This window comes from Diceros bicornis, unplaced genomic scaffold (genome assembly GCF_020826845.1).
Source record: "Diceros bicornis minor isolate mBicDic1 unplaced genomic scaffold, mDicBic1.mat.cur scaffold_241_ctg1, whole genome shotgun sequence".
NCBI classification, from domain to species: domain Eukaryota; kingdom Metazoa; phylum Chordata; class Mammalia; order Perissodactyla; family Rhinocerotidae; genus Diceros; species Diceros bicornis.
The window spans coordinates 275755-347843 of NW_026691121.1; the positions used below are offsets into that span (position 1 = coordinate 275755).

At 46.6% G+C, this 72089-nt stretch overlaps 1 protein-coding gene across 1 annotated transcript; it reads right to left on the bottom strand.

Annotated features, from left to right (window-relative positions):
- Positions 1–17830: 17830 nt before the first annotated feature.
- LOC131402723 (insulin receptor-like) lies at positions 17831–32737 on the bottom strand. Its single transcript, XM_058537302.1, is given in 8 exon segments — positions 17831–18048; positions 19347–19597; positions 20465–20591; positions 21543–21757; positions 24514–24658; positions 25723–25871; positions 31431–31752; positions 32683–32737. Coding segments are annotated over 8 exon segments (1482 nt in total).
- Positions 32738–72089: the final 39352 nt, after the last annotated feature.

Below are 72089 nucleotides of genomic sequence, written 5' to 3' on the forward strand. Positions count from 1 at the left end.
CCCTGATCTTGGACCCTGGCCATCTGGTGTCTATGGCTGCTCCCATTCCAGGGTGCCCTGATGCTAGATCACTCCCAGCTCCAACACTCCCTCCTCTGTGCCCTTAGGCCTGCCCAGGCCCCTAAGCCTCTCTCCTCATCAGGAAAGTGTGACAAGGACTCCCCATGCCTCCCAGGGTCCCCTGAGGACTCAGTGTCATCTGACTGTCACCAGTGCTGTCCCCTCCCCCATCGAGGAGGAGGAGCACAAAGCTGCTGCACATTCCTCTCCCCCTTGTACCTCATCACCCCTGTGAGGCCTGCACCACAGATCATCTCCCTCCATTTCCCAGATGAGGAGACCGAGGCCCATAGAGGGGCAGTGAATTGCTAAGGGGCCCACAGAGGAGACCGCTGCCCCTCGCAGCCAGAGGCCCTGGCCCCCGGCCTTCACTCCTCCTCCAGACACACCTCTGACCAATGTCCTGTCCTCTGGACTCTCGGGGTGTGTTGAGGCCCTCAGTCAACCTGAGCCATGGATGGAGAGGCACAAGGTTTCTCGGTGTCCCATGCAAGTGGCTTCTGTGTTTTCCAGCCCCCAGGGATTTTCTGACACCAGGCTGGACCTGAGGCCATGCCAAAGGCCTCAGCTCCCTAGAATCGCCTCAGGATGGTCCCTGCACAGAACTCCTCCTTCATTCACTCAGGAAGGGGACCCCATTGTGCCACATCTGAGTGACAGTGTAGGGGGTGACCACGGCACTGTGTAATGGTGACATTTGCATCCTTTTTCACTTGGAAACTTCTAATGTCCCTTCTCCTTTCTCAGCTCTCATGTTTGAAGTCTGTGGTCTGAGCCTTTGCACAATCCTTAGGCCCCTCCTGCCAGGGCCTCGATGGAGGCCATTAAGAATCTGTCAGGAAGGTCCATTAAGAATCTGTAGGTTCCCTGATAATTCTCATTGCCATCTGGGGCGTATCCTTGACGACAACGCCCTGGGGGAGACTCACTGGTTTGTCAGCAGTGACCACTATCGGGCTAGAGTGCACAGTCCCAGAGAGCACACAGTTCTGTCCCAGATCCACCATTTGGCCCAAGGCTGGGCAGCTCCTATGTTCACAAGGCCTGTGTGACCTCACAGTGCCCATCCCTGGGACAGGCAGAGTGCCCTCCCCTGTGAGGTGCAGTGAAGACAGAAGGAGCAGCAGGGGCCTGGCTTCCTGAGGACAGACTGGGCTGCTTTAGGAAGAAAGGAACCCCCACTCATTCCATCCACCCGCCAGCCTGGAGGATGATGAGGGCCAGCTGATGGGTTCCCATGGAAGCCAGACACCTGCTCATTCTGCCAGCTCCTCACCTCTTGGAACAGTCCAGGCGACACCACTGTATCCCGTGACCAAGGCCTCCTGCCCCAAACAGTCCCCACCTGACCCTGCAGCTCACACCCCCGCTTCCTGTCCAGCTGGACAAGACAGACCATTATTTCTCGGGGAACCTTAAGTGAAAAACTTACCAAAGCACATCCTGCCTGGTCCCTCCCCACCTCACCTCCCGTCCTTCCAGATTTCCAGCCTCCACTCACCTCCTTGAGAAGCTTCCTGCTCTCCCGGTGGCATGTTTGGAAGATCTTTTCAACTATTTTACAGTTCTTCCTGAGGAGGGAAAAAACGAAAGAAACACTGTGGAGTGGTTTTAGGGTAAATCCCTTTTATTTGAAAACCCAGAAGATCCAGAAAGCCTGGATGAGCATTTTCACTGTGTCCTCTGAGCCCTGAGGTGTCTGGGACTGGGGAGGGGCTCTCCTATTGTCACCTGGGGCCTCCATTCTCTTATTTTCTCAGCAGATGTGTTTTAAACAGTCTTAATTTCACGTGGACAGAGAGTTCTGTTGCTGCAAACACTTGAAAATCTTCAATTTGGTTCAAGCCATGATCTGTCACTTAGGGAAACTGATTCCTGAAGCAGAACCACTGGCCTAAGTTTTCAGAAAGACTTGAAGCCTGCCAACCAGGTCAGACCCTAACCCCAGGGTTTGCTGTCTCCCAGGAGGTCCCAACTGACTGAAGGGCAATGCCAGCCCTGTGGGGGGTGTCTGGTCCACCCAGGTGGTGCTCGCATGGAGAGAGGCCTACCCACCTGGACACCTGTCTCCACGACTCTTTTAAACGTTGAATGGAGGGGCCCTCCAGAGCCCAGAAGATTGCATGGAGAGAGGAAAGGTTCCTCAGTCCGTGGCATTCCTGGGGAAGGGAAGAGAATGAGCTGTGAGGGGGAGCTGGAGCCCTGCTTCTTCTGGCTTCTGTCCCCTCATTGACGTCTCCTGTCCTGGATGAGACAGCGGCTCAGGGAACCCGGAAAAGGCACAGCTGGAACCAGATGAGGAATACTTCCAGGGAGGATGATTTTAGCTCAACCCAAGAAAGGAGCCCAGGAAGGGGTGAGCTTCCCACCACTGGGACCAGGAGTCAGGTCATCGAGGCCTGGCAGGAGGGGCCTAAGGTTTGTGCAAAGGCTCAGACCACAGACTTCAAACATGAGAGCTGAGAAAGGAGAAGGGGCAGTTCCCCCGACTCCAGAGAGGGGCTCCCAGGGCTCCCACATCTTACCTTGGCCACCTGGATCCAGAGCTCCACCACCCTGGCCCTGTCCTGGGCCGTCATGCTCGGGTCCCCAATGCAGGTGGTGATGATACATTCGACCACTCTGTTAAAGTGGGTCATGGTGGCATGGATGGTCGGTGCCAGGTGCTGAATGCCCCTGTTGTCACCCTGGGACCAGATGGGGTCCAGGAATTCGTGGGGCCTCACTGTCTTGAACAGCTCCTGGGGAGGACAGGGAGTGTCACCCAGCCCTGCCACAGCCCAGCTCAGTGTCCACAGCCCCCAGTCCCAGGCTGGGTCAGTGGTGAGAGCTGGAGCTCAGGAAGCTGAGAATGTGGCCTGAGGCTTGTGGGAGTCCCTGGGTGTTGCCTGTGTTCCCTGAGGGCACCCAGCACAGGATGACCCAGGAACCGATACTGTGGCGCGGGATAGTGACATTTGCTCCCAGCCCAGTCTCACTTCCTCCAAACACCAGAACTCGGCTCCTGCATGACCATCTCTAGGGGCATCTTCCACCCATTCTGACCATCCTAGGGTCTGACTCCTCTTTCAGATGCACATTCCCCCAAGGCAGCAACAACCAGGGGCTTTGTTTGTCTGCCTTGTAGTCATGTACACATTAAGTGCCTAATTAGTGTTGAGGCTGTTGAGGCCTCCTGGGCAAATGAGTGAAGTACCCAAGGACAAGACAGCACTTCAGTGTGCTCCCCTCCCCCACCAAGGCGCAGACTCTGCCCAACTTCCTCTCTGCTCCACCTCATCCATCTGCACAGCCACTCTGCATGGCAGCTGCTCTCAGTGTCAATCTCTCCTGTCCACATGAGGACAGCAAAGGCTCGAGAGTTAAGAGGGCTGCTCAGGTCACATGAGGGTATGTGGGGAAGCAAGAGGTTGGACCGAGATCATGGGATTCTGGATCAGGAAATGGCAGGTCTGGGGCAGCTGATGGCACAGGGAAGGCCTGCCCCACCTGCCCTGAGAGCCCCGCTGCTCACCACATCCATCAGTGTCAACTGCTCTGCCACCAGCCAGGGAGGGAACTCCAAGAAGTCAGGCTTCTCCTCCCTCAGCAGGTTCTTGGTGGTCACGTCCCAGGGGCAGGCGGGCTCTGGGACTGGATCTGGCTCTGCTGTTATCTCTCCAGGTGGAGGAAGGATTCTCCCTGGAGCCAATGGTGGAGCTGGCTCCAGCTCAGGAGCTGGCACTGGGGCTGGAGCTGATGGTGTTGGTGGCTCTGGCCCTGGAGGGACTAATGGAGGTGACACTGGCTCCAGCTCTAGCACAGGTGGTGGAACTAGAGCTGGAGCTGGATCTAGCCGTGGAGCTGGCCCTTGCTCTGGCGCTGGAGCTGGAGGGAGCTCTGGAGATGGTACTGCAGGAGGAGAAAGAAACAGTGTCACTCAAGTAGCTGACTTCCCCTGTGCCTGTCAAAGCCAGGAAAGACCCCACTGCCTTGAAGTGAACCAAGCCTCTGAACATTCTACAAATTGTCATCCGAGACTGCAGTCGCCTCACCTTCCAGCTCTGCCTCAATGGGCCGTGGATGCTCCAGCTGGACCTGGAGAAGGTAGGCGTGGCCCTGCAGCCCCGAGTAAGGCAAGCTGAGATGCAGAGAGGCCAGCTTCATGCTGAAGCAGAGATAGTGCAGGAGCTCGCAGAAATCCTGCCCTGGGTTCGGGCAGGTTCCCACCAGAGAAGAGATGGCACTGGGGGAGGCAATTGGGCAACAGAGTCAGAGGCCTGGCCTTTCCCTCCACGCTTCTCACCCAAGGCACCCTGGCTTGTGACTGGACCCTATGCCTGCCCCTCTCCATCCAGGTGAGAGCCACATGGCAGCGCTGACCCCTGTGAGGCTGTCCTGGCAGTGGCAGGCCTGCTTATCCAGCAGGTTGACACAGAGTCTGTTGTGACTCTCTTCCCACTGACACTCTTCTCCTGAAGGTCTGGGACACAGCCCACCCCAGCCCTCCATGCACTTGTGCAACTGGATTGAGCACTGAGACAGATGTGTGACCAGGTTGCTCACACACCTCCTGTTCTGGGCTTGGAGGCGGTGGTCAGAAGAGGTAGATGTGGAGAAGGGGAGGCAGATTCAAATGGGTCTGTGGTGGGAATGGGTTTCTAGGGGAGAACTCAGCCCAGCCACCCCTCTGGTTCCCAGGGGTCCTGGCACCCATCCATAGCTCTTTGACTCCTGTCCTCCTGGAGTGGAAGCCACCGGGCCTCTGCCTTCCCATGAGAATCAAAAGATGCGTGAGATGCGGCTTCTGACAGGCTCCCCTCAGCCACAGCCTCCATCTCTCCCCCCACAGCTTGTTCTTTAGAGACAGGAGGCCGTCCTTCTGCACCCAAAGACCACTCACTTTTTTAGGTGGTCCTGCGCTCTGCCCTCCTGGCTGGAATAAGGGGAGATGCCTTCAGAGGTAAAGGAGGCTATGAGGGCATCCCTTGGGATGGACGGTGGATGACAAGACCTGCGAATGATGTCGAATGTCAATGTCTGACTCTCAGACGGAAATTGAGGCCACACATTGTGTCTCCTTCATTCACTGGGTTTACTGTCTCCAAATGTCCTGCATGCAGTAGGTGCTTAATCTACATGGTTGAATGAATGTAATCCACCCAGAACCATCCCAGACACCTGAGTGGGCCTAGGGCCTCTCTGCTGCCCCAGAGATCCTTGACTGGCTACCCCAAGGAAAAGGACCAGGACCAGCTGGATGGACTCTCCAACTCCTTGACAGGGTGGTTTCCATGTGCTTTTCCAAACTCAGAAAGGCCGCATCTCAGACATGGGTGAGGCAGACTACTTGTCACGGGGAAGAGAGAAATAAACACCATGAACAACCACAGCACGTCCACAGCCCTCTCTGCAGAGCCAGGCACCAGGTAAGCACCCACCATGGCTGATCCCATTAGTTCCTGCAAGATCCCCATGAAATTTATCCTCTCCCACCCCACTTTTCAGAGGAGCAAACTGAGGCTCAGAGAGATTTGGTGACACTCCCAGGACATACAGCTGGCAGGGGGCACAGTCACCACTGTGTTGAGGAGGGAGTGGGCACTCACCTAGTAAACAGCTGGTCCAGGACCTGGTGGGATGTGTCTAAGGCCGAGTAGTTGACCATGAAGGTGGTGAAGCTAGAGATGTTCCTCCTCAGGAAAGCTGGTGCGATGGACTCTGTCAGCTTCTCCATCACTCCTGTCTGGAGGGCCCGCATCCTGCAGGCCTCATTGAAATTCACGGTGGACTCATCCTCACACTGAGGGAGAGGAGGAGGTACATACACTCAATGACATCATGGTGAACCAGCGGGAGGATTGAGGTGACTTTCTACCCTCCTGTGTAGCTGGTGGGAAGGAGTGGAGGTCCAGATTCCTTTGGGAGTGGGGCTGTGGAGCACTCTAATGAGAAAATCCTGGGGGGTTCCAGGGGAGACTCAGATTTGAGTCTGCATTCTAGTAGTGCCTTGGTCATCTCAGAGTCCTGGGTATGAAGACCCCTCTGCACCCACACTCACCTCAAACCAGCCCTCTTCATTGATGGACTGGTGCACCTGTGTCCTCTCCAGGGAGATGGCAAACTGGAAACCATCTACCAGCTCCTCAACCATCACTTGGGTGCAGCTCTGCAGTGACAGTGCCCAGAAGTCAGGCCAGGAGGCATCAGGGACCTGCCTGGACTTTGCCACAGAGGGAAACCCCACCAGAGTTCAGGCACAGAGGGGCATCTGCATAGTCTCCATCAGGGAAGGAATGTGATGACACCTGGACGGCCTGGGATTCACATGTGGGTAGAAGAGCTTGGTCCCCAGCACTCACCATCCTCTCCTGCAGCCAAGATCTTCAGTATGAACATGACACACCACCAGATCTCCACCATTTAGCTACCTGCTCCTGCTCAGGGTGGTTCCTCCTCATACTACCTTCTCTAACTCCACCTCCCACGTACACACACACACACACACTGAGGGTCAAGGGGTGTGGGGCTGTCCATTTGGGATCACAGTTGTGGCCTGACCTAGAGTGGCCTGCCCTGGGCTACGCTGTTACCTGATGGTTCCTCCTGCCAAAAGGCCACAGACATTCGAGGTGAGGGCTGAGCCAATGTCTAAAGCGACTTAACATGCTCTCATTCTTGGCTTTCCGGGAGCCAGAGCCTCGGAAAGTCACAGGACAACACGAGAACATCCTGCTGTGTCGAGTGTCTCCACTCAAATGAACTGGACAGGAGGCTGTGGTTACAATGTGGGTGCCTGGTAACCAGAGTTCTAAGTTCTGTTGGGGGCTGTCACCAAGGAAGTGAGGTCACTTCTTCAAGGTTCTATTACTTGGCCCCTTCCTTCAATCAGACCCACCTAAAGCCCCCTCTAGGCTGTTGGCTGCTCTCCCTCCTTGCCCATGTCATCTCCATCACTGTACACAAATATCCATCACCACCCTCCCCACAGCTCCTTGGGAGTGGAACCAGTGGCCAGCTTTGAGGAGACAGAGCTGAAGTCACACCTCTTTTATCCTACCAGTTCTGTGTCCTGGAAAAGCCACTGTGCCTCTCAAGATCTCCCCAGTCTCCCAACCTGCACAATGGGGATGGTGCTAAAAACAGCTTTCTAGGAACATCGTCAGGTGTATATGAAATAATACCTACGACACCTGTGGATTGGTGTCACATGTGTCTAATGCTGAACCTCCCATCTATGTCAGTTCCATCTGTGCAGCCTCCACAAACCCCCACTCCATACTTCTTGTCACACATCATTGGCCTGAATTTGGTCTGGTCACTCTTATCTGCAAGAAGGGTTAGGAATTTTATCTTTTAGTTTGTTGAATTGCCACCCAAAATAAAACTGATTCTCTGTTCTGAATATTAAGGGAGAAGGTGAACAGTGGAAACTACCCGTGCTCTCGCCCTACACTAACCTTCAAGTTGAAGGGGAGGAGATGAGCTTTTCAGATAAATCAATCATGTATTTACCTACCACAGGCTCTCTTTTCTTGTTGTTTATTCATCCACAGAGAACAAGTAGTCTTGCTTCCAAGCCAGAATGTATGAGACGTCCACTGCCCTCTGTTCCCAGCAGAGTAACCAGAACCAATTTGTTGGCTTTTATTTGCCTGGCAAACACTCATACATATATATAATGCATGTATCTATGTATATCATATACATGTATGTATACATGACAGAATACTCACATACACATGTGTATATCTCTACAATTTCAGCTTCAATAAGCTAAATTTCCGGTTTGTATTGACTCTAAATAACTCTGCATTTTAACTTGTTAGGTCCGTTTTGGTTTGTTTTCCCCAAACTTTCTGGTTAGTCCTCTGGGCACTTCTCAATTGGATAACTGTTATGGTTTTCATTCATTGTTGTGCTTTCATTTTCTCTTTTTAATAAACATATTTGTTGAAATATGACATACAATCAGAATAGAGCACAAATCCAAGTGTAAAGATTGATAAGTTATCAAAAAGGGTACACATATGTTAACACCACCCAGGCCAACAAACAGAACATGACCAGTTCTATTTATAGTAGATTATACATGATATATAGAATAGATAATAACCGCAGTTACCCAGATTATTATTCCTCCTTTTTCAGGAAGTAGCACACTGAATGGCAATGCATAAAGCAAATTTGGTCATGATGTGGCCTCCTTCAAAAATATAGCTGGATTTGCAAGGTTAATTTTTTTTAGGAATACATGAGTTTAGTTCCAGAAAAAAAGAGGCTTGTAAATTTCCTTTCCTCTAATGACTTTGTAAGATTTTTGTAGCAAAGTTAAGCTATTCTTATAAAATGAATCAAAAAGTTTTTCCCATTTTTCCTGTTCTCTGGGAGAGCTAGAGTCAATGTGTATTATTTCTCTCCTGAATGTTTGCTGGAATTTGCCAGCAGAGGTGTTAGCCACAATGAAATGTGGGAATGTTTTAAACTATGGATTCAGTTTCTTCTTCAGACATGGGACTATTCAGATTTCTCATTTCTTCTTGAGACAGTTTTGGTAACTTTCATTTTCCTGGCAATTTGTGAATTTCATCTAAATGTTCAAATGTATTGACATGTTATTTATAATGACACGTGTGTTGTCAGGGAAGGTCTGGGGTGAATATCTTGGGGGCGGAAGTCAAGCTCAGCTCATGTGTCCCCGCAACTTCAGGCACCTGGATGCTGGAGGGAGAGCTTGTGCTCATGGCAGGACGAGAGGCTGAATGCTTTTCTTTTTTTCCTCTGCTCTCCATTCACACCAGCTCAGGAGACCTTGTTCCTGGCCAAGTTGGCGTGCAGGCAACGCCCCATGTAAATTCTTCCAGGCCTGGTGGATATTTGGAATTTTTTTTCTCACATGTTCTCTTGAAACCACATGGCCACATTTGTATAATATTCTCTCTTTATTTTCTATTTGAATCAGTTTTGGTAATCACATTTTCAATTTTTAAACTTTACAAGGCTGTGTCTCTTAGACTCCTAAGTGTTTTCAGTTTTAACTCCTTCAAACTTCTCCCGGATGTTTCTGCCTTATGGTGATTCCTTCTTCATCGGAGCTCTGAAGCTCATCCTAGCTGCCTGGTTGTTGATGGTGGCAGATACATGAGTTTCATGGGGCAGGAGTTTAGGCAGTTTGATTGCCAGCCTTCTGCTGCACCATTCTCAACCCACAGACACCGTGCTTCTCTGCTTGTCCCAGAGGCTTCAGTTGTAATTACTCTTCCTCCCCAGGGCTATCTCCAATCTCATGTTGATATTATTGCTGTTCTCTGAAGCATTTGATGATGTGTTCAAATGAACAAGCATTTTGGATCCTGAACCAAAGAAGCATTTACCAAACGCACTCTGAATGTGATCTGCTTTTCCATTCATTAAACTTTTCTCATAAACTTAATCACTTTTCTCCATGTGTGTGGAATTCAGTAAGGACGTTCCAGAGCCCAGGTGATGTTACTTGATTTAGCTATAAATTCTAAGGCTTCAGGAGAGCTGTTGCCACAGATGGAATGAGTTGGCTGGGCATTCTTCCTTCATTAAGTGGTTGCATTGGATTTGAAGATAATTGTGGTTTGAGTCTTTTCCCTAAGGAGCCCCATCCCTCTCAGCAGGTTTCAGTACAAGAACTATCAGTATGTTCTGGCCTTGGTTTTTGCCGTTGAGGAAATCAACAGAAACTCCCATCTTTTACCCAACATATCTCTGGGAGTTGATCTCTATAATGTCCTGCACAGTGAACAGAAGGCACTGGAGAGTTCCCTCATTTGGGTCTCAGGGCTGGGCAAAGACAACCCAAATTACACCTGTAGGAGAGAGAGCAAGTCTCTAGCAGTCCTTACTGAAACAACATGTGCAATTTCTGCCCAGATCGGAACACTGCAGGAACTGTACAAATTTCCGCAGGTAAGGCTGTGTGGGATGGGGAGACATAAAATCATGTCTACTTTGATGCCATTCTCAGGTGCCTGAAAAGGAAGAAAGGAGGAGACTGTGTTTATGCATCTCTCACAGGATGTAATCTCCAAGGATGAGTGTATAGAGTCTTAGTGAGGTATGCACATTTCCTTTATTTGGCAGCCCTAAGCACTATGATTTCATCCATGTCCATTGATAACAAGGTTCCAGGGACCATCTGCTCTTGGCCAGATTGGGTCCCAAGCCTGAGTCAACAAGTCACTTGCATGAACATCATTTGCAGTGATGCAAATGAGCTGCATCAGAGGAGGCAATGTCAGGTGTAAGGTGCAAGGGTCAGAAAGGGCCCATGTCACTCAGGGCTCAGACAAGAACGTTCCAGCATCACAGCCTTCAAAGTGCAAGATAGGGAGGGACAGCCTCACACACCCAGGGCCCAGGGCAGCCACAGGACATTCTGTGTGTGACCCATGCAGGGCTGCACACCAATCATGAGTGCAGAAACACCTCAAGCCCATGAGGCCCTGCCTGGGGAAGCAAAAGTCATGCTGAATTTATAAGATTCCAAATCAGTAACTCAAGATCAATGCAGAAATAAAGTTGCATTTTTGATTTTCTAAAAATTGATCTCCTTTCCTTTTCCTCAGTTCTTTTAACCATGCTCATTCCGGGATCAATATGTTCTGATGATCCACTTCTGCACCCTCAACATTGGTTTCCTCCATTATTAATGCTGTTGTGAGAAATTCCTCCCTTTCCTCACCCTAAAGCAGAGGATACTAGCTGGAAGGAACCCCTGTATTCGCCATCACCCCAAACATCTATGACTATGACAAAGGTCACACACACCTCTATGGCCCTGGAGCAAAGGGGATTTCAAGGCAGTGAAACCATAGTTCTATATGATTCTGTAATGGCGGATACATATTACTATGCATTTGTCAAAACCCATAGAATGTACAACACAAAGAGTGACCCTAATTCGAACTATGGACTTTCATTAATTATAACGTATCTGGACTGGTTCAGGAATTATAACAAATGTACCACAGTCAAGTTAATAATTTGTAGTTAATAATGTTACAGTAATAATGTTATATAAGTTATATAGATTACTAATGAGATGTTAATAATAGGAAAACTATGCTGGGAGGGATGAGGGGATATATAGGAACTCTCTATAATTTCCACTTAATTTTTCTGTAAACCTATAAATGTAAACCGTTATAAGAAATAAAATCTATTTTTTTAAACCATGTTTTCCTGTCTGGTAGCTTCTAGCTACATGTCACCATTGAGAATTTGAAATGTGGCTAGTCTAAATTGAGATGTGCTGTAAATGTAAAATACACTATGCGTTTCAAGGATTTTATATAAAAATATGAATGTATAATACCTCAATAATAATTATATATTGACTACATGTTGAGATAATTCTTTGGAGATGTTGGGTTAAATAAAATATATTAAGATAAAAAAATGAAAGGCTTACATGGCTACTGACTTGGGAATTGCAAGATGCACCACCACACACACACACGAGACTCTGGTTGAGGCAGGGGGTTCTAGATTTTGCAACCACCTCATAAATTTATGGCCTCCCACACTCAAACCCTCCTCTCCTGACTTGGGGCAAGGCTATTGCTAGGGGTTGAATTGTGTCTCCCAAAAGATATGTTGATGTTCGAAACCCTGGAACCTATGAATGTGACCTTATTTGGAAATAGGGTCTTTGCAGATGTGATCAAGTTAAGATGAGGTCCTTAGTGTGGACTCTAAGCCAATATGACTGGTTGGAGAGGAAACAGCATTTGATGACAGAGGCAGAGATTGGACTGATTCAGCTGCAGCCAATGAACACTGATGATTAGCGGCCACCACCGCAAGCTGGGGGAGTCAAGGAAGGGCCTGCTGATACTTTGATAACAGATTTCTAGGCTTCAGAACTGGAAGAGAATGAATTTCCTTTGTTTTAAGTCACCCACTTTGTGGTATTTTGTTACAGCAGCCCTGGAAAGTCATACAACTATAAATGGCAGAGCTCATGTAACACACGAAACATAAAACAGAGGCAGACAAAAGGGGCTTTATTCTCTTCCTTCCAGGTTGGAGTGATTTCTAGACAAATTGGTTGCTGTAGCAGAGGTCCCTGGTGTCACTGTGGTTTTTCTGGGGCCACAGGAGCTGGTGAAGCTGTTGGGCTGTTTGAGGAGACAGAGATAATAGTATGCAGAGCCCTAACTATTATGCTGGAAATTACGGAGATATTTGTGATTCAAGAGTCCTTAACTGGGGAAAAGGCCATCACAAGGTGATTGGAATCAGGTCCGACTTGTCCTTCCCCACTGATGTCTGAGAACAATGGGACCTTGTCCAATTCATGATGAACCAAAGAAGACCTTCCATGTAACCTTATTTATAATATTGAAAATTTTCCAAACTCTTAAGTGTCTATTGATAGGATGCTGGTTAAAGCTATTATAATAAATTTCAATTAAGTAATCTAGTCATTAAAAATCAAATCGGAGTCTATTTTTGAGCAAAAACTAAGTTTAGCTATTATAGGATACCAACGTTGTGAAATGAAATTTTTATGTTTATATACATAAGAGGAAAATTGGCTGGAAGACAAAGCACCAAAATATTAATAGGGAATATCTTTGAAAGATGAACTTACAGTTGACTCAGTTTTCATTTTTGTCTCTCTTTGCTGACCTGATTTTCTACTAAAATGATCATGCAATTTTGGTAATAAGGAAAATTGTGTATTGTTTTACATGACTAGACCATAATCGCTGAAGTTTCTAATGAAACAGGTGGGAGAAATAAGGGATCAGGTGTGTCTCTGACTTTTGTCAGGAAACAGCTCCCAAATCTCTGGCTACAAGAGGAGTGCTGCTTTTCTGGGGTAAGGGCTTAAACAGCTTATTCCCTCTCCAAGGAGTAAATTATCTAACGTGTAGTTCAAGCCTGCAGATAAACTGCTGAACCTAAAAGACAGTTGTCTTCAGATCACTGCTATAATCTCCATCTTCTTTTAGTCTCCTAAGCTGCAGCATCGCTTTATCCATCCTATGTCATCCATGCACCCTTGTTGTTGATGTTAATGGTGGTGGTTGTGTGTGTGTGTATGTGTTTGTGTCGAGGTAAAGGTGAGGGGAGGGAAAAGGTCAAGGAAATAATAATGGCAAAGATTGCATCATAAAATTGAGACTTCACAAGTACTAGCCACCAGTCTTAATCTTACATGCACCTTAAAATCCTATGTCATTAAAATGTGACATTGGTGACAATCCCAACTAAATAAGAATACACTTCTAATTGTTGACTCTGTTTCTCTCTTGAGTTTCTGTCCAACTTTCGTGTTTTCCTTTTTTTTTATTTTGGCAATACTTTAGTTTCTAAAGAATGAAACTCCTAGGAAACAGTCCCTTAATAAACATCGAATCTGATTCCCAAGGGCCAATTATCCAGTCTTATAATGGTCTCTCCACCATCAAAAATGTGAAAGGCCGTTGGCTAGAGTGTAAATCTTGGACGTATGCCAGTGGCACACTGTATTTCCCTAATTGAACTTCTGCACCTGGTTTGGCGGAAACTAAGAGACAGTACTGAACTCTGCAATGTGCAGGATGGCAAAAAAAGGCCAGCCCCAGGCCAACTCCAAGACCCAGAAGGCATTTGTGGATGCCAGCTATTAACCTAAATTATCTTTGTTCCCTCTCAGGACTCTACTGCTTTCTTGCTTTCATTGAGATTCAAAAGTGTTCAACCCAAGGTTTGTTGATGGTGAAGGAAGTGGTTACTACCTCTTGCATTTCTACAGCACTGGGGTTTCAACACAGTCCCTGTGTGTGATTTTGTGTTATCCTACAACCATTTGGAGGTAAGAAAGACAAACATTGTCCTCAACCTGTTTCCGATGAAGAAAGTGTGGCATAGAGATGGTAAGTGAACTTCTTAAGTAATGAAGAGAATATCACACAGAGAATGGAGGCCAATGCTATTTGATCTACAGTTAGACAAATGTATTTGAACCTCTGCTCCCATAGATCCCAACAGATGACCTTGGCGGAGTATGGAACCTCTCTAGGTTGCTTCTTCCTCAACTTGAAATGGGAATGATAATCTGTACAGGATACGACTATTTTGAGGAAATGCAATAAAATAAATAGAACATCTGCACAACATTTCATGGGATGCCTTATGTGTGATAAATGCTTAGTAATGATAGACGTTATTTTAATCAAAGCTACATTTAACTAGATTCTTAATTGCAAAATGAGATAAGGCAAAATGATTCACTCCCTTGTTAATAAATAACTTTATTAGAAAATAATACAAAATGACATTTTGTCAATTGTTTCCATTATGTAAAAATAATGACCCTTCAAATGTTTCTGATACTCATTCTTTATAACCATAAGAGAGTAATCTCATTGTTTCTTCACTTCCTGTGGCCATAGAGGGGCATCTACACTAGGGAAAATTTTTCCAATATTTTGCAGAATATATATGGCTCTTTTGTCTACTTGAATATACTTCTTTTTTTCCCTAAAAATAACACCTTAATCAAATGAGCATGTATAGGTTTTCATTGGAATGTAAATCTACGATATTTGCATTTGAGTATTACATTACTCGCTAAAATGGAAGCTGGTTTAGATTTAGAAAGGATATGGATTTATTGCTGTTAAGGAAGATAAGAGGGTGCAAAATATTTGTACATAATTTGAAAATTACATGGACTCTAAAGACCAGAATTATCCATCAGTAGTTTCTCCTGGGAATACCTAAAACGAGACCCCATTACAACTGCTGTTGTGTGTCCACAATGATGTGCGTGCACATTGAAACAGTGTGCTGTAATAGCCCCTGTGAATATTTTTCCCTAGTATTCCAGACTCTATCCGTCCTACAATCTACTAGCTGACAGACCATGGGCAAGTGACTTCTCTTCTTTGAATCTCACTTTCCTGGTCAGTAAAATGGCCTTAAGAGTTACTGTATGAGGGCTGGCCCTGTGGCTTAGCCGTTGAGTGTGTGCGCTCCACTACTGGCGGCCCGGGTTCGGATCCCGGCGCGCTCCAACGCACCGCTTGTCCGGCCATGCTGAGGCCGTGCCCCACATACAGCAACTAGAAGGATGTGCTACTATGACATACAACTATCTACTGGGTCTTTGGGGGAAAAAAAGGAGGAAGGATTGGAAATAGATGTTAGCTAAGAGCTGGTCTTCCTCAGCAAAAAGAGGACGATTAGCATGGATATTAGCTCAGGGCTGATCTTCCTCAAAAAAAAAAAAAAAAAGAGTTACTGTACGAAGAGGCCTGCTTCAATGATTAAGTAAGATAACTCCAGTGAACTGCCTATTTCAGTACTCATCAGAATAAGTGCACAATAACTGTTCTTCCTATTTCCTCCAACTCAAACACTGATCATAATGCTGGAAATCAGATGACTTCTCTATTGCACACCAGCAATGAAGAACACTTCTTCAGAGGCCTGCAGAAGCAATGCTGGCTAACTGTTAGAGGGGATACTGATGGCATTATGGATGGAAGAAAAACTATGATTTCCTTAGTAAGGGGGGCTCCTGACAATTTTCTAGAGACGAAGGGACTTTTGCTCAGGTACAGACATAGTTCCTGACCCCTGTTACCTTTCTAGCATCCACTGTGTGACACTTGGTGTCCCACGTATTTCTGTGACTATATAGTAAAGCATAATGAGGTACCTAAGACAGTCACATCCATAGAGACAGAAAGTAGGATGGTGGGGGCCAGGGGCTGGGGGAGGGGGATGGGGAGTCAGTGTTTAATGGGGACAGAGTTTCAGTTTAAGAAGATGAAGTGTTCTGGAGATGGATCATGGGGATGGTTGCACAACATGTGAATGTACTTAATGCCCTGAACTGGACGCTCAAAAATGGTTAAAATGGTCAATATTATGTTATGTATATTTTACCACAATAAAAAAAGCCATATAGGTGATAGACTGTGTTGTATAATTGAAATATATACAATTGAAATGTTGTATAATTGAAATTTTGTATAATTGAAATGTTGTATAATTGAAATATATATAATTGAAATTATATATAATTGAAATATAATTGAAACATTAAGGAGAACTTAAATGTTCTCACCAAAAAAAAAAAAAAAAAGATAAGTGAGGTGATGGATATGTTAATTAACTATATAGGAGGAATACATGTATCAAATACATGTATCAAATCATCACAATATATACTCTAAATATCTTACAATTTTCCTTGTCAATTATACCTCAATAAAGCTGAAAAAAAAGGCACTAGTCATACGAAAGGAAGCTACTACTGGTCACGGTTAGTCAATTTATTGTGTGTGTGTGTGTGTGTGTGTGTGTGTGTGTGTGTGTATTTTAATTGTGGTAAAATACACACAACATAAAATTTGCCATCTTAACCATTTTTATGTGCCCAGTTCAGAGGCATTAAGTGCATTCATATTATCGTGCAACCATCCCTGGAACTTTCTCATCTTCCCAAACTGAAACTGTGTCCCCATAAACACTCCCTATCCCTCTCCCCCAGCCCCTGGCCCCCACCATCTACTTTCTGTCTCTGTGGATGTGACTCCTCTAGGGACCTCCTGTGAGTAGATCACACGACATCTGTCCTTAGTAAGTTTATTTTTAATTCCATAACCTTTGTGATCATTACAAATAAAACCATGTTTAAATAGTCACGTTGTAATGATTGATTTAGACTTCCAGAATAAAAGTTATTGCTCTTTAAGTTAAAAAAAAAAAAAAGAGTCAGGCATTGACTGTCCTGCTGCTGGTGGCGGTTCTAGCTGGTGGTTTCGGTGACTCGAAGGCAGGGCCAACAGCTCCAGGCTGAGCCGATGACTGCGCTTGCTCTGGAGTTATATAAAGCATCCGAGGAGATAAATCACGTTTGCAACCCTCGGCTCAGGCAGGGGATGAGGTCACAGCATACATATAGCACATGATCCTAGAGCTGGGACAGCTCCCAGAGATCATCTGGCCTCCTGCCCCTTCTTCCGAAAAGGAGGCGGCTGAGGACAACCCCGGTGACTTGCCCAAAGCCCTACAGCAGGTCAGAGGTCCAGCCAAGAGGGGATCTCAGGCTTCTGGCCTCATGGACGCCTTGCCAGCGGCCCCAAGACCAGAGGCTGAGGTTATCACTAACTCAAAAAATCTAAAGAAAAACAAATACAGACAAACAAAGAAAACAACTAAAGAAAAAAATGACTTCTGTTTCTCTGGTTTGATAGGGCTTTTTAAAACCCAGTTTTTAAATAATTTTAAACTAATTTATACAAGCTAGTTCGAGGCTGCAAATATTTTTCCATTTTCCTGCAGACGGATGGAAGCCCATAAAACAAACAAGACTAAAGACTGAAGAAAAGCATGGTCATTAGTATAAATTTTTAATGAGAAGCACAGGAGGGAATAGATGATCGCTCCTTGCTGTCTCCGATCCTTAAAATTTAAGGGTCTAAATTTAGGGGCTAAAATTCTTCTCTGACTTTGTCAAACCTCTGAACAGGCTCGTTTGTGTTTCTAGTCGAGCACAGAAGCCTTGAATGGGTTAATACAGCTCATCCCCACCAGGGGGAGGGAAGAGGAGGAGGAGGAGAAAATTCCAGAGGAAAATGGTGCCAAGATATGAGAAGTATCTGGTTTTGACACGTGTCTTCAGACTTGAACTCATGTGATGCTTAGAAACGTGTGTGTTTTCATATGAGATGGAACGGAGTGTGTGTGCGTGCGTGCGTACACACACTGGGAAATGGGAGGGGAGAGATGTTTCCTGGGAGTGGAACAAAGTGGATCAGATGTGCTCGTAAAACCGGCGGCTCCCACACATCTGTCTGCACTCACCTTTGAGGCAATAATCCAACTCATATAGCTCACTGTCTTCCTCCTGCCTCTCCCAGAAAACCAGGTAGTGGGTGATGTTGCCATTGGGATCAGAGGGAGGCTTCCACTTCAGAATAATCTGGGATGAGGAGTTAGAAACAGAGATGGGATCCAGGGGGACAGAAGGGTCTGCAAAGGAGAAAGGAAACAGGTCCACTTTGAGGAGGATGGTGCAAGCTGTTAGGTGGGCATAAGAGGGGACACACCAGTTAGAGAAATCATGAGGATGTTCGCTGCAGTGTTATTTTACCTCGGAGAAAACTGGAGACACATGAAACGCTCACCCAGGAAAGGCATGAGTTACAAAATTACAGTCCATTCCTACCACAGATTATGCAGCCATTCATTCATCCATTTATGCAACAATCATTTATGGAGCTCCAACTATGTGTCAAGCTCTCTCTGTCCTGGGCCCTGGAAAGACACTGGGGAAAGGGAGGATGGTGAAAGAGACAAATAAACTCATGTTTTCCAGTTAACATTTGCCCCAAATTGAGCCCAGTCACTGGGCACATTTCAGCAATTGGATGCCACTCAATCATATCACTGAGATGGCAGCTCATCTAAAAACCCCCAGAACACATCAACTTTGGGCTCCACAAAACCTTCCCCTCAAGAATGGAGGTGGCTGAGGGAGTTGGTGAGGCGTGAGGTTGGGGGCCTCAAGGCAGAGGACACAGTGTGTACAAAAGCCCAGGTGCTGGAAGTTTCTGGAAACTATAAGTCCTTTGGTATTGTTGGAAGATACAAAACGAGAGGGCACTAGCCAAAAAAGCTAGGCTGGCTCATAAAGTTTGGACCCTATCCTCTAGGACAGAGTATCTCACCCCCGGCACTACTGACACTTGGGGCCGGATAATTCTCTGTCGTGGGGGCCGTCCTGGGGCTTGTAGGACCCTGGCCTCCACCCTCCAGATGCCAGGAGCCCCACCTCCTCAGTCAACCAAAACGTCTCCAGACATCTTCAAATGTCGCCTGGGAGCAGCATCACCCCCAGTTGAGAACTATTGTTATAGGAGAAGGACTTAGACTTCAGAAAAATATAATTCAATTGCTATGAAATACTCCAGCTCCCCGTGCCGGAAAAAAAAAAAAAAACGGGGAAGGAGAGAAGGGGCACAGAGGTGAAACAAAAATGGCAAAATATTGATCAGCGTTGAAGCTGGGAAATGGTTCACGGGACTCATTTTTTCTTTTGACTTCTGTGAATATTTGAAAATTTTCCATAATGGGGAGAGGAAATATCTAGTCCCCTCAGGTGTCTTATCGTTACTGCCTCATCTTCTGAGATTATAAACCTCAACACTTGGCTCTTTGAGAAGCCAATGATTATGCAAAAGAGAATTTCACACAACATCACCACGTCAGCCTGTTAAAGGCAGGACATCCCATTCATGCACAAACTCATATCCACAAGAAACGCTTACTCGTGGCATTTGTCTGGACATAGATGATGTCGCTCTTTGCCCCGTATGTCCGGCGTTCATCAGAAAAGGTGACCAAGGTCTTGACAAAGATGGCGTACTGGGTCCAGGGCTTGAGATCCTGCATCAGCCACCCGGGGTGGTTCTGTGACTTGGGGTCGTTGGGCCTCAGAGGCAGGTCAATGTCCACCACCGTCCAGCTGTTGGAGCCACACGAGTCCTGCCCATCAAACTCCGTCACGTTCTGATAAGGGCTTTCAAGAGGAAATAGGAGAAGGTGGTTACCATTTTGTGACTATCGCTCTGAAGATGGCAGAGATGCGGCCGGGGGAAGTCACATCCTATGGGGTTGTATCCTTTTCGCCAACCATCTTACGCCACAAGGAAAAATGACACAGGAACAGCCAAAGAGAAAGAGACTGCTTCCCTTACATCTCAATTGCCCAGTAATAATAATAGTGATGATGATGAGAATGATGATGACAGCAACTACCCAAGAGTTATTGATAAGATTACGTGGTGGAATGAATGCGACTTCTTGGCACACAGTCTGAACATAATAAATCTCGAGAGATGGAACTATTACTGACATTAATACTATCACCCCTTCCATTATCTTCCTTGCAAATTTCAGGAGAGCCGTATACTCAAAATGACTAAGTGTTGTTTAATGGGGATAGAGTTTCAGTTTGGGACGAAGAAAAAGTTCTGGAGATGGATGATGGTTATGGTTGCACAACATCGTGAAGGTACTTAATGCCACTGAACTGGACACCTATGCCTAATTAAAACAGTCAGTTTTATGTTATGTATGTTTTACCACCATTTTTCCAATGTCGGAAAAAATACAAAATAGAAAAAAATAAATTTTACAAAATCTACTAGGTAGAGTGAATGGCTTTTTCTTGAGGATGTCTGGTGAGATACACACAGAAGCAACAAAATGGGATACTGCTATAGGAAATTGACTTCATACCCCATCAACTGGTGAGATCGTAAAAGGAGCCTACATTTATTCCACGAGTAGGAGGGACAGGGAGAATTACCCCAGCGGGGAAGATCTGAGCACTCACACCGCAAGCATGAAGCTTGCAGCACCATTTCTCTACCTTTCTACTTACGCCTCTTTATAGAAGAGCATGAACCCCAAGAGGTCTCGGAAGTCAGGGGGCCAATACGGCTCCCATTTCAGCAAGATCTTATCAGAAGATGTCCGAATGTGAGAAAATGTAAGTAATTCATTTTCACCTAGGAAAGTTAAAAAAAAATCAGTATCAGTATTAAATAATTTGTTTCAGCCCAAAGCAGGTGATCTGACATTTCCAAGAGCGTCCATGAGAAGGGAGATATCAATCTGCTGTTCCCTTGACAGGTCTTGTACCCATGTGCCTCTCCCGCTGTTGGAAGGCAAGAACTGGTCATGCAAACGGGCCCCTACTGCAGGTCAATTACTTGGCCAGACGCTCAAGTGAATAATAGCAGTTGGTGCCCACGTGAGAAGCATGACTGGCCAGCAGTTATTGGGAAAAGAGACTTTCAAGAGTAATCTTTGTCCTGACACAATTTTGCCTTGCATATGGACTTTCAAGCCTGACACGTCAGAAGACGTAACTCCAGTGGAAACGAACACATGCCAAGTGAGTTTGGAGGGCATGCAGATTATTATACCTTGGAGAGACAACACCTTGGAGAGAGCAATTCCCTCTGCCTGGAATGCAAGTTGGCCCCTAAGCTACCCCCCGACCTTGAATTGCCACAGCTTGAACCACATTCCACCATAAGAAACCAACTCCCCATGAGGGTATTATGGAAGCTCTGGCACCTCAATGCTCGGATATCCCTTCAAGAGAGAATCTGTCAGAGGAATGCAGTCAGCTGACAGTCCACAGCTATAGCAAGTGCAGGATGTGCCTTAGCATTTGAGGCAAAGCCATATACAAGGAGGTGTTATTCATTCATTCATTCATTCAATGCTTATGTGGCATCTTCCAGTATCAAGCACTGTATTTGGTGCAGTAAGCACAGAGATGATAAGTACAACACCTATCCTCAGTATTTCAGAAAACTTATCACACACTTAGTTGTTTAGCTCACTGGGGGGCAGTGACGACCCCCTGGGGGCCAGTGTGGTGGGGCTAGGGTGAGGGCAGCCATGTTATCTGGTCCACAGGCTGGAAGGACCAGGGCATTGCCACTTACAGGACGCCTGGTCCCCGTTGGTCTTCAGGGCGATGTCGTTCCTCTCCTGGCGCCCCTTGGTTCCCGAAACCTCCTCCATCTTGTGAATTTCAGACAAGCAGAGTTTGGGATTATAGTGGAAGAAGAGCTCCCCCTGAGTGATGGTGAGGTTGTGTTTGCTCCAGTCCCATAGCTGCCTTAGGTTCTGGTTGTCCAAGGCATAGAAAGAGTAGTTTCTAGGGAAACACACACACACACCTAGTCATTCAACGGTTTGTGTCTCCAACTCCAAGATGGCGGGGCTGGAGTTCCTCCTGTTCAGCACTACATCCCCCATCCTAACCACGTGCTTGGCACATACTCAATAAGTGTTGAATGGAAGGTGGGAGGGACAGGGGAAGTTGAGGAAGTCTTCCTGGCCAGGAAGGTGTCTGAGCTCAGTCTTGTGAGGAAGGGAAGACTGTGATGGATTGAGATACGGGTTTCAGAGAGGGAAAAGACTGAAGACACAGAGGCACTGAGCTGAGCCCAGGGAAGAGCAAAGCAGCCTGCTCTGGCCACCAGGTGACAGGGAACAAGACTGGAGAGCTGCAATGGGCCAAATCCTCTAGTATACTGCATGCCAGACCAACACCAAGAACATGGGACTTTCCTTGAAAGGCAGAGGGGAGCCACTGAAGGTTTTATAACAGCTCAGTAACTTGATTAGATCTGTGCCTTAGAACTATTAGTGGACCACTGGCACATGACAGATGGGAGAAGAAGCATCTAGATCTGTGTTGTCCAATAGAGAAACCACTAGCCACCTCTGGCTATTGAGCACCTGAAATGGGGCCGTTCTGGACTGTATTGGAAGCAAACAGTACAGATTTCGAAGACTTAGCACACAAAAAAAGGATGCAAAAGATCTTCTTTATAGTTTTTTATATTGATATCATGCTGAAATAACATTTTAGATGTAATGGGTTAAGTAAAATGCATTATTAAAATTCATTTCACCTATTTCTCTTAAAGTTTTTTAAAATGTGGCTACTAGAACATTTAAAGTCACATATGTGATTTGTAGTATATTTCTGTTGGACGGTACTGGTCTAGTTCCAGGACAGTTAGCTAGGAGATCACTGCAACAATTTGAACGAAAGGTCTGAGCTTCAGCAAAAGGCAGTTTCACGGCAGAAAAATCAACATGAGCTGGTGAGGGATTCAAGAAGGTAGTCTAAACAATTCTGTGTATTTGCTTCTCAAAAGCCATTCACAGCCTCCCTTTTCCCTTGCCTTCCTCTACTGTATAGACTGGAAAAGGTAAATAATCACACTCCCAGCCTCCCGTGCTGCTAGAGGCAGCCACGTGACCCAGTTCTGACCAAGGAGATATACGCAGAAATCAACATTGATGGTGAGAGTGTGGGAGGTTCCAGGCAAGTTTTTTTAAAGAGACAGTCTCAACTGGCATGTACCTTTGTCCCTTTTTCCTGTCAGTTGTACAGACGTGAGTTTCGGTATGAAGCAGCCGTCTTGTGGCCACGAGGAGCACAAAGATGGAAAGAACTTTGATCTTTGATGGCACTACTGGATGGCCTTCTTCAGACTTCCTTCCTATGACTCCATCTCTATCTGTGTGAAATACACAGTCCAGCCAAGGAAAGTGGTACCTGGATATCTGTTGTTTTACTAACTGAAATAGGGTTGGCAGGATCTCAAGTGGAGGAGATCCAAGAAATGAGGATGGAAAACTGAGGCAGGGAGGTGAGTTCCATTTTGTACATGTTGCATTTGAGTTTCCCAGGGGTCATCCGGCTGGAGACAGGCTCAAGGGTAAGGAGAGAAGCCAGGGCTGGAGGTCTTAGCACAGGTAGGAGGAGATCACTAGAGGGAAGGCAGAGGCTGGTAGCCCAGGATGCCAACTCTCAAAGGCACATGGAGGAAGCAGGAAAGAAATCCAGGGCAGCTGGGAGATATGTTGAAGAGCTAGAATCCTATGGACCAGAGGACATGAGAATCTCAGATACAGTCAATTTCTAGAGGACCAAGATGTGAGAAGGTGCCAGATGCAGCAATTATGGAGTCCTGGTCAGGCCTGCACTCCAACTCACAATGATGAACAGATAGCCAGATGCCCTATTCCATTCCAGCCAGCGCCTTTGGAGGGCACAAAGTTTGGTCTGTATCCCCTGAGATTTCCAAGAGTAACTATAAAACGGGTACCATTTACCTTGGCTGGACTTTGGACACATTCTAACATGAGTTCCTTCCTCCTGTCAAGGATTCTCCAGGCATTTTCTCCAAACGGATTTTTTTGGCTTGAAAAATCCCTACGTTTTCCTTCCCTCCCCCAAGTTTAACTAACATATAATTGGCATATAACATTGTATGAGTTTAAGGGGTATAACATCATGATTTGATATATGTATATATTGCAAAACAATTACCACACTGAGTTTAGTTAACGTCCATCACCTCACATGGTTAAATTTTTTTTTTCTTGTGATGAGAACTTTTAAGATCTACTCTCTTAGCAACTTTCAAATACATAATATTCTTAACTATAGCCACCATGCTGTATTTACATCCTCAGAACTTATTTATCTTATAACTGGAAGTTTGTACCTTTTGACCCCCTTCACCCATTTCCCCCACCCCGTATTCCCCACCTCTGGAAACCACCAATCTGTTCTCTGTGTCTATAAGTTTGGGGTTTTTTAGATTCCACATATAAGTGAGATCATACAGTATTAGTCTTTCACTGTCTGACTTGTTTTACTTAGCATAATGCCCTCAAGGTCCATCCATGTTGTCCCAAATAGTAGGACCTTCTCCTTTTTTATGGCTGTATAATATTCCATTGTGTATATATACCATACTTTCTTTATCCATTAATCATCAATGGACACTCAGGTTGTTTCCATGTCTTGGCAAAAACCCCTGAGTTCTTCTAACGCACAGACTTCCTAGTGAGCATTCAGGCCACAGGCACAGAATCAGGCCCACCTACCCAATTTCCAAGGTCTCTCCCCGAATCAGACGTAACTTCTGGAAGAAGGAAAGTGACACAAGAGCATAGGACCGGCGGATTTTCAGATATCCTGAAATTTCTTCAATGAGTCCAAGGTTGGCCTCTAGCTCAGCTGCCAGGTTGTCTAAGGAAAGGAGAGAATATCCAGTGAGTTCCTACAGAAATATTTTAATCTTCCCATAATGTCCCATGAGGAGGAGTTAACCTACAGGTTGAAAACGACTTTGACATACCCTGCTCAAAATGCATCATAGAGAGGACACAATCCAGTGTCCCTACCACAGGGTCTGCAAGTCCCTAAATAAGTGACCACTGCTTTTTTCTCATCTTTTCCTTGGTCGCCCTACTTCAGACACATGGGCCTCCTCATAGTCCCTTAAACAGACCAGACATACTAACTGCCTCAGGACATTTGCACTGGCTGCCTCCTTTGCCCAGAATATTATTCTTCCATCTATCTGCTTGGTTTGCTCCATGACCAATTCAGAGCATCTTTTCTCAAATCGGAAACTCTTCTAAAATAGCAACTCCCTTTATTCTCTATTTCATAGGTTGGCACACTACAGCCCATTGGCCAAATCCAGCCGGCTTTGTAAATAAAGTTTTATCGGCACAGAGCCACACCCATTAGTTCACACTTTCTCTAGGGCTGCTTTCACTCTATACTGGCAGAGCTGAGTAGTTCTGGCAAAGACCCTCTGTCTGCCCAGCTGAGGAGATTTATTACACGGCCCTTTATAGGAAAAGTTTGCCGACCCTTGCTCCCTGCGTTACTCTGCTTTGCTTCCCTTCACAGCGTGGATCACCACCTAAGTTTACATGATACGTTGATTTGTTTATTTGTAAGATCCATCATGCATGGACTTTGCCTTGTTCCCTGTGAGTATTCAAATAAATGTTTGCTGAATAAATAAACAAAGGCTGCTTTTCGCCTGGAATGGTGTTTCTGGAAACACGGTCCCAGACCTGCAATGCGGCATGTTGCCTGCTTGTTAAAAATGTAAATTCCTGACTCCCAACTTGGAAAGTCAGAATCTCGCTGGAGCAGGGCCAGGACCGAGCTGTGAATTTGGGGTTTGGCAGCAAACTTGAGTGACTCCACTGATGGGCGTTGCGGCTGTTTTCCTTCTGTGCTCACAGGGAAGGTGGATCCCAGCAGACCGCCCCCTCCCCCCCCCGAGCACTCACTGCCCCCTCGAATGTTGATGATCAGGCTCCCGTTGATGACCGTGCAGCCTCGGAGCTCCTGGGCGGATGTCACCGAGTCAATGGTCTTCTCACCTTCCAGGAGGTGGCAGACCTTGGGACAGGGGCTCAGGCATGGAGTACACATCAAGCTGAGGCAAGAGCGGAGAGAGAGGGGTCAGGACACACAGGACACCACACACATGGCAGACAGCACGCTGGACAGGGTCCCTCGTGATGAGACTTCCCCCGAGACCGTCAGGCAGGGTGCTTCAACTGCAGCCCTGTTGACATTTGGGGCTGGAGAATTCTCCGTTGTGGGTGGCTCCACCCACCCCTGGGGGGAAGAGGGCAAATCGCCCCCACAAAAGAACCACTGCCCAAAGTGATAGGCTTGTGCCGTTATTCTGTGATGGGGGGATCCTACAGCATTACCGTGAAATCAGGGGGCTCATGCTCTCACTCCAAAATGACAGGGCTCCTGCCATACCCCAGAGCGATAAGATTCACACTGAACCCCATGGAGACAGGATCACATCTATCCCGTGAAGACAGGACCCACGTCATTATACCAAAGTGATGGGACTCATGGCGTTGCCATGGTGATGGGAATCACACCAAGAGGATGGGCCTGATGTGGGACTCACTTTGCCCTGATGCCAAAGTGGCAGAACTGATGCTGTCACCCCCACGTGGCTACTCCAAGGAGATTTAGGATGTTTGCTGTTCTGTGTGGGGTTTGATGTCACCACAGCTATGACACGACCTCACGTTGGATAAAGGGTGACTAAGCGCAGACTTTGGCTTTGCCTGGCTGCAGCCTGATGTCCTCAAATTTACAGGCCCCAGGAGTCCTTTGGGAATCAGCTCTCCCCAACACAGGGTCTCTGAGGTCAGTTCTTGGCTGGCACAGCCCTCCAGGTCCAGGCAGGACACAGGAGCCAGGCCAGTCTGGGCACCATCTTCCATCCCCCTGGGGGTTCAGAGGTGGCCACATATCCAAGTTCATCCAGTGAGGGTTTTGCCAGAACTTTCTGGGAGGAGAAATTGTCTTCCTTCCAGAGTATCTAAGAGGGTATTGCTGTATTGCTATATTGCTAGCATGGGGCAAGGGAGCAGGTAAAAGAACAAAACCAATGGAAAGAGAAAGAAAGACAAGGATGGAAAGAAACTGATGGTGTACATCACTTGAGCTCCTGGATACAGCTGTACCTAAACCAATTCCCTGAACTTCTTGGTGACAGGCACCAATAAACTCCAACCTTGCTACGCCAGTTTGAATTGGGTTTCTGTTGCACAAAACCTCAAGATTCCCAACTATTACATTCTCCAAGTCTCCGCATCCTCATCTGTGAAATGGAAATAATAACAGTACCTACTCCCACAGTCAGCATGAAGACCAAATGATATAGACCACCTAAAGCACTTAGCATACAGAAAAGAAAAATTGTTAGTCATCACTATGATGATCACGTTTCATTAGTGGTATCCTCGTGGCTACTGTCATTTCCACACCTCTGTGTATGCACTTCTTCAGAATGATCTTGTTGATGGTGGTATAATAAAGAACATATCTGGTCTGTGTCCCCATTCCTGGTGAGCTTCAAAAGCCCTTGGAATTTCCTGAGTGATAGGAGCATCTTTGTTATGCTAATGAGGTGATCGGTGGTGGTCCGACATAGCTTCAGGATGGGGGGCTAGTCACCAGAAAGAACACATGTGTGATGAGAGGGTTGGGTCTTTCAGCCGCCTGACCTTCAGAGAGGGGAGGGAGGCTGGAGATGGAGTTAGATCACGTGGCTAATGATTCAATAGATCTCGCCTGCGTAACGAATCCCCAATAAAAATTCTGGACACTAACTCACTGGAGTTTCCTGGCTGGAAAACACGTGGATGTGCTGGGAGGGTGACATCCCTGAGTCCGGGAGGACATGGAAGCTCTGTGTCTGGGACTCTCTCAGACCTCGCCCTACGTGTATCCTTCATAATAAAGCTGTAAATGTACGCGTACGTAGTGTAAGCGCCTGACATTAAGATTTTGACTGCTGAGGCATCCATTTCAAAAGATATTCATCTTTTTTTTTTTTTTTTGGTGAGGAAGATCAGCCCTGAGCTAACATCTGTGCCCATCTTCCTCTATTTTGTATGTGGGTTGCTGCCACAGCATGGCTGATGAGTGGTGTGTAGGTCCACGCCCGGGATCCAAACCTGTGAACCCCAGGCTGCTGAAGCTGAGCTCGGGAACTTAAGCACTATGCACTGGACCAGCCCAAGACATCCATCCTGAATAAATATCTTGCCTGTGAGACACAGCTATCAGCAAAACAACCAGATGAGGAATGAGGTAGCCCCCACCCATGAAGGCCCCCCTTTCTGAAAGCCCTGGGTGACCTGGATAACTGACCACTTGAGTGACCCCACTGTTCCCTTCCTGCACCCTAATTTCCACTCTTATACTTAAACCCTAGATACTCCACCCCCGGACCCTAATAAAGACACAGCCCCAGGTCCACGCTCCATCCCTCTCTCTCTACCTATCACCTCACTGTGTGGCCCTGGGTGTCCCTTCCAGGATCTCTGAGTAATAAATCTTGTTCCTTTAAGTTCCCTGATGGTTTCTTGCTGAAGTGTGTCCTGTGATTGTAATAAGAAACACGAGAGCTGGCCCAGCCACAAATAGGGGCCCCGGCAGGAGAAATGTCCATGCAGCGCAACATAAGTGATGTGTGCCCGGGCCAGTGGTGTGGACATTCCTAACAGAGGACGCTACCATCAGTAGGCTTGGACAACAAAACAGTACAGCTTTTTTTCAGTTCTGTGAGTCATTCTAGTAAATTATTGAACCCAAAGGGTTTGTGGGAACCCCTGAATGTACAGCGAGTCGGTCAGAAGTGTGGGTGGCCTGGGGCCCCCCAAAGTGTGGCTGGCATCTGAAGTGAGGGCAGTCTTGTAGATGATGGGGTCTGAGGCTAACCCCGGGGGGGACCAGTGTCAAATCGTGCTGTTGGACACCCAGCTGGTTCAGAACAGCTGGGGCGGAGACAGAATGGGGACCAAACGGCTGGGTTCTTTTGTTGGATCTACACGTATCCACCGAGCACTTATGACGCGGCAGGTGAGAATGTAAGCCAGGAGTCGGCAATCTACAGCCTAAGGTCCAAACAAATCCAGCCGACCATCTGTTTTTGTAAATAATGTTTTATCAGCACACAACCACGCCCTTTGGCTCGGGTATCATCTATGGCTGCGCTCACACTATAACGGCAGAGTTGAGTAGCTGAAACAGAGACCATATGGCCCTCGGAGCTGAAAATATTTACTATCTGGCCCCTTGCCAATGCCTGTTCTAAGCTGCAGGCACACACAGGAGTGAACAAAACAGACAATCTACTTTCCCCATGGGAGGTTACAAATGGCCACCAATGCTTTTCACCAAGAAGTGGAAATGGGCTCCACATCCATTGAATCTGGGCTAGGATGTAACTTGCTTTGGCCAGTGGCACATCAGCAGATGTGATGCACAGAGGCTTGCAAAGGACTTGCACATTGGGGCATACCCTTCCTGGCTACTGGGATGGGCAATCACATGGAGAGAGGCCCCAGCTGCCCATCTAAGATGTGAGAGGCTATCCTATACCATCCAGCCATAGCTGACCCAGCCCAGGCCAGACAAGCCACCAGTCAATGCACAAAATCATTTAGAAATCGTAAATGAGTGCTATGTTAAGCCGCTAAGAGCTGGGGTGGTTTCTTACGCAGCAAGAGCTAACTGATACTTGTGAAGTATATGGTCTAGTTGGGGTAAATTAATAAACTGACGATTAAAATATGAGCTAGTGGTAAATGCCATGAAAAGAATTAAAACTGAATAATGTGCCAAGGCAAAGCTGGACGGGTGGTCAGACAGGGAAAGATTCTCAGAGGAAGTGACTTGTAAGCTGTGACCTGGATGACAAGAAGAAGATCAAGGGGCAGAGCATTCTAGGGGGAGGGCATAGGGATGCCCCACACACTTAACATTCACCCCAAATATCTAGTCCTCCTCATCTCAGTAAAGAGCACCCCACTGCTCCCGCCAGGTACCTCAGAGTGACCATACCGGGTGAGGTCTTTGAATGAAGCCATGTGCATTTCCAGACCTCTGCTCTGAAAACATCAAGAATGATTTCCCAGATAAGCCACAAGAATGGAAGAAAGTATATCTGGTCCTATTAGAAAATGTGACGTACTAGAGTCTTCCATAAAATAAAATAAAAGCTTCAGAAGGAAAACTATTAATTTTTCTTTTAAACCTCCACAGAAAAAGACTGCCATGACAAGTTGGAATTAGCATCCCTCACGTTGCCCTCTTCCACTCAGTAAAGGTCCCAGGCATCCAAGGACCTGCTGTCAACTTCCTGGCGTTTCAGTTCTAGGGGCCACTGCACCATCAGTGAGAACATCAAAGGAGCTTTGCTGTATTTCTCAGGTCTCAATTATGGTGAGGAAAAACTACCTTTTATTTAAAGCCAATGTCTTATAAACAAACATCTCACCGGAAGATGATAACATCCGTGTTTCATTTCAAACATGAAAAAAAAATAGAAATGAATCAAAAGGAATATAGGGTCATTTTCCCAACCTTACTGATAAACTGGCCAAAAAAAAAGAAAAAATCTCTGTCTGGCATGCAAAGGTGATTTATAGACGTCTGTTTTTGGTCAACAAAGCCACTTGATAGGTTTTATCAAAAACGAGGAAAACAAAACATATTGTACTTGCAGGTTTCACAAACACTTGAAGAGAGGCTCATAAGAACCAAAATAAAGACTGTTTTCCTTCCCAACCTCCCCAGCTGGGGAAATAAAATTTCCCACCAGAACACTCTCGCTTGGCTAATTCTCAAGCCTGAAGAGGAAGATGTTTTACGTAAGCGGATCAGCCCAAGGCCCCTCGACCTGCGTCTGTTTCTGATTTGTTTTTGTGTTGTTTGTGGGGGGTTTTTTTCCCCAAGCCCTCAATACAAAAAAAAAGGAAACAGATTTTTTAAACTTGGTTACAGCCCCGAGACACCGAAATAGCTCATGTGAGGAGCTAACAACGGGAACAAAAATTCTGTGATGTGCGTAGGAAATCTGACTTACCGCCAAAGAGAGAAAACCCTGCTATTTCTCACCCAAATAGTAGGAAATGATTTGATGGCACTGTCCTTCAGAAAGCAACAAATCCCTGAGAATAATCTGGAATCGAGGCTCTTCCTCCTTGCATTCTGGGCTAATCGCAGCACATGGTCTGGCTCCAAATCGGAGAAAAAGTTAAAAACCTGAGCTCTGTTTGGTTCTAACAGTCAGGCAGCTACAACAGTGGGGACGGTCCAGTCCATGTGAAGGGTTCCAGGATAAACCAAGGACTTCTGTCTTTCTGTCTTCCATTCCCAAAACGAACTACAGAGAGCCTTGAACATGGTGCGCAAGATGCCAAAAATATTTACTCTCTGATCCCATACAGAGAAAGTTTGTTAACTCCTGCTCCAAAGCCCGGACCAAAACAGGAGGCAGAAATGGCATCCGACAGACCCAGGCTTATCACTGTTCATCAGCAGCTCCCTCACTCATAGCCAATTAACTCTGGTTTTTCACACAGTTTTAACAGGTGGCACCACCATCACCAACCCCATGTTTCTTCCCCTCTTTGCTGCCCGCCACCCTCCTAAACCCACACCCAGGACTCACTTGCTGGAATTCATCGTATACCCAGAGGGACACTCGGGGATGCACTTGTTGTTGTGAATGACGTACTGGTGGCAGCCCTGCCTCCGTGAATTCTTGCAAGTGTTGTGCAGGTCCTGGCAGAAGCTGAAGTTCACGCAGCGCCAGTCTTGGAAGTGATAGTACGGGGGCGGGCAGGTCTCCACGCACCTGCCGTCCAAGTAGAAGTTTCAGCAGGCCACACACTTGGTGGGGTCGTCGGGCTCAGAGCAGTTGCCCAAGCACTCGCTGTGGCAGCAGAGGCCGTCAGCAGTGCAGCCATGCGACTTACAGATGGTCGGGCAAACTGCAGAGAGAAAGAAAACAGCTGGTCAACAGGTTTGCCCAATTCCTGTCTGCACAGTCGGCAATTCTGGATCAGAGAGTGAGAGCCAAACAAAATAACAACAATAATCGCCTCATTTCTGCAGCACTTGCTACGTCCCAGGCACAACTATTAACTCATTTCATCCGGCAAACCAGCGGGAGGCTGTAAATATTGAACAGCCGTCACAGGGAGAGGGGCGGCGAGCCTCTGACTTGTAGCATTTGTCATTTGCCATGGTGTAAATACTCCCACCATGGTCCATTTCAAGCTAACACGGAACCTGTAAGAGATACATTGTAACACAGCATTAATAGTACTTCCACCATATAGATACAATAGCAACAAATAACCTCGGAGGCATAAATAATAGAAAAATGTAGTGAGATAATTAGGAAGCCGTGAGTGTTGTATATTTATTACCTTGTTTTTGTTGTTGGTGGTGATTTTTTTATTTTTTATTTTTTTGGTGAGGAAGATTGGCCCTGAGCTAACATCTGTGCCAATCTTCCTCTATTTTATGTGTGGGTCGCCACCACAGCATGGCCGATGAGTGGTGTAGGTCCGTGCCTGGGATCTGAACCCGTGAACCCTGGGCCACTGAAGTGGATTCGCATTGAATTTAACCACTACGCCACCAGGCCGGCCTCTATTACCTTGTTTTTAACATAATTTAACTGTAAGTTTATACCATTTAATTTTTAATAGCAGCTTAACAACCAGCTCGCAAATTTCCTAAAAGTTTCACCATCGGCTCTAGCAAGGTGACTCCAGCCTGCAGCTGCAGTGCTGGTATAAACAGATACGTTATTATCTCTTCTGTCTCCATTCTACAAATGGGGAAACCCAGACTCAAGAAGGTTAAACAAATTGCTCAAAGGGTATTTATTGCTTCAACAGACATCTGCTTGCACTGATCTCGATACTGCAGCCACCACAGCCTCAGACTCTGCCTTCGGGAGCACATGGTCTAATGGAGGACGCATATTAGTTAAACACACAAATAAGTAATTGCATATGCAACAAGCATTGTGCTAGAAGTAAGAAGCGACATTTCTGCTTAAGCCTGAAGGAAACAATGAAGGGGGAGGAAAGAGAAGGTTCTGCAGATGGAGGTGCAGAGGCTGTGCATAGATTTTGTGGCTGGAGAGAGTTTCTTGTTTGATGCAATTGAACTTGGCCATTGCAGGCTGGACTCCATCCTGGCTTCCTCCAGTAGCTTCTCACACATCCCCTTTCTCCCGGTGTCTCACTACTCATCACTTCCTAATTACCCCTTGATTTTGGAGCCTCGGCATCTGCTCTGAGCCTCGATGACCAGCCCTCCCTTCCCAGGCTCTCTGCAAATACATCCACGGACAGATTGCTTCCGAGAGACTGAACAGACCTCAGCCACGGCAGAGCCTTTTCTCGGAGGTGCTTTCCTTGCTTACTCTCTGCGTGGTTTGAAACACAGTTTGAAAGCTGGGGATTATTATTCACCCCAAAACCTCAGGCTCTTTGATTGCTGCAGCAAACATTCCGGCCCCTAATGGACCCCACCAACCCGACCTAGGGAACAGAAGTGGCCGCTGAAGCTGCATTCACATATGAGCAGCACTGTCTGAGGGAACTTTCTACGATGACAGAAATGTTCTCGATCTGCGCTGTCCAACACGGTAGCCACTTCTCCCCTGTGGCTGTTGAGTGTGGTTAGCGCAATTGAGGAACCAATTTGTTTTTAACTGTGGCAAAATAGCATAAAATTTACCATCACAACCATTTTTAAGTGGTTAATGCTCAGCGGCATTAAGCACATTCACAGTGTTGTGCAACGATCACCACCATCCATCTCCAGAACTTTCTCATCTTCCCAAACTGAAACTCTGTCGCCATTCCAACACTGACCCCCCCACCCCCTCCCACAGCCCCTGGCTCCACTATCTACTTTCTGTCTCTATGAATTTGACTCCTCTAGGTTCCTTAGATGAGTGGAATCATACAGTATTTGTCTTTTTGTGTCTGGCTTATTTCACGGAGCATAATGTCCTCAAGCATCATCCATGTTGTAGCAGGTGTCAGAATTTCCTTCCTTTTTAAGGCTGAAGAATATTCCATTGTATGGATGGACCACATTCTGTTTATCCATTCATCTGTCAATGGACACTTGGGTTATTTCAACCTCTTGGTTATTGTGAGCAATGTTATGAACATGGGTGTGCAAGTATCTTTGCAAGACCCTGCTTTCAATTATTCTATGTATATACCCAGAAGTGGACTTGTTGAATCATACGATAATTCTATTTTTAATTTTTGAAGACCCACCATACTGTTTTCCACAGTGGCTACACCATTTTACATTCCTACCAAGAGTGCACACGGGTGAGGAACCAAACTTTTAATTGTATTTCAATTTTAATTTTAATAGCCACAAGTGACTACTGGTTCTTGAGTTGGACAGCAGAAGCTTAGAGAATAAAAGTAAACTCTTTGCCAGGGCCCACAGGTCCCATGTGGTCTAGTGCCTACTGGCTTCTCCGAGTCCTCTCAGCCACAGGCAGCAGCCACTCTGGCCTCCTTTCTGTCCCTCATACACCCAGGCTCAGTCCTACCTCAGGACCTTTGCATCTGCTGTGCTGACTGGCTGAAGCGCCCTACTCCTTATCCTCCCATGACTGGCTCCTTCTTGTCCTTCAGGTCTCAACTCCTTAGAAAGCCCCTCTATGACCTCCCCACTGGAAGTCACTCCCTCCTTCACAAACCATTTTCTAACACATTAGCTTATTACATTTTCCTTATAGCGCTTATCACTCTTGAAAACTATCTAGGTGGTTGTGAACTGTCTAAGTAGAGGGGAGCTTAGTGGGCAGGGCCATGTCTGCTCCATTCACTGCACTGGCTCCGATGACACCGACTCCTAAGACAGACCCTTGCATCCAGCAGGAGCTCAGGAGACACATGTCCGATTAGACAAAGGAGAGGCAAAAGGTAGGACTTTGGAGCAGTTCCAAGGCCCTAATTTTTAACCAGTGGCTCAAGAAGTCGTCCAAGAACCTCCAGTTGCAGGAGCTCCATAATGCTCTGAAAAATTACACGCAAGATGTGGAGCATCTATGCATAAGTGCATATTCTGATTTTCTACATGGATCCAGAAAGAAGGAAGCAGCTGTCATAGGAGCAGGATGGGGTTAACCCACCAATGTCTGTGTAGATCTTTTAGGGTTTACATACCACCCATTAGTTTCTTACTCAATTCTAACAATGACCCCAGCAGGGACGGGGGTAAGTCACATTATCTTCACTCTACAGAGGCAAGAAGATTGGCTCAGCTGAGGAGCAGCAGGGCCAGAACTGGAACCTTGATCTTCTGGCCCTGAATCCAACATTCCTGGGTCTAAAATGACATGGCCATCTGCAGGGTCCACGCAGTCAAGGAAGGACTTGCATTCAGCTGTGGTGACGCAGCATCCACCACCCCATAGACACGCGGTAAAGACTTCCTTAAAGAACCAACGGCAGCCTCGGTTTTCTTTTCTGTAAAATGGGGGTGATAACAGTCCCTTAACTCCTCCTCACAACTAAAAGGGATGATGAGGTTAACGCACTGGATTCATTGACAGACACATTGTAGGTCTGATATCAGTGAGCTACTGTGGGTATTATTATTTTATCATCATTCTTAATGATCTGTCTACAGGGATCTCTTGGACTCTCAATGGCAGGAAGCAATATCCAAGGCTGACAACAACTGTCTAGGACCCACAAAGACCCCACCCTCCGGAAGCTCACAGGAGAGAGCAGGAAGGGGCCTATCTCCTGGGCTGGAGCTGCACCTGAGGGTCAGCCCTTAAGTTCAAAAGAGATGCCAGCGAAGTGCTAACAAACACTTCCCAAACACATAAGCCTTCCAGCCTCAACAATGCTAGGAAAAATCACCCAACACTCGCAAACAAGGCCAGAGCTTGACTGCAGGACTTTTCAATCTTATGTTGGAGCCCTGTCGAAAAGGACCCACTTGGGAATTACTTCATTTTCCCGCACAGGAGCTGGCAGACTTTTTCCGTAGAGGGTCACAGAGCGCAGGGCCACACGGTCTCCGTCACAGGAAATTAGTCCATTCTGTCCCTGTCTCGAGAAAGCAGCACCCCCACTCCCCAACCACCCAGAGAAGGTACAGGGGCACAGGTGCAGCTGTGCCCAATAAAACTTTATTTAAAAAAGCAGGTGACAGGGGGCCAGCCTGGTGGCGCAGCGGTTAAGTGCACGGGCTCCGCTTCAGTGGCCCAGCGTTCACGGGTTCGGATCCCAGGCGCGCATCAACACACGGCTTGTCAAGCCATGCTGTGGCGGCGTCCCGTATAAAATAGAGGAAGATGGGCATGGATGTTAGCCCAGGGCCAGTCTCCCTCAGCAAAAAAAGAGGAAGACTGGCATCAGATATTAGCTCAGGGCTAATCTTCCTCACAAAAAAAAAAAAAAGCAAGCAGGTGATGGGCTGCCTGGTTGGCCAACCCCTCACCCAGTGAAATGTACCTGTGACTGTTTTATTATTTCTGTTAAAGTGCAGGCTGGGGGGAGCCAGGTGTCAGCTGATAGCCAGATACGCTGTAAATCATTTTTATCCAATAGAAGAAACAACCTCCCCAAAATGACAGGTTTATCGTCCCGTAGGACATTAAGCCTCTCCGTATCTAACTGCGCAATCTTATTTCACTGATGACAAATGCTTTGGCTTTAACACCCTGCTGCTGGTTCCCTCACTTAAGGGTTAAAATAAATGTGTTGACAGGTGTTCTTTTGCAGGGTTGTTTCTTTGTTTTTTTTTTTTTTTGGCATAAGAATGGTGTTTTTAATTTTTGAAGACTATACTTTGATAACGACAAGCCAGCTCTGGGTGTCCCCACTGTTTCCAAGTACTTTATCTTATTTAGTAGAAATGCCGATCAGGGTGGCCTTCCCACCACCACCACCAACGCCTCCTCCCCCTCCCCCCGCTGAATTATGAAGAACACATGTTGTGCAAGATGAAAAACTGGCCCCGATGGAGGAGGGGGCTGACTTTCCTCTCCCTGTGCCCTCGGTCCTACTAACTAATAGACACTAAATGAGTCCCCGCAGCCCAGTCCCAGAGGGCCACCAGCCCCCAGGATGCTTCTGCCAGAGAGGATGGTAGCCTTTTCGAGAAAATGCCAAGAGTTCGGGAGCTGCTGACCATCCCAGGACAGGTGCATGCTGTGTGTGTAAGGAACATCGTCCTAGACCTCGCAGAGGCAGCAAACGCCAGTCCTTCTCCCTCCAAACACACAAGTTCCTTGTCTGTCCATCTGCCCCTGTTCGCACCCCAAGTTGCTTGGGCTGCTGGCCCGAATTTCCTCCCGATCTTCCCTAAAGTTGCCAAAAGCCCCTGGCCTCTGGGTACACCAGCAGAAGCAGCCACTACCTTCCTGAAACTTTCCCCTTGAGTGGCTTTTTCTATACCCTGCTGAGAAGACTGGAAACTGAGCTCTAAATAAATCAGTGGAGCGGGAAGGAGGCAGCTACATCAAGATCCTCTGGTTGGAGCCTCTGAAGCAAGAGCAATGATCCCCCACCTAATGATGCATTCTCTAGAAAGACATCTACGGAGAGGCCAACTTGTTTAAGGGAGATGCTTCAAAGGCAAACACAATTTCACCCACTATCTCTGCTTCTAGGATTTACCCCGAAGACACGACAGCATATGCACACATAGACACCTGGACATGGATATTCTTCACCCTGCAGGACATCAACAAGTTGAGTTTATAACGGCAAAAGATCGGAAATAGCCTAAAGATCCAGAGCAGGAGACTGTGTAAATAAATTAGTGTGGATTAAGAAATAGTATGCAGCTGTAAAAAAGGAGGTGGCTCCATGCATTCTGATGTTGGAGTGACTTCCAAGATAGCATTACGTGACACAAGCAAGGCATGCAGCAGTATCTAAAGAATATAACTCATTTCTAGAAAGAGGAAAGTGACATATATACTGGGAATGCAAAATGGGACACCCCTTTGGAAGACAGTTTCGTAGTTTCTTATAAGGTTAAATATATATTTCTTATCCTTACCACACAACCTAGGGGTTCACCCAGGTGAAATGGGAGAAAACATATATTCACACAAAGGTCTGTACGGGAATGTTTATAGTGGTTATATTCATAATCACCCCAACCTGGAAACAACCCAAATGTCCCTCGACTAGGGACTAGATAAACATTGTACCTCCATACAATGAACACCACTGAGCAATCAAAAAAGAAGGAAGTGCTGACATCCACAACAATATGGATGAATTTCAAATGCTTTGTATTGAATGTAAAAAGCCGGTCTTAAAAGCTACACACTGTATGATTCCATTTATGTGACATTCTGGAAAAGGCAAAACTATAGGGACAGAGGACATATCAGTAGTCACCAGGGGCTGCAACTGGGAAAAGACTGACTGCAAAGGGGCACAGGGGAATTTGGGGGGATGACAGAACTATTCTATATTTCAACTGTGATGGTGGTTACACGACTGTATATATCAGTCAAAACTCACAGAACTTTACTCCCAAAAGGGTGAATTCTGCTGTATGTAAATTATATCTTAAAATGAGGAGAAGAGAAAAAAATGGGACATATGTCCCTCTGGAAGGGCCACAAGAAATGTGCCCCATGACTGCCTTTCAGGAGAGAGATGAGGATGGTGTGGAGGGTGCATAGCAGTATCCTTACATATCAGCACAATTTGATTTTTAATTTTTTACTATGTATGTGTCCACCTGTTTAAAACTGACATATATTTGAAAACACATTTTTAAAAAGCCTCTGCTACGCAACGCATAAACGCTATTGATCAATTAAATAGTTTCACACCCAAATACAGCTCTTATCATTTAAGGGCTTTTATAAAAGTTCTCTTAACATCATTTTTGCCTTATTACAAAATCAACAGTCAAATCAACCAAATACCAAGTGTGATCTTAGATTAGCAGCTGGGCCAGGAAAAAAATACTAATACTGATGAACAACATTGGGACAACCGATGAGATTTACATACGAAACTATGGATTAAAATATTGCGTCAGTGCTAATTTCCTGATTTTGGTCATTGAACTGTGGTTGTATAAGAGAATTTTCTTGTTCTTAGAAAATACCCAGTGAAGAATTAAGGACAAAGGGGCAATATGCCTGCAACTGACTCACATGGTTCAGAAAAAAACTTAATATGTATATCATGTGTGTACATAAATACATTAGAAAGATAATAAAAGAAATAGGTTAAAATGTAAACAACTAATGCCTCTAGGTGCGATACTTGCAACTTCTCTTGTAAACTCATACATCAAAATAAAGGTTACCAATTTCTCCAAAACAAGGTTAAAAGCTGGAATGGTGGGAGACAAAGGCACGCAGCGCAGCGTTGTAAATGACATGCTTACAAAAACACAGCCACGTTTTTTTTTTTTCTTTGCCTTTCTAAGTTCAAACCAGTTTAGTTTTTCTTAATTAAGAATCTACATGGTAAGAACAAAACAACCTCCCCCCAAAACCGCACTATTAAATGTTTCCATAGCACGACATATGTTAATAACATTTTGTTACATTCCTTTCCAAAGCCTGTAGTTTAGAAAAAAAAAAACTCTCAAGATTTATTATTCCAAAAATTACTGCTTTCCACAAATTTCCAAACGGAACAGTTGCGTCATGGGCGGGCAGACACATTCACCACAGAGCCCCGTGGCTCTCCCTGCAAGTGTGAATTTTATAAACTCCTTAAAATAATTTACTTTGTTTCCATTCAAAGACTCTCTCCCACGCCCGCTCCAGACCCTGATGGGGGAGGTTCGAGTCCCCAGCGCTGGGGCGCGGGCAGCACGTTGCCTGGAAATTCCTCCCTTTGGAATCTAGTAAATGATTTAATGATGGGCTGGGAGGCAGGGGGTGAACTTTTGAGCTGGGTGGTCAACAGACGCCCTTTCGACTCTGCGCTCCCCGAGAAGCGGCGACCGCAGGACCTCATGTCCTTGAAGCAGGGAAGCGAGCTCCCTCTCCCCTTCTCTGACGATGCGGCCCCCAAGCGCGCGATGGATTCGCTTTGCAGATGCGTTTGGCATCGATTGCGCATCTCTTCGGAGATATACGGCGCGCGCAGGCCAGGAAGGGGGCGGAGTCCCAAGGGGGCCTCCCCGCTAAGGCAGCCTCGGGATTGGTCGGTTCCAGGTCTCTGTGTCAGTATTGTGAGTTGGGGGGGTGGCGGGCCCGGGGCGAGCGGGGACCCCCCGCCTCAGGGACCCCCCCCACCCCCGGAGCCAGGGGCATCCGCGCCGCACAAAGCCCGGGGCGCGCTCCGCTCCGCGGAATCCGGGCCGGGCGGTGGCGGCGGCCGCAGCACCGCCCTCGCGCTCAGCCAATGGGCGGGCGTGCTGCCGGGGCGGGGCCCCGCCCCCGGGCGCGCGGGGCTGCGCTCGCCGGACTGGCGCGCGGGCGGTGAGCGCCGCGGGCGGTGCGCGCCGGGGGCCCGGGGGAGGGCCTCTCGAGGCTGCAGACCTTGCGGGGCGCGCCTGCAAGGACGGGCCTGGGAACAGTGAGAGACAAGGAGAGGCCGAGGGCGCGGGCCGCCCCGAGCGGCCACCGGGCGGCGTGGGCCGCGCGCGGAGCTGGGCGTGTGCCCGGGAGGAGATCGGGCCACCGCGCGGCAGCGCCCGGGACGGCGGAGGGGCGCCCTGACCCCAGGCCTCACTCGGGAGGGGCCCAGAGAGGGGCAGCGGTTCGCCTGGGTCACACAGCAAAATCCCCCAAATTAGGGGGTGCGCTCTCGGACCTTGCCCCCAAAGTTTCCACCTACCACTCGCCCAGAACACCAAGCACCGTACTCGGAAAGTACATTCTTAAGAAAACGTACGAGCTACTTTTTGGGGTGCCCTCCAGCCAATATTCCCCCTGCATTTGAAGACATCAAACCTCTGTGCTCCACGTGTATTTGCAATTCCAGTAAACTGAGGCAGAGAATGGACTTCATTCTATCGCCTCCTCCTCCCACAGGAATACACTTTAAAATGTATATTCCGTCTGCAGAACACAACGTTCAACCCATATCAGTTAATAAGCTCTTATTTGAATAATCATTCAAACAACCATGTCCATTACAGATGGGGAGACTGAAGCACAGAAGGGCTGCTTTGCTAATGCCAGCACAGTGAGCAAGCAGCAGGGCCAAAACTCGAACCTGGGGCTCCCAGGGATACTGGGACTGGGTGTGGCATCAGGGTTACACTGTGGGTTTTATTCACCTGTTCCCCACCCTGGCCGACCGGATCTGGCCCCTTCTAGGCACCGAGATGCAGAAATGGATGGACACACTGTCTCTGCTCTCCCAGGATACACAAGAGACAAGGAAGCCCCGTAAAGGAGAGGACCTTATCTGTCTTATTACTGCAACCATGTACACAGTAGGCGCACAATAAAGCTCATAGGAAAAAAAGGGGGGGTGGATCTGGTGACTGGCTTTATCCCAGCAGGAGAGAGACAGCACATGCAAATGCATGAATCATCAGGGCTGCCTTCAGGGAACTATAAACAGTTCAGAGTTGATGAAGGGCAAAGTACAGGGGAAGAGGCATGGGAGATCAGGCCAGACAGGAGGATAGGAAGCTGAGGGGCTTGGACTTGATGCCACCAGAGGAGCCAAAGAAGAGCTTCAAGCAGAATGGTCACCACCAGACAGATCCACGTTTGGGGGCCAATTTACTGGCTCTCTGGTGGATGGCTGAGGAAGGCGAGGGCAGAAGGAACACAGAGGAAGAGGCTGGCGTCTGAAGCCATCAGGGAGGTGGACTTATCTCCTGGATGCCTCCCAAGTTTCCACCTTGGGCAGGTGGACCCGACTCACGAGAGGAAATACAGACAGGAAAGCCAGGTGCTCAAAACATTTGGGTTTGAGGTGTGGAGTCCAGGATGTCAGGGCTTCTGCATTGTGTTTGTGGTTGCTAAGTCACTCCTCAAATCACCCCAGCCTGCTCCTGCAAATCACTCTTGCTAAGGTGCATGGACCCCTGTTTGTTTGTTTTTTGTGGACTTTTTTTAAGTTTCCCCTCATTTATGTCTGTAATACATACACATTTTAGGCAATTAACTATAGCAATAACTTTTTAAAAGTTGTTGAGTTTCAGCCTACTCTGGTTTTCTGCTTATTGAGCCCATATAAATTTTACAGGCTACTAGAAATGAATGATGGTGAGAGAGCAACACTTATGAGATGCAGGCACAGTTGTTCTCGTGGGCAAATTCACAGCCTTAATTTCTTCCAAAAGGTAATGACTAATCTGAATAAAATAGGCCCTTCGATCAGTAAGTGAAGTTATTTTAATAATATTTCCAGAAGTATTACCAGAGCTGTCTTTATGATTTTTAGTGGATTTTAAATTACATCTCCATTTTCATTAATTTTATATGTAATATTTGTTCTCACTCCCCCTTTTTCTTAATTACACTACTTTATAGAGACTTCCTTCTGAAACAGCATTGTGCTATAAACTTTCTGCGTTGACAGAAAAGTTCTATCTGTGCTGTCCAGTTCAGTAATCACTAGCCACATGTAGCTAACGAATGCTGGAAATCTGACTAGTGTGACTGAGAAATTGAATTAATTTTCCTGTGGCTAGTGGCTACCTTACTGGGCATTGCAGATCTAACAGATCCAGCTCTTGAATTTGTTAGTTCTATTTGTTTTTGAATCAGTTAGTCCCTGCTAATTTATTATGTCCTTCTTCCTGTATAGATTTGTTTCCTTATTCATTGTCTCATCTTTGTGATTTCTCTAGATAATCGTTTAAGGCTCTGCATTTGTCTCTGCAGCCACATATCCACTGTCTTCTAAGAGTCTATCCTTGCTGTGTTGAGATGGTCATTGACCAAAGTTATGAGTTATGTTTTGTTTTCAATTGTCACATGGTAGGAGTTTGTCTTGCATGCTTGTTTGGTTAAGCTTTTAAAAATTAATTTCCAGTTACATTTACTTGCAGCAAGAGATTAGGGCCAGTGCAATATCTACTTTTTGAAATGTATTGGAGTTTGTTTGTTTTTTTTTTTTTTGAGATTTAACAGATGATTAATTTTTCTAAATAATCCAAGAGCATTTTAAGATGCGTATTGTTTTCAGAGTACAAAGTTCAGTCCATATCTGTTACCACGATCTTATTAACCATATTATTCAAACTCCCGGTTGCCTAATTGAGGTTTATCTACATGCTCAAGGCTGTGTTTGAGTCTCCTCCGAGGTTTCTCAATTCTCTTTGTATTTCCTACAATTTGCTGTCTCAAGTCTGGTTCTACGCTAGTTGACCCTCATTAAGGATTGTCCCTTCGTGCAATGCAAAACTTTTCCTTTTCGCCCTAGTAATGCCTTGGGCTTTGAATTCCTTGCATATTTTTCTCTGTTCATATTTACACACGTGTTTCGTTTTTCTGTGTCACTTTTGGAATTAGGCGTAAACATCTTCTAGTGGTGGGGAGAGAAAGAAAGAGGGGAAACCACAGCGTCCATGGGAACAAGGGAGTCAGAATGGAGAATGTCAGAGTTTGAAATCTGTTGCTGGGAAAGCTCTGAATTGCAAGAAGGGTTTCCCTGGGGACAATCTCGACCATAAAAAGGTCCGCTCACATGACCAATGGCTTTTCAATAACAAATACGCAGTGGTCTGGAATGCGTACAGGTTGATGGAAGCCAGTTTCCTGGGAACTGCTACACCCACGAGCTAGCAGAGTTTAGGCACAGTGACAGGCAATGGACAAAGTGTCCTCAATTCCTGAAGACTTCAACAATGCACCGAATTTCTGCAGAGACACCATGAAATAGAATCATTCGTCGGAATGAAAATACACCCCTTGCAAATTCCATCGTGACCAAAGGGAGACAACATTTGGCTGGTTTCCTTACTGAGTTGGTTACTAAGGCCAGTCTGGCTGCTTCATTTTCCAACAAAAAGAGATGAGAAGCTCCACGTGTCATCTCTGCGCCAGGAGCCCCGTGGCTCTTCTTGGGACACTCTTATGTGAACCCCTCAGACACTGCTATTCTACTAGAAAAAGACAAAGTTCTCTGATAAGCGGGGAAACCCAGTTCCTGCCCATGTTTATTTCGACTAGAGAAAAGAATGAGTTTGCCCCGTTGCCACTGGATCCTCAGACTTCACTGGCTGTTCGGATACACTTTGCAGAGCCCTCCGTCTACCTGAGCAAAAAGCCCATGCACCTGGAACTTCCTGGCTCTACCTCTATTTACGCTGCTGAGCCCCAGCACGCACTTGGAGAAATGCATGAAGAAAATAAGACCATGCAAATGCTTCCCCCGTCACACTGGATGCGGTGGGTGTCAGCTAACCGAGATCTAAGAAAGATGTGTAGCATTTCAACACCCAAACTAAGTCTCCTGACAGAAAGAAAGCTAATTGGTAAAAAAGCCTCTCTTACATGCACACTACGACCACGGAGGAATTGTTTCCCCACCAGGATCAACAACATCCACACCCTCACTCTCCGGCCCGTATTTATTCACAGGTGGATTGTTTTCTGCTCCCTGGAGATGCCCTAGAAACCCCTTCAACCTTTACGGACAGGCTCTCAGACTACGAACTCTTGGTTTCTTAATTAAAAAGTTTACTAGGCTGCAAAACACATCCTCTTGCCAATCTTCCTTCTAGTACCCCCAGTCAACAGATCTGAGCTCCCACTGAATGGCAGGCACCATCCTGAGGTCTGGACACAAGCTGGTGACTAGAACAGACACGTTCCACTGCCTCCTGGGGAGACAGACAGAACTCAGCTCAGCAGCACAAGAACATTTAGTTACAAATCAAGAACATTTAGTTACGAATTGTACTGACACTCCAAGCAAGTTCACAGGCGGCTGTAACATGCCTGGCCTGTTAATTTCCTCAGAAGGTTATTCTGTAAAAGCTAAAGTGCTTCTTTCCTGCATTGAACAGCCAGAGGGGCAGATGCCCTCTGCTGGCTGAACCCTCTGCCTTATCTGAGTCCCCCCAGCTGCCCTCTCCATCAAACTGGGACATAGGGACAACCGGGCTAGCATCCCACCCCCTCAGCCACCAAGGCTGGGATACGGACAGTATGATGGGCTCGAAGAGATTCTGCATTGTCCAAATCTGCTCTCAGGTCTCTGCCTTCAGACCTGAGATCCACGGCTTCAAATCACCAGAGTGTAGAACGCAAAGAATTAGGAAGTCAGGCAGACCTGAGCTTGGAGTAAACCCACCCACTTCCTGGTCACGTGACTCCGCTTTCTGTGCCTCAGTTTCCCCATGTGTACATGGAGACGGTAATAGTATCTTGGGCTGTCTTGAGGATCAGAAGGGATAACGCACAAAATATGCTCAGCACAGCACCAGCAACAATTTCAAGTGTCTCATCTCAGCCTTAGACTCCTCCACAAAATAGCAATAATAACCTCCTACATCCTAGGGCAAGGGGGTGGGGGGAATGTTGGATGGCTTAAATGACCAAATTGAAAGCGTGCCCCCAAGAAACTTTCCTTTCCTTCCCCTTGAGGCATTCTTGGGGAGACTGTGTTCATTCCCACTTCTGCGTGTTGCTCTCAAACCTGCCAGGTATGAGGGAGGGCGTGCAGATTGAGACTTGGTATTGCTGGTGACCCTGAACTGATGGCTGATCCTGGACATCCAGCTGTCACTGTGTTCCATTCAATTCAACAAATGCAAATAGATACTCACTCTGTGCCAGGTAGCCCCAGGCCCGGCACGGGAGACAGATGCACGAGAGACAAGGGCTGTCCCTGCCTTCCAGGATTCCCACGACCGAGTACAGACAGGTCCCAGCTGGACACTCCTGCGTGTCCACTCGGATCCAAATCCACGATCTCTCCATGCTCCCATCAACCCCATTCTCACCTCTTCCACTAAAGGAAACAGCCTAAAAGAATAGCCCAGGGACCTAAATAAAACACGCGACGTGCTCTTTCTAAAGCCCAACTATATCGTAAAATAACCACACTTTCCGACCATACCTAAATGGCCTTTGGAAGTTTCTAGAAGAGCTCCTCCACAGTAGCAGGACTGAAAGGGAAAACACAAGATGCCCAATTTTCCTCTCAGAAATCAAGATTCAATAGCCTCCTAAGGAAACCATAATTGGAGGGCTATTGGTGCATTCCTCCCCAAGGCCTGTGATTATGGAATGCTGAGAAAGGTTGAGAATTGGGCCTTGAGCGACTTTGGGCTCAAACAAAAATGAGTAAGACTCAAAAGCGAGAGATGCAGCTGAGTCCCTTCAGGCACACACAGAAGCCGAGAGAAAGCTGGATGGGGCACAAAGAGGTCGGAAAGAAAGACATTCTCATGCAGAGAAATAAAGCTACAATCTCAACATTTAAAACATGGGTCCACCCAGTTATGTCTCTCCACCTCAAGGAGAAAGAAGACTTGTTAAGGATCTCGGCCTTGGACGTGAAAGGGATTTCTGATGAAGACCAGCCCCCCCTCCCTTCCTGCCTTGGTACCCCCAGAAAACCAGCTGGTTTGGCTCACAAACTTCTGCTTCCTGGAACTGGTCTACAGCAAAGATGACAACCCCCTCTGAGATGTCACTGATCCTGTGCCACGTAACCCTTGTGTGGCCTCCAGGAGGAACTTCGAGTTTGGCCCTCTCGGGCACATTCTAATCCCTACTCCCACCTCGAGTTTCCCACTTTGAAGATCAAAGGTGTGTCCTGGTCCTCACAGATATTCCCTGTGAATTTCCTTCCTATATGTTTCCTTGTCAATCCTCACCCTGGGCCACTCATTATTCACAAAGAGTTCCACAGGATGCAAAGATAAAATTTAACGCACTTTTCCCTAGCAACCCCCAAAAAAAAAACAACCTTGGAAAATTAAACAGCAGATACCCAAATAGAAACTTTGCATTAGAAAAAGGGGGTCACCCGCGTGCACACAAGCACGCACACAAGCGTTGGGACCTTGACTGGCTTCAGAGGACAATACTCGCACGTGTGAGAAACCAAGAACCAGAGCCATGGAAACAGGGGTGGAGCGGGGGTGGCCGAGATAAGCGCTGGCCCACTGGTGCCGGAGCCAGAGGCTCCTCCAAGAGAGATGGAGGAGGCAGCTGCCAAGCTGAGCGAGGATGGTCTAATGGACGGATGTGAGGTAGCACTGTCTTTACATCTCACTTGGTATTCCATTTAGGGTGGGGCATGCCAGTGGTTAGAAACTAAGGCCAGAGAATAAGATCCCAGGTGGAATCTGCCAGTCCTGGACTCTGAGCTCTTGGGCAAGTGTCTTAGCTTCTCTCAGCCTCAGTTTCCCCTTTTGTAAAATGGAAGATCATCAGGGCACCTACTTTGTAGAGTTGCTACAAGGTTCATTCCGTGCCTCAATCTTGGCACAGAATAACCACGCAGTAAAAATCTTTTCCTTAAAAAGCACCAGGCCAGGGCTGGCCCGGTGGTATAGTGGTTAAGTTCACACGCTCCACTTCAGCAGCCCGGGGTTTGTAGGTTTGGATCCCAGGGGCGGACGTACGCACCACTTATCAAGCCATGCTCTGGCGGCGTCCCACGTATAAAGTGGAGGAAGATGGGCACGGATGTCAGCCCAGGGCCAATCTTCCTCAGCAAAAAGAGGTTTGGCAATGGATATTAGCTCAGGGCTGGTCTTCCTCACACACACACAAAAAATAAGGGGTCTGACCTTGAAAAGGGCCCGAAGTTTGCTTGTGTGGAAGTGGGTGTCAGAGGGTTGCAGCGTGTGAGTGATTGTGAGGAGGTGGAGGCAGGGTTGTCCGAAATCGATGGAAAGTCAGAACCCTAGAGGTGGATAGTGGCAGCTCATAGCCCACGAGGGGGTCTGAGGGAGGCAGAGCTTTGACAGGCCTGCACCTGTCTCGTGGATGTGTACACAGCTTGGTTCTGCTGGGGGCAGTTTTCTGAGTTGGGTTCACCTACTGTTTCTTGGAGACAAGATCATGCAAAATTTGCATCGTGCTCAAATTGTTCCCTTGTCCTGCCATTGTGTTGAGTCTTCAAATGAGCATTAGAGCAGGGCTGACTGTACAACCTCAAAAATGGGTGAGACCAGGTGGGAGCGTTGAGGGGAATGGCCCATCCCTGGAGCTTGGACGCATAACCCAGCTGAGGCCCTTGTGGGTCTCAGCATGCGCCTGGGCATCACCTTAATAATAAATTAAGGCTTAAAAATTCCTCCAAGCATGGCTTGCAGACAGCGATGGATGTAAAACTCACACCTCACCCCCAGCAGCCTGCATAGGCCAGACATTTACTTGAAAACTCCGGCTTCCGCTCTTAATGTATGCAAATGTTGAGATCAACTCTGTAAAAGTCGTGTATTTCACTCCAGAAAAGCCCCATGTGGGTTTGAGGATAAAAATAGGATGTGAATAACTTACAGGTTAAAATACAGAATGTTCTGCACCACACCCATCTTTGTGTACCACTTCATCCATCCTCCTTCAATTCAACAGCAAGGTCTGCGATGCTCTCAGCACTCAGGGACTGCACCCCCAAAACAAAACTCCTGTGCATTTCAAGTACGAGGACAGTCAACCGCTTCCCCGTTTATAATAACAGAGGGCTGAAAATGTCCACTGATTGCAGACTGGATAAATACATTACAAATGAATGTGGCCACAGAAAAAAATGATTCAGACAGCTTCCAAACATTGTTATTAAGGGAGAGAGCCAAGGTGCAGAGGAGTGAAGAAAGTGTGTTTGTGCAAAAGGGGGGCAGGCAGATGTGTGTGGCATCCACACACACATGTATACAGAGAATTCCTCTCCAGGGTGAACAAGAGATTCAGAGGAGCGGTTGCCTCTGGGGAGAGAGTAGACGTGGAAAGGGCTTACTTTTCCTTGTAAACCTCTTTATAAATGTTTTTCACCATTGCACATATAATAAATACCCTTTAAAAATATGATGAATAGATAAACAAAATGTGATAGATATATTTGTATATATACACACACATACACATACACTGGAATATTATTCAGCCTTAAAAAGGAAGGAAATTCTGACACCTGCTACAACATGGATGAACCTTGAAGACATTATGCTCAGTGAAATAAGCCAAACACATACTGGATAATTCCACTTATATGAGGTCCCTAGAGGAGTCACATCCATAGAGACAGAAAGTAGATGGCGGGGCCAGGGGCTGGGGTGGGGGATGGGGAGTCAGTGTTTCATGGGGACAGAGTTTCGGTTTGGGAAGATCAGAAAGTTCTGGAGACAGATGGTGGGGATGGTTGCACAACCATGTGAATGTGCTTAATGCCACTGAGCTCTGCACTTAAAAATGGTTAAAATGGCAAATGTTATGTATATCTTACCACAATAAAAAATTTTAATTAAAAAAAAGTAGACAGGCATAGATAGGTAGAAATCTGATGGTTTGAGCAATTAAGTGCCAAGATTCTGCATAAACTATGTTGCCAGCATTTCACACAAGAAGGTAAAAGCCAAAAAGGGGTGCCTCCTCTCAACAAACAAATTAACAGGAGAAACTCAGCCTGCCTGAAACATACACGAATTTAGGAAATCGACAAAAACCTAAGAGGCGGAAAATTACAGATTCTGGAGTCCGAAGGCTTGGGTTCAAGTCTCCACTCCACCATTGACTGTGACCATGGGAGGGAAACCTGGCTTCCATGGGCCTCAGTTTCCTCCTCTGTAGAATGGGCTGAGAAAACTATTCAGACTCCCAGGGCCGGGACTAGGAGGACAAAATTTAAGGGGGTGTCAAACAGTCATCAAGATAAATAATATTTTAATGCACTATTTTTAAATATCAAAATTCTGGCCAAAGTGTCCATGATGCACAAAATACCAAAATTTTAAATCAAGACCTGACAGAGCTGAGATTAGGGTGAGGTGAGCAGGGTCAGATCCAGGCTTTATTTGAAATTTTCAAATTTTATTCATCGTAGATGTTTTGGCCTTAAATTTGATCTTTTAAAATCCCGCATTAAAGAACTGAATTTTTCTGGTGCCCCACCCTTAAATTTTGTGCCCCAGGGCTCTTATCCAGAGATCCCAAAGTGTCCTTGATACGACCAGGTCATTCTAGAAAAACTGACCCCTTGGGATCAGGTTGCTGGTTTATTTAGCAATAAGCTAAATTCGGTTTTCAGGAAATGATCCTGTCGTTAAAATGCCAGCCCTTGTGATCCAGGGAAAATTTTACTCCATCCTCCGCTTGTTCCAAAAGGACGTGCGTGCCACCAAGCTTTCTCAATGACCTGGGGCGTTGGGGCCAGGTAAGTTCTGGATTTTATTATTAGTAACAAATTAAATTGACTAACAACAAAAGGACAGCACACACACCCAATTGACCCTCTGAACCAAAACACACACGAGCACATTCGCACGGGGGCAGGGTAATGAGCCCCACAGCTGCCGCGTCTCCCACAGATGGAGAGCTACGGGGTGGGCGGCCGTGGGGAGGGAAGCTGTCCCAGTCAACGCGATCTGGAACAATCCACAAAGCTTATCGGGGGAGATACCAAGGGCAAGAAGCAACGAACACGTCTTCTGCCAGACAGAGCTGTGGAGGGAATGCTGGGTTGTCCGAGGCAGAACTGGACCACCTGCTAGCTCTCCCTTCTTCCTTTATCCTCGCCAATTCCACACCTGGTAACTCTGGGGCACTTTCCCAAGTCACGGACTGGGACCAGGAAAGACCTGGGACTGATCATTCCACCATCGACGATGGAGGGTTTCTCAACCTCAGCACTGTTGACATTCGGGGCCGGATCATGGTCTGTGGTGGGGGGCCATCCTGTGCCTTGCAGAATGTTAAGCAGCATCCCTGGCCTCCATCCATTAGATTCTGGGAGTGCCCCATCTCCCCTAGTGGTGACAACCACAAATGTCCCTAGAGATTCCCAGAATCACACTCTTATGAGAACCACTGCCTTAGAGGGCAGCTCATGGCAAAGACAGAGGGAAATCACCAAACGGGATGTGGCTGATATGGCTGGGCTGTCTGTCTGTCCAGCCTGGACTTATAGCTTCAGAGGCTCCAGCACCCCAACCCCCAGGCTTCCTTGCAGTTTCACCGAAGTTTTCAGTCTGCTCAGCTCGCAACTTGCACACACACGTAAAATCCGAGGCACCATCCACCTGTCTAAGTTTTTCAGAGAGTCTGCCATGTGCCAGGCCGTGGGTCTCCTGTTGTCACTGCCCTTCTGATGCTAACAGCCCAGCAGGCAGGCAGAGTCAAAGAGAAATCACCATTTCTTCCGTGCCACCCTCTGCCAGCCCTCATCAGCCCCGGTCACTCCGTGAATTCCTGCAGCACAGGGGGCCCCAGAACAGCAATGAGGGTCCTTTCTCAGCTTCATTTAAAACGTGAGGCTTGGAACAACCACTGAGGGTTCCTTGTACCTCCATAGGGCACTGCAAGAACCCATCCTTGATGAAGTGTGCAAAGAATTATGATTAAGTGTCCATTTTCCTTTTGCTCCTCTGACTGGGGAACGCTCAGGGTACATTCTCCTTCACGGGTTCTTAATTTATCGAGACAGAGAGCATCTCCAAGAGGACAATTTCAGAAGCAAAGGTTGCAAATCATTTGCACACCTTTAAGTCAGATAACCCATAGCCCAGTGCACGGGCTGCTAAAATTATTCATGAAGAAAAGCAATACCATCAACAACCTAACTCCAGCAGGGAAAGGCTTCAGCTGGAAAGAGTTGGATGGCAAGTTGGATAGTCAGAACTGCTGTGGGTGAGAGGAAGGAAGTAAACCCTCCAAGGTCCACATTTGTTTGACATTTTCGGAGCAAGTTCACATGCCTTGTTTCATTCCATCCCCCACAGCCATCTTGTGACACGGGTTGGATTTTTCTCATTTCTCACAGACAGGCTTGACTGAGGGCACACACAGGTAAGGGATGGGAAAGCAAGACTTTCTACTGTAGTTATATGTGATAGAAAAGCTATTCGCCGCCCATGGCTTGGGCACACATGTGCAAGCTGTCAGCTCGAAGTTGGGTTTTTAAACCCAAGAAGCACCATCAACAGCTGATGGATAAACACAACGTGGTATAGCCATACAATGGAATATTAGTCAGTGATAAAAAGGAAGGAAATCCTGACACATGCTCCAACATGGATGAACCTGGAGGACATGATTTTCAGTGAAATAAGCCAGTCACAAAAAGACAAATACTGTCTGATTCCACTCATAGGAGGTCCCTAGAGGAGTCAAATTCATAGAAACAGGAAGTAGGATGGTGGGGGCCAGGGGTTGGGGGAGGGGGATGGGGAGTTAGTGTTTAATGGGGACAGAGTTTCAGTTTGGGACGATGAGAAAGTTCTGGAGATGGATGGTGGGATGGTTGCACAACAATATGAATGTACTTAATGCCACTGAGTTCTACACTTAAAAATGGTTGCAGTGATAAATTTCGCCTGATGTACATTTACCACAACAGAAAAAAAAAAAAAACTCAAAGAGCAGTCATGGTAGCCAGGCATTGTATTAGGGGGATCTGCATTTTCCCACTAACCACATCAGGTACAAGATTATCCTTACTTTATAAATGAGGAAACAGAAGGTTTAGTAATTTTCTCAAGGTCACACATCAAGGTAGGTTCCAGTGAATTCCTTCCACTTCCTGGCCTGAATCTTCAACAGCTGCTTTTCTGCCCCTGACCACAAAGACAACACGTGGCAATTGTGACAATCACAAGACCCCCCTCCCCCGCCAGACCACACACACTCCTTCTCTAGTTCAGCTGGCCCTCCGCTGGGCCATGGGGACATGTGGAGGACAAGTGGCTCCCAGCCCAGCAGGGATCAGGACAGAACTGATACCAACCAGAGCTCAGACTGAGAGGTCAGGCAGACCCAGGTTCAATGACCAACTCTGTCCTTATGTGAAGTCGGGTAAGGGAGCCAACATCCTGGGGCCTCAGTTTCCCCATCTGCAAAACAGAAGTAATGAACAGCCATCCCTACACAGCAACTGGTTAGAAAATGAAACAGGTGGGAACACAGAAAGCAACTAGCCCGATCCTAGAAAATCAGAAGCCCTCGATAAACAGAAGATGTTACTGTCGTGTATCATATTACAAAATTAAAAACCTTAGTTACAATCAACAGGACAAACTATGAGCTAAAGTGGGACCAAGAGCAAAGAGACAGAATTCTACACATCTGAGACAGCATCCTGGAAGAGGTACATGAGAATACGGGTTTTTCAAGGAAACAATAGCTAATACGTAGGATGTAGGTACTTGTACTTCCTAAAACCCAGGCCGGTCGGCTATTTACAGTCTGGCCGAACGTGATATGAATCAGCTCCTTTTAAGGAAGGCAACCTGATGAAAGTGTTTTCTCTTTGTAATTAAACTACATATTCATGGGAAGGGGGAAATTCAGTTTAAGAAGCAATCCAGGTGGGAGAGGAAACGTTCCCGCAGGAGGGAGGCAGTGACCCGAACCCGTTTCTTCCCACGCCTGAGAAAGCAGGGCCTGGGTCATATTTCCCCCTGCGCCTGCCCTCCATGAACGTTGACTGAACAAATAAACCAATGGGTTGGAGGCAACAGAAACCTCAAGACGATGGGTCGCTGGCCGCCTGACCGGAGGGAACTAGTGGTTAGCACTCAAGTTAAAAGTTAAAATTCCTCCCAAGGTCAGGTAGCCAGGTCTCTAACCTGGCCTGAGGTCTTTGTTCCTCTCCACCGTGCTTACTCAGGAGAGAAAAACACCACTCTCTTCCTTCTCTGCAGGTGGGCAACAATTGGGGGGTGTTAAACCTGCCATAGCTAGAGCCCAAGGAGAAAGAACGGAGGCCGGCTCTCTGCCGGGCACCTTGTTAGGGGATTTGTAAACACCGTCTTGTAATCCACTCAATGACCATATGCAGTGGATACGATTATTTATCCCAATTTTATAGACGAGGAAACAGAGATGCTAATTAAGTCCGAAGGTCACACAGCAAGGAGGAGGTACAACCAGTATTCCAACCCAGGACCACGGGCTCCTCTCTATGCGTGTTAATGCGAACACCTGTAGCTCAGGCCCTCCCGGGCTTCTTCCACAGTGTCACATGCTCCCAGCAAGGACACAAGGGAAGGGCATGGCTCCTATTTGTCCCCAGTGTCACTGTCTAAATCTGAGGGAGAGAATCACAGTCAAAAAGCCACAGTGATCTCCCAGACTCGCAATCCGGGCGGAGCAGCCAGCTGTCGCCCCCGCTCCCCCTATCTGCTCACAACGATACCTCTTTCCTATTCCACTTTATTGTGATTCGACAGACAGAGAAAGACTCGAAGAGCAATGCTTTGCTTGGGGGATCAGCGAGCCCCGGAAAACACCGAGCCTCCTTTGCTGAGAATGCTCCCGGTTTCTGCTTCTCCCGTCTTCCTCCTGCCACGACACGTTCAAACCACATGGCCCTGCTCCGCTGGGGATTCGGATGAAAACTGAAACAGCCTCCTGGGACCCACGGCCTCACTGGAGGGGAAAGTGGTGAAGAAGACTTAGCCCTGTGCCCGGCGTGGAGTAAGCACCCCGGCAATATTCACGGCTATCATTTTTCTGCAGAACACCATGTGGGAAAGGCTGCTTCTGAGTCCCGGGTGGGTTGAAGGCTGGAGGACACGCTGAGCCTGTGTCCTCAATAAACGAGCAGGGGTGACCAGAGCCAACAGCAGCAATGAGAAAGATGGCACCAGCGCTCGAGAGGAGAGGGGACGCTTGACCGACATCTGGCCCAACTTGACCCTCTGGGCTGCAGCCTGCACTCAAATCCCTGGCCTCTGATGACCTGGAGCCGTCTTGGCCCTCTGCACCTGTTTCCTATTTATTCCCTAAGGCCTGACACTTGACACGTGCCACCCTCAGAACTCCAGCCCCTGCGGCTTCCCTAGTCGACACTGGTGGGGCCCCCCCCTCACTCTCAGGGGAGACAGCTATGTCCTGGGGGAGGGCCAGGATGGAGTAATTATGCTCCCTTGGAAGAGGCTGCAAGGAGATCTGCTCATTCCCGGGAAAGGGGTGCCAGCTCCCACACAGCGAGGACAAAGAGGGAGGTGACTACACAGCAACGGCTAAAACTCAAGGGGTTACCACGGGCGGCCAGGTACTTTGCCTAGCATGTCATGAGCATTAATTAGCCCACTTAATTGTCTCTCACCCAGACCAAGAAATAGAAGAGTCCAGAGAAAGAAGAATGAAGACCCAAGGGAGCCTTTTGGGAGATGATCATTGTCAGGGATGAGTAAAAGAGAATTCAACAGGTTGACCAGGAAGCAGTGCTCCTAATAGTAAAACTAAGAAAGTCCTGAGCAAACCGGTGCAAGTTGGTCACCGTAGTGACCTAATTCTGGCCTCCAGGGATTGGCCTCTGGCCAATTCTACGAGGAGCGGGAGGCCAAATTAAGTACAGGATGTGTTTCTTCTTCATCAAACTCCTATTCACCCTTCAAAACACAGTGCAAAAAGTTCCTTCCTCTGTAGGCAGAGTATAGCAAGAAAAGCTGGAGTTGTGGACCCAGACTATAGGTCCTAGCTCCACAAAAAGGTCGTTGACATGAAGGCCATGTACCTGGTAGATGGTGCTTAATAAATAATGGTCTGTGGATGTTCCCAGGTGCTTCAGAGCCCTTCATCTGCTGTATCTGTTACCTGTCCTTGTCCTCCATTAGACCCAGAGTTCTCCATCTTCACTTCTCTGAACCACCAGAACAGACTGGCGCACAATTAAAAAAAAAAAAAGATACAATCTTAGAACTTGTGCAAACCAGTGAATGCAAATCTCCATTTCAGTCTTTCCCCATCTCCCTCGAGCCCTGACACCAAGCAGGGCTGTTTTCCACTTGGCTTCTCCTCTCCCAGTGATTTCACAAGAGCCCACAGAGAGGCGTGCAGCGAAATAAACAAGAGGACCTCTGAAAACCCATTCATGGGCAGCTCAAAGGTGTCGGGCGGCCCGGCTGTGCGGCCGAGTCTTCAGCCGTGGGGACAAGGAGGCTCCGTGAAGCCGAGGAGACTCGCCGACGGCCCCACTCCAGGCAACCAAGCCACATCTCAACCAGAGGAACAAGAATGCACAAAGAGAGACACTGTCGCGGCCGCAGGCCGAAGGTCTTGGGCGGTTCACTGCAAGGGGCAGAGAAGCCCAAAGCCACGCAGTCCCAAGGAGGCGCACCACTGTGGCTAAATATAGCGAGCAGTGTTCTGAGCAAGCTCATGTCTGAGAGTGGAGATGGTCTGGGCTAACCCCTGGCAGGTGGGCTTTTGCACAAATAATCCAGGACCTTTTTCGTAGACACGTGGGGACTGTGCAGACACTAAACTCCATTAAATATCCAAGTTTCTTGTCTCTAAGTTGGCCGGCTGAGGAAGAGGAGAAGTGGCAGTGTTGGGTGGGGAGGTCACAGCTGACAGAGGAAAGAAGAGAGGACAATGGCAAGAGAGAGGCGAGTGCCCCATCAAGGCAGCAGGGGACAGGAGTCTGTCCCCACATGCTGCCTAACACTTAGGGATTCCTACATGCCAAGCACTGCTCCGATTATTAACCATGTATTCCTCCCAACAATCTTAGATGCTACTGCTATCCCCATTATACAGATGAGAAAAATGAGGCACAGAGAGGTTAAGTAACCTGCAGGTGGTCACACAGCTCGTGAGTGGCTGAGCCACGGTGAGACAATCAATGCTGCCGTGGGCCAGTTGCCATCAAGGGAATGAGACGATTCTTTTGGATTCTGCCCTACTATGTATGAGGCACTCAGGAGGAAATGCTGAAAGTCCCCTTCCCTGACTCTTCCTCCAGATTGGCTTAGCGGTGCTTGAGTTCCCAGCCCCCACCCCGAACCAAATAAACTTGAGCTGCGCCCTGTGTTTTTCTAGTCTACATGTCACTGATCAAGTGTTTAACGGACGGCTTCCAAGAGGGCGGGCACCTATCCTGCTCCCCGCTGCTATGCGTCCTCACCTCCTAGCAAGGCACCTGGGAAATCCATAAACCCACCCGCCTTGGTCTGCAATCACATTTCCTCAAATTCTTTGGTCCCCAAGGGTGGAGATGTGGTTTTCGTCAGCAGGCAGCGCTGCAATGCCAAACCACTGATTCTACACACACGTGGCTGACAACTGGCTTCTAGTTTCCATTTTGCAGTGGAAAGGAGCAGAAAACAACTGCGGGGTGCCCTCCCTCCCCCAATTCCATCATCCTAGTCCAGTGGTCCTCAAATGGGGGGCGATCTGCCCCCCTCAAGGGACACTGGCGATGTCTGGAGACATCTGTGGTTGTCACAACTGGGGGAAGGGGGTGCTCCTGGCATCCAGTGGGTGGAGGCCACAGATACTGCTGAACACCCTGCAGTGCCCAGGACAGTCCCCACCCCGAGAATTATTCCGCCTTGAATGTCACAAGTGCCAAGGCAGAGAAACTCTGACCCAGAGTGAGAAGAGTCCTGTCTCAACTGCATCAGATCCAGGGTCGCCACATCCCCAACTTCAAACAAGCTTAGGGAATAAGTCTCATCTTTCAAATGGCTGGCTCCAACACTAAAAAAAAAAAAAAAAAAACGCCCAAAAGAGGAGGTAAATCCTAGAAACCAACCCAATTTTATCCCCACTCCAAGCAGGTTTCCAAATCACAAAAACACTGATAAAAATCCCTTAAGCTGACGTGACACGCCCCCCCCCTTCTGCTACTCTTGAGCAACGTCTCTGCATTTCCACTTGGACACTGGAAATATATGCCAGAGGAGACTTATTACGCTAATTTCCTTTAGTAAACAGTTCAAATCTTACCTTGGAAACCCATGAAACAAGGAAACCTAGCCCCAGGGCTGCGTGGAATCCTTTCCTCCCAATGCTAAGCATCAGATTTTGCTCTTGAGGTGGTACTCACAGATGTTTCTAGAATGGCTTGAGTTTTTCAATAGGCTTGGTGTGAAAGATGAGACAATCGGGAAACAAGAAGCAATGGAGAAGATTAGAAAATTCACCAATTCACTATTGGCCACCAGACAGCCCCTCTGGGACAAAGTGAGCTGTGTGTTAAACAACCACTTCATAATTGAGCGAACACTTGCGTTCTTGCCTAAGAGCAGTTGTGTTTTCAAAAGGATGTTAGAGTTTTGTATCGATTCTAGCCGGCTCAGAACAATTCCCGACGTGGGTCTCCCCTTTCACCAAGAGGCAGCCGTTATTACACACACCCTTGCAAGTTACACAATGATTTCTCCATCCAGCCACGCAGGGTTAGGGATTGGAAAAGCAGCCCACCTCCATGGAAACCACAGCAGCTATATAATCACTCTGGTTTTGTTTGGTTTTTCTTCCTGAAAAATGACGTGTATCGCCAATTATTAACATTGTATCCTGAAAGGCGTTTTTCTGTTTCGTAATGTATGTGGAACATACCTTCACACGAAGGTCCTATTTCAACACAGGAATTAGGATGGTATCACCTAGAAAAACGCCTGGCAAACTTGGATCAGACTGTCCCAAACTTGGGAAAACAGCCTTGGAGGGCCCCACACGGTCCTGCTCACAAAGGCAGCTTTTCTCTGGCCACCATTGTGCAGGGCAGTTCTGAAACTTACCCTAACCCAAAGAAGGACACAGGTCCCAAGAGTTCCCAAGCCTGGAGCCCACCAGACGTTCCACGGAAAAGCTGCCTCAGCACGAAGGGGGTCATTTGGCAGGAGGCGACAAACCAATACTCCACTCTGCTCAAAAACTGGGGTGGGGTTTAAAGGCTATTTTCACAGCTTAACGGCTTAACACATTGAATCTGCTGTCCTTATAAATGGATAAACGCCATTTGTATCTCTTGGATAGATGAGACAGTCAAGAGTTCATGATCACATCCCATTTACTAAGCGAGGCTAAAAGCAGGAAGGTCAAGAGTCTTAACGATTATATAATTATCCTCTGCAGTACAACAATTGAAGCGTTCCACTCCAATCTGCAGTGAGCCTGGGCTGACCATTCAATTCTGTCATTTAACACTGTTCTGAAAGTTCCCGCTGTAACAAGGTTAACAGCGATAACTGACATAATTACTGGTAAAGAGCAGCAAATCATCATTATCTGCAGGTGCTATGATTATGGAGTTGGAAAATCGAAGGAAATCAACTGCATGGCTTTTAGAATTAGTAAGCACTTAATAAAGTGGCAGTGAACAGAGAAAATACAATCCCTGTCCCATGTTCTGGAAAATTACCAATCTAAATGCTTTTTAAAAACTCCTCTCACATTAGACAGAGAGATAGATGGATAGATGGATGAGTGGATGGGTGGGTGGATGAAGGAGGTAGGTAAATGTATGAATAGATGAAAGAATGGGTGGGGAATGGGTAGGTAGATGGATGAGTGAGTGGGTAGAGGGATGTATGGATGAGTGGGTGGATGGATGGATGGATGGATGGATGGAAGAGTGGATGGATGGATGGAAGAGTGGATGGATGGATGGATGGATGGATAGAAGAGTGGATGGATGGATGGATGGATGGATGGATGGATGGATGGATGAGTGGATGGATGGATGGATGAGTGGATGGATGGATGGATGGATGAGTGGATGGATGGATGGATAGAAGACTGGATGGATGGATGGATGAGTGGATGGATGGATGGATGGATGAGTGGATGGATGGATGGGTGGGTGGGTGGGTGGGTGGACGGACGGATGGACGGATGGATGGATAGAAGAGTGGATGGATGAATGGATGGATGGATGGATGGATGGATGAGTGAATGGTTGGATGGATGATGGATGGATGGATGGGTGGATGGAGGGATGGATGGGTGGATAGAGGAACAGATTGAAAGCAGGCCAACCTAAGAACAATGCACACAAGAATTAAATTCTGTCTGAAGAAAAATCATAAAACATTTCTAAGAAGAGGAAAGAACCCTTGGGAAAATGAAAATGCACAAGTAAATATTGTGAAGATGTCACTTCTCTCCAAATCAATTTATAGGCTTAACATCCCACAATAAAACCCACAAAGGGCCTCCAGGTCTGTTTTTTTTTCCTCCCTTTTCTTTCTTGGAACTTGGTTACATTTTCTACATTTTAAGAAAAATAAATAAAGCTAGGATACTTTCAAAAAACAGGAAGGAAGAATTACCTGGAAAAGATACTTTAGGGTGATTTTACAATCATTTTAGTTGTGACATGATGGCAAAAAGAAATGCAAAAATTGATAGTTTAGAATAAGGGGCTCCAAAAGCAGATTCTACTATACAAGTAAACCCCCAAAAAATGAAAATTAAAAATTAAATAAATATGACTAGCCTGCCCATGAGGCGGGCCATTCAACCTACAATGCTGTACGAGTTTGACGATGTCACATTCTCACCTCTCAGCAAAGGTATAAAACCCAGATGTGTGTGAAAAGCATAGCACTATTAAAAAAAAAAAACTAACACATACATGGATGTTTCATAGACGTGGTATGAGAAAAATTTTTCAGAATAGATGCAATGGTGGAATCAAATATTGGAGGGCTGACAGGAGCAGAGGTCCAAATTCAGGAGATTTAGGAGATGTGAGGATAAAGTCCGGACCCCAATCACATGAACACTTTTGAGGCTTTCAACCCGATTATTTTCAGAGATGGACCCTGTATTTGTTTGCTAGGGCTGCTGTAACAAAGTACCACAAACTGAGTGGCTAAAACATCATAAATGTATCATCTCATGGTTCTGGAGCCCAGAAGTACAAAATCAAGGTGTCAGCAGGGTTAATTCCTTTCAAGGGCTGTGAGGAAAAGATCTGTCCTGGCCCCTTCTTCACTTATAGATGACTGTCTTCTCTCTATCTCTCCTCACATCATCTTCCCTCTGTACCTGTTTGTCTCTCTGTCCAAATGTTCTCTTCTTATAAGGACACAAGTCATAGTGGGTTAGGGCCCACCCTAATGATGTCATTTTGACTTGATTGCCTCTGTAAAGAATCTATTTCCAAATAAGGATGCATTCTGAAGTCCTGGGAATTAGGGTTCCAACATATTGTTTTGGGGGGCATACAACCCAACCCATAACAGAGCCCACTGGGTCCACAGTGATGGCTGGGGTCCCAGGATGTGGCAGACACCACCTCTGGACCACAGCAAGCCCACCAATGACAGAATACAAGAACCCACCTCTCTTTTCTGCACTTCCCTGTCCGACAGTGCCCCTCCCCACCCTGTGCCCTGAGCACGCTCAACAGAGCCCACTTCTTTCCCCCAACAGACCCAAATTCCTCACTCCTTCATCTATTGAATGTCACTGCTGCCTGCCACATTGCAGCCACCAAGCAGATGATGATGACACAAAAGATGAAAAAGCCAGACAGCTCTCCAAGTGGGACAAGGCACTGCCAAGCTTGCCAAGGGCTTCACAACACATCAGAATGAAAGCCCAACTTCTTCCTGTGGCCTACAGCTTTTTTTATTTATTTCTCTTTTAATTTGTTTTTAAACTGTGATTAAAATATACATATCATAACATTTACCATTTGAACTATTTTTAAGTATATAGTTCAGTGGCATCAAGTATATTTATAATGTTGTGCAACCATCACCACATCCATTTCCAGAACTTTTTCATCTTCCCAAACTGAAACTCTGTCCCCATTAAACACTAACTCCTCATTTCCCCTTCCCCCCTCTCCTGGCCCCCACCATTCTACTTTCTATCTCTATCGATTTGACTACTCAAGGGACCTCCTATAAGTGGAATCATACGTACTCGTCTTTTAGTGATTTGCTTATTTCATTAGCATGAAGTCCTCCGGGTTCATCCATGTTGTAAGCATGTGTCAGAATTTCCTTCCTTTTCAAGGCTGAATAATATTGCATTGTATGGATATACCACATTGTGTTTATCCATTCATCTGTCAATGGACATTTGGGTTGCTTCCACCTTTTGGCTTTTGTGAATAATGCTGCTATGAACACGAGGGCACAAACATCTCTTCAAGTCTCTGCTTTCAGTGCTTTTGGGAATATACTCAGAAGTGGGATTGCTGGATCATATGGTAAACCTATGTTTAATTTTTTGAGGAATTGTCATACTGTTTTCCACAGCAGCTGCACCATTTTACATTCCCACCAGCAAGGCACAAGGGTTCCAATTTCTGCACATCCTTGCCAACACTTGTTATTTTCCATGTTTTTGATTGTGGCCATTCTAATGGGCGTGAAGTGGTATCTCCTTGGCCTACAGCTTATTAATGGCATCTGTCCTTCCCCCGATGAAATGCTAGCCTCACAGGGTCAGAAACTCTTGTCTCTACTGTTCACGGCTACGTCCTCGGAGCACAGAACAGTGCCTGGCACTTAGTAGGTTAGACTGAAAGCAAAAGTCAACTGATGAGCAGCGTGGGTGGGGAAGGTGGATTTGAAGGGCATTTAAGGAGTTAAAGAGACAGGCTTCGGTGACTGATCAGGTAGAGGGATGAGGGAGAGAAAAGTTTCCAGCCCCAGGTCAAGCCGGGAGCAAAGAACAAAAGCAGGTCTCCTTGAGCGTGGTACTGATTTTTCTCTAAGCCTCACTTTCTTCCTCTGTAAAATGGGAATAATAATGGTGTCACCTCACTGGGTCACTGGAGAGTCAGTGAGACAATTGTGCAGTGTCTAGTCTGCAGCATGACACACCGCCCTCCATAAAGGTTAGCCCACGGCCTCCTCAGGAGAGATTAAATCAGGCTGTTCCTCACACAGGGAGGCCCTCGAGCATGCCCAAGAACCCCAGAGGTCCGTGCAGAAGAGAAACTATCTAGGGAATGTGTTTTCAACAAAGCAAACACCAAAGGAACACGTGTCTCCAGTCGGAGCTACGGCCTTTAACAGCCTCCAGCTTCCCGGCCTGGCTTGGGGCACCGGGAAGCTCACTCCCTTGGCTGGCCTGAGACCTTGGGCAGCCTCCGGAGCAAGAGCCAGGAGCCAGAGCCACAGCAGCCTGCTGAATTGCAGAAACTCAGAATTGCCCACTTACTCTGCACAGCCTGCGCAGAGGAGACTGGGAAGCAGAGAATCTCCGTGGAACATTCTGGTCGTTCAGCAAAGAGGAAAAAGGTTCCCAATCCTGAGCTCACTTCTGCAAGCATTGTTTTGGTTCAAACGCCTTGCGTTGTCTTGATAAAGTTCAAAGTCACCGGGTGTCCGGGGTGCATATCTGCCACCCAGCAGCGTGCCACGTCCTTCCTTCCCCTCAGCCAAATTCTTCATCTTTGAATCCTAATGGCTCGTGGCAGTGAATCTCACCTACCATGACCTGCGAACGTCTCTTTAAACTTTTCCAACAAAATCCTTGTGAGGCTGTGTCTCAGGCTCCATCATGCACTTTTTGCACAAACAGTGTGACAAGTCTAGAGTGACATGGATTTCCAGGTGGACAACCCTCACGCTTTTCCCAGCTCCTCCGTGATTTACCTATTTTGTGTGTGTGTGTGTGTGTGTGGTGGGGGAAGATCAGCCCTGAGCTAACATCCATGCCAATCCTCCTCTTTTTGCTGAGGAAGACTGGCCCTGGGCTAACATCTGTGCCCATCTTCCTCCACTTTATATGGGACGCCGCCACAGCATGGCCTGACAAGCGGTGCCTGGGTGCGCGCCCGGGATCGGAACCTGGGCCGCCAGCAGCAGAGCGCATGCACTTAAGTGCTACACCACAGTGCCGGCCCCTGTAATTTACCTATTTCTTTCTCCACTCTCCTCTTCTTCAAAAAAGAAACTGAACAATAACAATCAATAATGATTCATTAGGAGGAATTAATTAGAAAGGGGCACAAGAGGACTGCCTGGGGAGATGGCAATGGTCTCTATCTTGTTTTTGGTGGTGGTTACATAGTGTCTACATTTGTCAAAGTTCACTGAGCCAAACACTTAAGATCTGTGTATTTTAATATAAAGAACTCATGCACCTCAACAACAAAAAAACTACCAACCCAATTAAAAAATGGGCAAAAGACCTGAGCAGACATTTCTCCAAAGAAGATATACAGATGGCCAACAGACACATGAAAAGATGTTCAAAATCACTATCAGGGAAATGCAAATCAAAACTACAATGAGATATCACCTCACGCCCGTCAGAATGGCTATAATTAACAAGACAGGAAACAACATGTGTTGGAGAGGATGTGGAGAGAAAGGAACTCTCATACACTGCTGGTGGGAGTGCAAACTGGTGCAGCCACTATGGAAAACAGTATGGAGATTCCTCAAAAACTCAAAGATAGAACTACCATATGATCCAGCTATTCCACTGTTGGGTATTTATCCAAAGAACTTGAAAACACCAATTTGTAAAGGTACATGCACCCCTGTGTTCATTGCAGCGTTATTCACAACAGCCAAGACTTGGAAGCCACCCAAGTGCCCATCAAGGGACGAATGGATAAAGAAGATGTGGTATATATACACAATGGAATACTATTCAGCCATAAGAAATGATGAAATCCAGCCATTTGTGACAACGTGGATGGACATTTTGGGTATAATGCAAAGTGAAATAAGCCAGAGGAAGAAGGACAAATACCGTATGATTTCCTTCATTAAGTAGTAGATAATAACAATAAACAAACACATAGAGACAGAGATTGGATTGGTGGTTACCAGAGGGGAAGGGGGGAGGGAGGAGGGTGAAAGGGATAATTCGGTACATGTGTGTGGTGATGCGTTGTAATTAGTATTTTGGTGGTGAACATGATGTAATCTACGCAGAAATAGAAGTATAATGATCACCTGAAATTTTTACAGTGTTATAAACCAATGTTACTGCAATAAACAAAAAATTAAAAATGTGTATTTTATTGGATGTTAAATGTCTCAATTGTTAAAAGTAACTAAAAGGAATACCACAATAGAAACAATGTAGCTATGATTATAGCTACAGTATAGCTACAATAATAGCAACAATAGAACTGCAATGTCTATCATTCCTACCTTATGTTAATTGATCCTCACAACCTTGTGATATATTTCTATTCCCATTTCACAGATGAGGAAACTGAAGGACTCCAGAGAAGTCAAGTAACTTGTCCAGGGTCCCTCAGTTAGTAAGTGGCAGTGCTGGGTTACAAATCATAGTAGCTCCTGTGTGGCCCCGCACGTGCTGGGTAGGGAGATAAAGAAATAAAACATGATTATAGCTTTTCAAGAAATTTCCACAATGAAGCCCTGAAGCCAAGCGCTGTGAGCCATCGTCGGGGACAGAAACCCCATCACCTAGCGCGCGCGCGCGCGCGCGCGCACACACACACACACACACTCACACACTCTCACACACACACACACACACACACTCACACACACACATACACACGCACACTCACACACACACACTCACACTCACACACACGCACACACACACACTCACACTCATGCTGCCCACTGAACTACCCTGCCAGCCTGGACATCCAACAAACCAAGGACGTCCAGTGCCTGCAATTTTGAGCAGCTCAGGAAATCGAAACATCTTTTTTTTTTTCTTCTCGCAACTACTGAAAGATCTATTTATTTTGGCTCTTAACAAAGGTCAGCAGTAGTCCAAAGCTGCAGAATATACATTCCTGTGTGTGTGTATGATGTTTTGTTCCTAACAAAACAAATAGAGACAACTATTTTTTTTTTTAACACAGTTGACGTTGGACTCCTTCTCCTTCACACTCCTTAATCTGAACTGTGATGTCCTAGCTCTAAATGACCGCTTACCACCTGCTAAATGTTTTCTGTGCAATACCTTACAACAACTCCATGAGGAAGCTCAGATTATAGTTTACCTTTCACAGGTGCAAAAGCAGAGGCCCCAAAAGGATAAACAATCTGCCCAGAGTTGTCAGTTAAGAGTGGCTTGCGATTTAAACTCATCTGAGCCCTTAATCGGGACGACAAAGTGTTTGCTCGATCATGGCTGCCGAGTTGTTTTGGCTTTAATCTTTAATTTTGATAATCTGATGTTTGTGGACACAACCCTGTTGATGGAAACTTCTGAACAACCTGGAAAAATATAGCCTTGTATTCTTGCCAGCTCCTTGAGGTTGCAAGTCTTATTACTTTGCCTCTCTGCTCTGCTTTTCCTGGGACTTGGCAAATGTCCCCTTTACACGTGTATACACAGTTTGTGTTTGAAATTTGGTATCAACAGGGGACCCTTGTAGATACCCAGTACCTGCTACACAAAAAAAGAATAAACACTGTAAAATTCACCTGATTGGGCTGCAAAGTTTTGTACAGTGAGCAGAATGCCTTTAAGCCGTTCAAAATGTACGCAGCGCTGCGTATGGGCCAACATCTAGTTGTTAAAAATCTAGTCTCGGTGGTCATTTAAAAATACAATTACCTCTGGGAAGAGGAAGGGAGTAATAATTGAAAAAGGACATGTGGGAAACTTCTAGGGAGCCTGGAATGTTCTGCCACTTGACCTGCATCCGACTCTCTTTAGAATTACTTGTGAAACCGTACAAATGTTCTATGCATGTTCCTGGAGGCACGTTTCACACAACTATATAGTCAGAGGAAAGAAAGTTGAGAACATGGACAATTCAGGGTATGAGGACTTAAGGATAAGATTTCAAAATAGTTTCATATCTTCAAATCATGAAAACAACGTGTTTTTTTTAATCCCTTCTTTAAAATATTTCTGGGAATAGATTTTTCACAGATGCCCAAGAGCGCATGTGCCAGATCAGACCATCGCTCTTGATCCGCCAGCTCTGACTTCTGCCTCAGCAGCTGCTTCTCGAACTTAAACCCAGACAATGGTCTAAAAACAAGGCAAGGTTCAACCGCCAGCTTCTGCACCCTTGAAAGACCCAAAGAAGGTCACTGATCACCATTATGCTTCCCTCTCTCCAAAGATAGGCTTGAACTTCTCAAATTCTGACTCCTCGTACACACACGCGAAAAACCATCCTAAAGTCTTTGCTCCAAACTCTCACGTGAAAGCGAATTTCTAGTACTCTGAAGAATAAAATTCTGGGAAGGAGGGAGGGATGGATAGGTGGAGCTCAGGGAATGTATAGGTAGTGAAACCATTGTATTTGATATTATAATGGCGGATTCATGCCATTATACACTTGTCAAACGCCATAGAACGCACAACACCAAGATTGAACCCTAAAGTCAACTATGAGCTTTAGATAATAATACTGTCTCGATATTGGCTCATCACTTATAACAAATGGACCACACTAATACAAGTTGTTGATAATAGGGGAAGCTATGTCAGGGAGAGTGAGAGATATATGGAAAATTATCTTACTTTCTGCTCAGTTTTTCTGTAAAGCTCAAACTGGTCTAAAAATTAAAGTCAATTTATAAACAAAAATAGAATTAAATTCTGCAAATGTTAAGTGTCTGTAGCTAGAGCTTCCGTGAGATTCTCAGAGCCACAACTTGGAGCTAATGAAATTAATCACATCATCCTTCGAAAAAAACAGCTGCTATTCAAAAGATGTTATTAGGAAAATGAAAGGGGCAAGCCACTAAATGGGAGAAAATATTCACAATACCTCTTTCTGACAACATTCTTGATTCCAAAATATATGAATAATGAGACAAAAAAACAAAATTAAAAAAAAAATAAAGGAGGCAAAGGATTTTAACATTCACTCCACAAAACATATACAGATCTCCAATACACAGAGGAAAAGATGTGTGACATCATTAGTCATCAGAGAAATGAAAATTAGAAGCACAATGAGACACCAATTCACACCCACTGGAACGGCTAATTTCAAAAAATTAACAGTACCAAGTGCTGAGGAGGATGTGGAGCAACCAGAACTCTCTTAATGGAACTGTAATGTGGTACAACCACTTACAAAAACAGCCTGGCCACTTCTTAAAGTTAAATATATATCAATGTATCCATATCGCTCCTAGATATGTATCCCAGAGAAATGAAAGTAAATGTCCACACAAAGGCTCCTACACATATGTTCATTGCAGGTTTATGCATAATAACCAAAAATCGAAAACAACCCAAATGAAAAACCAAAATGTTGTTTGTCTACACATGGAATACTACTCAGCAATTTTTAAAAGGGATAAGCTACTGATTCATGCAATAACACGCATGAGTCTCAGAATATGATGCTGGGGCCAGTTCCCCAGCTGGTCCGGTGGCATAGTGATTAAGTTCATGTGCTCCGCTGTGGCAGCCTGGGGTTCATGGGTTCGAATCCCGGGCATGGACCTACACAGTGCTCATCAAGCCATGCTGTGGCGGCGTCCCATATACAAAATAGAGGAAGACTGACACAGATGTTAGCTCAGGGCCAATCTTCCTCACCAAAAAAACTCATCCAACTGTATTAAAATGAGCACATTTTTAAAACTGTGGTAAAATACACATAACATGAAATTGACCATCTTATCTATTTTTAAGTGTCAGTTCAGTGATGTTAAGTATATTCACATTGTTGTGCAACCATCCCCACCATCCATCTCCAGAACTTTCTCATCTTCCCAAACTGAAACTCTATTCTCATTAAACACTAACTCCTCATTTCCCTCCCCCAGCCCCTGGCCCCCACCATCTTACTTCCTGTCTCTATGAAATTTGACTCTTCTAGGGACCTCATACAAGTGGAATCACATGCCATTTGTCATTTTACGACTGGTTTATTTCACTGAGCATAATGTCCTCAAGGTTCATCTATGTTGCACCATATTGCAGAATTTCCTTCCTTTTTAAGGCTGAATAATATTCCATTGTATGGATGGACCATATTTTGCTTATCCATTCACCCACCAATGGACACCTGGCTCGTTTCCCTGTTGCTTCCATGGTACCCTGGCATCAAGCCACTCTCCAAATGGGACTGTCACTGCAATGTTTTGGACTGAATGTTTGTGTCCCCCCAAAATTCATATGTTGACGCCCTAACCCTCAATGTGATGGTATTTGGAGATGAGATCTCTGGAAGATAAATAGATTTAGATGAGGCCAGGAGGGTGGGCCTCTCATGATGGGACTAGTGCCCTTATAAGAAGAGGAAGAGAGAGAGAGATCTCTCTTCAGGAGCTCACGCCAAGGAAAGGCCGCGTGAGACACAGGAAGAAGGCAGCCCATCTAGAAGCCAGGAAACAGGCTCTCACCAAGAACCACATCTGCTGGCACCTTGATCTCGGGCTTTCCAGCCTCCAGAACAGTGAGAAACAAAAGTCTGTTGTTTAAGCCCCCCAGTCTGTGGTATTTTGTGATAGCAGCCCCAGCTGAGTAAGACACTTACTGAAGGCCACCAGACATTTGCTCTGCCCACATGGACAATCCCGACTCACTTTACCCAAAAAGCCTATGACCCATGCAAGGAGAGTGCCACCCTCCTGACCCCGTTGCTCTGAATCTTCTCGACAAGGACCCCAGGGCATGGGGAGAGCAAGGCAGGAGCCTGTTGGATAACGGCACCCAGGTGGCGGCTTGGAGAATCCACCCAGGCGGTTTCTCATTAAAGTAATTGGGCCTCGCATCCATGGGACATCCCAAACCCGAGTCATGCAGGCACCTGCAACATCAGAGACCCGCCTGGTCCACCCCTTTGCAGCACACACACCCCTAACGTGCCACGGGACACGCTTCGTCTCCCTGCAGAGTTGCAGAGGCCCGGATGCCCGCTCTCAGATCTCATCACCTCCATCTCAGAGAGGGGTTACACAAGCCATGCTTTGTTCTGTTCAAAAGAAAACAAAATAAGGTAGGAGGGCAAGAGCCTGGTTGGGTGTCGGCTTGCATTTGTACAGGATTTCACAGAGCTGACCAAATCGCTTCACCCTCCACATTGCAATCGATTCCAGCGACATCCCTGCAGGGCAGGTGGGGAATCAGCCCTGGGCAGCGGCCCAGATGCGGACACGGAGGGAGGGACTCACTGGGACTCATGGTGCGTAAATGTTACCGCCAGGCACACACCACTTTGCACAGAAACTGTGACACTGGACAGGCTACCCTCTCCGTGCCTCAGTTTCCTCATCTATAAAATGGGAAGACTAAAATCTTTTCCCTCAGAGGGTTGTCATGAGGATTAGTGTGCACATAGTAAGTATCAAATAAATGTTAGAGGTTTGAATCCTGTTGCCGTATTTTTTCCTTCAGACTTCAAATCCTATACAAATCCTTCAAAGCCCAAAAGCACCAATAAACACAGGAGAACAGTCTTATAAAACAGGAGGAAATGATGTTAATGTGCTAAGTTCCCGACCCAGAGATCAACACGCAGAATCAAGGTCTGACCTACTTGGACCAGTGCCCTGAATGGGAACAGGCCCAGTTGCCAGTTCGTCCCAACATTTATGGGGTGCCCATGGGATGCTCAGCCCCAAATTGGGCTGCGGGGGAGGGGCTGCAGAGGAGAATCAAGCCAGTCCCTAGCTCAAACTGGCTAAAGGGAGTGACCACTGGCTAAAGGGAATTGCCCCTGAAGATGAAATCCAGGGAAATTGATGCTAAAAGCAGACACATTCAGGGACAGTCTAATGGAGGTATGTGGGGTTGGGACTGGTGGGGGCTGGTGGGACACGGAGATTTCCGATGATGAAATGCTTCGAGTCAGGAACCAAGGGGTTAGAGACTAACTGCTGGGCACCACCCACATTACCAACTGACTTTAACAACAGCCTTATGGAGATACCGCTATCCCATTTTACAGATGAGGAAACTGAGGCTGGAGGTGTTCGGCTACATACTCGCCCAAGATCTCCAAAGTGTTAGAACCAGGGAAGCATAGAGGTAAGAAGGAAGACTCCAGGTATTGGCTGTGTGATCCTGGGTAAGTTACTCAGTCTCTCTGTGCTCGGTGTCTCCATCTGTAGGATGGGAGTAACAGCAGCACCTACTTTGGGTTGTCAAGAAGATGAAATGTATCAATACATATAAAGCTGTTGAATACCGGCAAAGAGTGAGCCCCCATGAAACGTGAGCTGCCAGAATGAGGCAGATTTTCCATCCACATCTGATTCCACCCCAAAGAATATGAGAGCCTCTGAAGACCTGTGACAGGGGACCAGCATGATGTGCAGTGCTTTTGGGAAGGAAGTTAGAAGTGCGGAGTGTGGATCAGAGGGAGAGAGCCCGGGTCCGAGTGAGTGATGGGGAGTGTCTATATACAACAGGGCTGCAGATAAGCAGTTTGGTTCAGGACAAGCTGTGTTTGCTTCGGGTGGGGGTGCTGATAGGGGCAGGGGGCACCAGAGAACTTTCACATCTTGATTGGGGTGGTAGTTACCCGGGTGTATACTTTTGTCAAAACTCTTCGAACCATCCTCTCCAAATGCGAATATTTTATCATTTGTAAATTATATCTCCATAAAGCTAGGAAAAAATACAAGTTGAAAACATTCAGAAACATAAACAAAAATAAATATCTAAACTTTTGTCACAGCATTCTCTCATGCCAACGATAAATTGGAAACAACCTCAAAATGTTCACCAAAACAGGAATTACAAGTGTGATACAGACTTATATTTACATGGAAATAGTCTTAATGGAGTGAAAAAGCAGACGATGGGGCCAGCCCCATGGCCTAGTAGTTAAGTCCAGCATGTTCCACTTCGGCGGCATGGGTTCGGTTCCTGGACGCGGACCTACACCACTTGTCAGCCATGCTGTGGTGGTGACCCATGTACAAAATAGAAGAAGATTGGCCACAGTTGTTAGCTCAGGGCAAATATTCCTCAAGCAAAAAGAGGAAGATTGGCAACAGACGTAAGCTCAGGGCCAATCTTTCTCAGCAAAAAAAAAAAAAGCAGATGGCAGCATGACTATCATATGGCAGCCTATAGTCTCATCTTCTTTAATGCATAACAGGATTCCAATTGACATATATATGTTTGCAGAGACAATTACAGAAGATTTTGCATCAAAATTAAGAAGTCATGGCTCTTAATGGGGGGGCTGGAATTTGGGGTGATCTAATACTTTTCGTTTAATCTATATTTATCTAAACTCAACGTGGATAACTTATAAATAAAGGATGTGCATTTTTAAAAGGACATAATAAATGTTTTTAAAAGGAGCAAGATTCAACCATAGAACCTAGAGATGGGTCATAAAACCATCCAGAAATGCAAGGTGGTGATTACTGTAAGTCAAGACAGTGGTTACCTTGTGGGGAGTGAAAGGCTCTGGGACTGGATGTGGCCCCAGGAGGGCCTTCAGTGGGAACTGGCAAAGTGCTATTTCTTGAACTGGGGGAAGGTAAGGAGGATATTTGCCCTAGGGCAGTAGTTCTCAACCAGCGGGCATTTGGTAATGACGTCCGAAAACATTTTTTTTGTTTGAGGAAGATTAGCCCTGAGCTAACACCTGTTGCCAAT